Source organism: Dreissena polymorpha, chromosome 8, assembly GCF_020536995.1.
Source record: "Dreissena polymorpha isolate Duluth1 chromosome 8, UMN_Dpol_1.0, whole genome shotgun sequence".
Taxonomy (NCBI): Eukaryota; Metazoa; Mollusca; class Bivalvia; order Myida; family Dreissenidae; genus Dreissena; species Dreissena polymorpha.
In genome coordinates, this window is record NC_068362.1 from 9,629,795 (window position 1) to 9,693,547 (window position 63,753).

The following is a 63,753-nucleotide window of genomic DNA, read 5'->3' on the forward strand; positions in this document are numbered from 1 at the left end:
CTCATTTATTAATGCATCTCAAAAAAGAGATGGCACGCGTGATTAACGACCGTGTAACACTCCCGTAAAATTAGATAATAATACAATAATGTTTGGAAATGTCGCTTTGTGATGGGAAATTAACACGCCTTCACAACCATGTTTTTTCCTTGATTTATAACTGTACATTGCGTCAAATGTTTTGGGAGATAAGCCACGAATTCAAAATGTTCAAAAACAAATCGCGGTTCGTTTTAAATTTTGTGTTTGTATTGAGTGTTTATTATACTTTTTTATATAATCATGGCAACTGATAAGTTGGTGATTCACATATGTAAACTATTCTTATTTCATAGAGCATAAGCTACATTATGACTTGAATATTTTTCCATAAATTGTGTAACGGTAAAAGTTTACGCCAAAATTACATTCCTATTGTGTTTGACCTATTTACAAGGCGCAAATAATATTGGCGATATTGACACACGTGTACAAGTCGATAATAACATACTTTCACAATTAGATCGCGATTGCCTGTGAAAAGTATGGAGTTTCTTTTATTTGTATGATTCTGTAAAATCTTACTGTACGTCCTAACAAACTTTGATCTCGTGAATTGATTTGCTTTTCATTATAAGAATAGCGCGCGTTAACGTTGTTCTTAACTACACTCTTCATACAAATATGAATGCAATGTGAAGTCAATTAGTATTATAATGCATCGAAATCGAATTCATGTTACATCTAACATGCGTGTGGCTTGCATACATCATTTGCGATACAAATCACAGGAATTGTATATATTTTATAATAGGCCTAGATGTCACGTTAATGATCGTAATGGACCCCTTGTATTTTTTTACGTCAATGCCATTGATGTTATAATTTCAATACCACTTTTCTTTTTGAACCCATGGCATTCTTTCGTTGCTTTTTATACACGTCTTTATTGGTGTTACTTTTCGAGCTATGCAACATGATGATCCTAAAGTATCGATAATCGAATCGTTTTGATTATGACTAAAGAGCCGATACAACACTTCATTTATAATGTCAATACATGTTCTTTTATTATTAAGCAAAATAAGTATGTTTTTATTTTTTAAGAAAGATCATGGATATAATTATGCAACAAAACGAAATGTTATTAACAAGACAATTAAAGATTGGTTATTAAATGACTTCCAAATAAGTAACAATACATACTCGTGCAAGAGTACGTTTCACGTTATACAGTATAGAACAGTTAACGAATACTGAACATGCCAATTTAGTTAAGACAATGTTGAAACTTAGAGTGCATGCTGTATGGTGTATCACAAAATTTGAAACAAATTTACTAACAGCCTAAAATGACAGGGTTTCGTGTATAATAAATTATTTTGCGTGTATGTTAAAATGTTATGATAGAAACACACTTGTAAGTATGGCATTTTTAATCCATACGATTTTGAAATAAAAACCGATTAAAAATATAAATAAAGTGAAACTTCAACTGCCTTCAAAGAACGGAAACTTTGTAATAGCTTAAGGTCTTTTAATTACGGCAAGTAACAACTTGCCAAACTGACTAAGTTAATGCACACGTCTCAATGGCACAATAAAACAATGGCGCTACCACTGGCCTGTATACTCTGAAGACTTGGATAATGACAACTATTTTCATATTTACTTGGAAACGAACAATTTGATTCGCATCCGTATAAGAATTCGACTTAATAATTAAATGATCTGGAGACGAAAGAGAATGTTTCAAATAATATGAACAAAATACAACGATGTACATATGTTGACACCATGGCTTACACCTAGTAATAATCAATTAATTAATCCGTAGGCATATATATATCAGTACGATAATTAAAACAACGTGATTTAATCAACCATAAGCCGATTAGTGCGTCGCAATAATAAGATTTTAGCTCCGATTACTGATTATATTTGTACATTATTCACAATATCATGTCAGTATGTTTATACTGCACTGTCAATTTAATTTCAGGTATTTGTTTTAATGTTTAATAAATTCGATTACATATTAAACTATCTACATGACGGTCGTTTCAGATTTCCATATCATCTTCATGTTCGAAGGTCCGTTGTCTTTTTCTGGAAGTTGTGCTATCGATGACACTTTGTTCATAGATTGTCTGTACCTGTATAATAAGATAGAGACATGTCTTTATTGTAAGCAGTGCACTATGTATACATATCAATCAAAACTATATTAAGTCCGTATTATACATACAATGCACATATGAGTGAAACACAAACAATTTGGATTGTAAAAGAAAACACTAACAAAAAGGTACACGTCTATTAACATCTTATCTAAGCAAAACGTATTTGTATCAACTTTGCAACTTTAGTTATCTCTTTTAGTCTTCTTTAATTTAAAATAGCATAGTTTAATAGCGCAAAGCAAAGTACGTGTAGACTAGAAATATGCTATAGGGTTTTAAAAACGTATGATCTACTTATGTTAATAAATGCACACTTACCCTATTTTTTACATGTTAAAATGCATTACCGTAATAACTCTATGTTTTCGGACACTAAAATTATTTTTTTCGTGTCCGAAAACTTAAATACGACAAATATTCACAAAATACGGGTGTCCGAAAACTAAGAGTCGAAAATTTAAGTGTCCGAAAATAGCGTCAATTGTTTCAACGACTACCGGTAATAGGTCATAATATACTAAATAGTTTCCCTATATAATTCAATGTAAAAGCGACAACTTTGAGCGAAAATAAATGCAACATTTTGCACATAGAGACCCCCATAACCATATCTTTTCTTAATAGCCATTCTAAGCGGTATCGATTTATGCAATAAAAAAGATAGGTCATGTTCAATCCAAGTAAGAACTTGACACGAATCAAAATCGACTGTTTTTGCAACTTTTTGTTCGGCCGTTTCTTAGTGGAACGTAACCATTTTCAGTGCAAGGCTTTACTATAGTCTCCAAGTTTATCATATTTCAGGGATTCGGTCGTGAACATCTATTTATGCCCTACCATAATCTCCGAAAGATAAAACCCGATCAATAGTTTAAAGTGTAAAACACGCCTTCGAGTCAAATATGATATTTTTTTAGAGAGTACAGCCCTACATGAAACGATTATTTAGTATATTGTAACCTTATAGCACGCGCTTGTAAAATACCATGCCGTGTAGTATAAATTACAGTTATATATGTTTGCACTGAATTTTAAATAATTTTTAATGCTTAATTTATTTGACAGAAAGTTACTACAAGGTCGTACTTTGACCAACGAGTTCAAAGATGAGCATGTGATGTACCGATACTCGCTAGTATGAACATGTAATTAACGCAATAAAAAAGCAAACTATGAATTATTTGTTCGTTCATTTCTGCTAGTTGTTGTCTTACACCTTAAATTGTTCGTAAAACTTGCAATATTGCATAACACTTTGAAGCGTTTAGTATTTGTCACAGTTATTTTACTGAGAAGGGGTAGTACCTTTGCGGTAGATAGTTGAACTGTTAATTGGCACTACCCCGGGTAATTGTCATAACGCTTATGCTTTCGGGTGAAACCATTGTTTAATACCGGTTTACAAGGTTATTTACCCAATAACGCAAATCCAATGGTCCGTTGCCCTCAGGCAGGCACCTGCCATGTTTTGTGGTGTTAATCTGGTTGTAAACCCCATGATCGAAGTGTCATTAGATATCGAAAACAGGACCGAAATTTGGTAAAATAGCGCTGTAAAATATACTGTCCGAAAACTTACAGACATTAATTATGGACGAAAACCCGTGTGTCCGAAAATTAAGAGTCACGAAAAATAATTATTTTTGCTAAAATAGAGGTGTCCGAAAATTTAGAGTGTCCGAAAATATAGAGTAATTACGGTATCTGTATTAAATAGAAAATAACAAATAGAAATTTAAACAAAATTAAAACAAATTCAAAAATATCAATTTAATACCTTCTATATACAAGTAGAGATACCAATACTACGATAGTCGCCGTCAAGCTACCAGCGATGATGCCAAGGTCTGAAGTTAACATTAGAGACCAACATTTATACACATGTTTAAATGAACACTTTTAAAGACTGGAATGCCGAAAAAAGATCGCTACAATATATTCTGCGGCATTGCAATTGTAATGAAAATAATTGTACTGTAAATAAGTGTAATATAATATTTAGTTCTTTAACAGCTTTTTGTACGCAACTGTTTTTGTTACACAGCTGACACACCTTGTTGGTCAATCCGATTTTTTTCATTAAGGATACGTTTCGAGTAATATCGGAAAACATCGTGTTATTATTATGGGACCGTCAGATGCTGAATATAATGTACGTACGAAAGTCCAGAAATGCTTGACGGTCATATGTTACGATTTAGGATAGCTTATTGGATGATATAAAAAGGTTTTATTTGTTTGCAAAACTTGTGATCATTAGTAAACAATAGGAAGATATAATTGCGTGCCATAAAGAATACGACGGTGTTCCGACTCAAATTTCTTATTTAAAACTATCATAATATACTTACAGGATGCCGCTTCTTGTATGCGGTTATTGGTTTTGTCACCTGCAAATACACAAGCATTGTTTAATGTTATTGCGTGTAATAGTGTTTTTAATAAGATGTGTATTTCAAGTTTTATCACGAAGGTAACAATTTAGAGGGTACCTTCAGTACAAGTTACTAACGAAAAGCAGCAGTTTACTTTCAGAGCATCTTAGTGTTTAATGCTACCTTTGCAGTCGTATGGAGATGTCGAGCCTTCGCCGATCGTCGTAAAACCGTATGGACATGAGATACAACTGGCTTTACCAACTTCGTCTTGGTATTGACCAACCGGGCAATGGCTGCATTGGTCACCGCTTTTGTATGCCCCTTTTCCGCAAGGGACTATTGCAATAGACAATGCACAAGTAGTACCATGAATTTGAATGTATACTAATACGTCTAAAACTATTTAAGATGTTTTTTTAAGTAAATAAGACCGTTATGAATTACTAGCAACACAATCGTAATAGTTCAATGCATCAGGTTTATACATAGTTCAAATGAATCTTGGACGTTAAACAATCTAACAAGCGATGATATCAGTTAATTTATGAGAATTTATTTATTTTAAAATTTAATAATACTTAACGATCAAATAGCAGGCGTAAGGCAATACATAAGGCACATACTGACATTCAGCATTACACATTGAACCTTCTGTAATATACCACAAAGTGCTTTTAATAACTTGTTTTGGCAAAATAATACATGTACCGATTTTAAAGGATGCAAAACGTTATCGCTAACTTTATTTGCTAGCCAATTTAATGGCTTTTTTTAATCATTAGTCAGTATTAATGCAGAGCAGTCGTAAGTTTTCATTTAAGGTACACCCAAGTTTATTCGGATAATCATTGAGCCGCATTGTTTCCTAAATAATTTAGTTAAAATAAGTCTACCGAGTCTACTAATCATATCATGTACGTTAAACAGATATTGAAACAAAGCGCCAACATGCATCATATCATTGTTTTAATATTTAGATGCATTTTAAACTTACTGCAATAGAAACTTCTGGCCACATCGTTGCCACTGCATTGCACATCTCCAGTCAAGCTCATCCCGGTCAGGTCTACTTGGTACACGTCATCCAGTACCGTCACATTGAAGACCCCTTCTATCGCTGATTCATATATTGCCAAAAGTGTGTTCTGTAGAGTGTTCATAGAGGAATTGGCCTCCCCTGAAGCACAAAAACATACCCAACTGAATTCTATTTTTGTCATGCATTACGTAGAATTGCTATATATAGCATGTACTTATATTTGCCATTGCTTTAAGTTTTAAGTCAAATTAATGGTTGTTTATCGATAGAGAAGTGTTTTTGTAATTATGAATAATACAAAAGTTCGACGAAGACGTTTTATTCCTATTTAGTCATATCGAGGCGGTCAGTTAAACTACACAGATTTCGTTTGGTAAAATAGTTTACCAGAAACCTGAACTGTTTTACATGAATCATTCATATAGGGAAATAGACGTGGACATAATTGACTGACAAATCTCCACGCAAGTTATGTGACCGAAAGTCGGAATTAACACTAGTGATCTTGAAGTTTGTATATATGTATGCCAACTGAGCTAGCCGACCCTAACCTTTTTGGAGTATCAACGTTGTCTTGATGGTGAACCCAATCGACGAAGCCTCTCTCTTACGACGAGTTTGTATATTACAGCTAGATATTGTATACGACACTGAACAGAGGTTTCCCAGAACACATGGTAAGTTTTTTATACCGCGTTTTATTTTATGCTCAATGCCCATGTGTGCCAGGGAAGTCATTTCATTGGTCGAGCAATACAAATCTTTATAACGAGCTGCATATGAAGCAGATAACGCCTCCGGGGCTCGAGCCGCTAAAAATAGTTCAATAATAAATATGTTGCATCCACACTTAGTATAAATGATACATATGGATTCCAATTGATTCCAAATCAAAAGGAACAAACCTATAAATTTTCTTTTCACTCTTACTTGTAATCGCAATCATTGGTTCATTAAAACAATTGGTACGAATCATGCACATATAACTGTACACATAAAGAAACCCAAAGCGCAAGAACATATCCTAAAGCACCAACATTGACATTCTTCGATAGCGCACATGGAATACATACCTACACAGCTCGGCAGGCGCCGCTGGGGATTAAACCTACTCTCAAAGTTCCACATATGAAACGTGTCCGGGCCGCATACGTACTCTTCAAGTGGTACAAAGTCAAAATCGTGATCCTCATTGCAGGAAATATTACAACGTATTGTGTCGGAAATGTTATCACATGTGATCGTACCGTTCTCAATTTCTCCTAGAGGCTGGCATACTTAAATACAAACATATTGTTGCTGTTTATATTATCGAATACCTTCCCAAAACTACAGAAGAGTGAATTACACAATTGTATTTGTTTATTCGTTGTTGTTGTTGATAAGCAACATATACATTTATGAGTAACACTATATTCGTTATAGGTAATGATTTCTCTATACATATTTCCTAACAAGCATTATTAATTATGTATAACGTATTTCGGGCATATATACTTATCACACTAATGAAAAGCGACATATATTTTCCAGTTCAACAGTCATATGTTTAGTTAGCAGCGCACAACAATCCAAAACCTACCAGGGCATTTACTATTGTCGCATCCAGTTGTTTCATTGACGGCACCTCGACACTCATCCCCGCCATTTGCTGGTTGAGGAGAATTGCACCGTCGCGTCCTAAATCGTGTTCCCTCCCCGCACGTTGCGGAACATTCTGACCATTGGCTCCATTCACTCCACTGACCATTGACTGCAATAATGCTACGTTCTTAATACTGTTCCGAAATCAGGGATTGTAAACACTGCCATCAATTAATTGAATCTTTGCGAAAACACAGTTTGTGTTTAATTTATATTTGAATTTAGAACAATAATCTATATACATGCTCTAATAGAATAAGCTTTCATAATAAATTCATAAACACATGCGAGGTGTTTCCCGTATGTGCGTTTGATATATATTTTTCAAAAAGATAATACAAGCTTAAAATGATTTTAATTTATTTTGTACACATACCGATTGCTATCTCACAGAATCGGCCAGTAAATGCCGAAGAACATGCGCATGAATAAGACGTAACTTCATCCATGCAAGAAGCATTGTTCATACAGACGTTTGCAGAACAATCATCAATGTCGACTTCGCACTGTTGTCCGGTAAAACCCGCATGGCAATGACATGTGAAGGCGTTCAGCTCGTCAGTACAATTACCATTGAGACAAGGTGATGAGACACAGTTGTTAAAATCTGAAGAAGGTTGTACTGGTATAATACTTATAGTGGTATATTGAGGTATTGATATAAATATTATATCAAAGTACAAACCATCTCACTTGACAACCAATCTACCATTTGGGAGAGGACATGGATAGACAAGTAAAACGAAGCATTCTCACCATCACACACAGAAGGCGAGTCGATGAAAGATCCATCTAGATCAGCTCGCTCAAACTGTTTCCAGGCAAGAATATCTCCTCCACTCTCACGTGAGAAACATTTCCTTGATTGTGGTGATACCTGTCGGGAGCTCCAAACATTCAGTTGCGACAAGGAAAAAATTGTGCCTGCTTCTAAAACATTCAGATGTTGTTATGTTAGAAGGCTTACACAATAACGAGGAATATGTGTCAGAAGCTAGCACTTATATATTACTTGTAACATTATACAAATTCAATAGGGTTTTATTAATTCAATCTCCATTTGTGGTGACTAAATAAGCTGTCCATATTGTCTTTGTTAAAACCGAACATGAACGTGCAAGTTGACAACAAAATAAACAAACAGGTAAGGCAATGTCCGATTTCGGCAACAGTTTGAAATAATGATGATGGTGATCACGATGATACATACCTGACTTTATTTTTATGGCTGCCCAATAAAGAGGAATACATTCTCCTGCCACATGTTGCATTTCGATTGCCATCATATCCATATTGTAAGATATATTGCAGTTGTTGTATGTGATCAATATCATATGCCATTTTGAGTCTAATAGGTCCATATTATTGCTACCAAGTTTTCTGAAAAAGTTTTAAAAAGGAGTAATAGCATAAATGAAATATATATGCCGAGTATTCTGATGAAAGTATCAACAAGGTGTAATAGCCGAAATCGTGAAAGTGATATTTGCATGATTATATTCCTGGAAGTATCATTAAGGACAATTTTGTACTTTAAGTTGAATATATAACCTTTGTTTGCTCGAAATTGTTTTCAGATTTTCGATTGTCCAAACTGCTTTTTCACTTTCGTCGAGGAAGGAAATCGTCATCGTTGCGTTACGTGAAACTCTTTCCCATTTGATCCACATCGTCAATGAAAACGAAGAGATCAGTCTTACTTCCGCGAGAGGCAATGTCGCCGAGGCTATTGAACCACGTGCACTCATTGGGAATACAATATCAAACTCTGAAATCAAATTCACGCTTTGAAATCAAATTATCATTCTAACACACGAATAAGTGTAGGTTGAAATACGCTTGTGCGTACTAAATTAATAACTATCATACACAGCCATACAATAAATAAATATTTAATATAATATTTAATGTAATCTATAAATAAATGAATCAATGACTCAATAAATCAATGCTTACATCACTGAATGAATGAATTAATTAATCAATCAATCAATAGATGGATTAATGAATGAATTAAGAAAGGAATTTAAGTATAAACATTATTTCAGACATTATTTGTCCTTGAAATGCCATTGTTTCTGTACTCTTTGCCAGTTTTATGTGACCAAACAAATTCACCTTGACAGTCAAGTCTAGACTGACTACCATAGCTGACAGTTGATTTACTGTGTTTGCAGGCATCACAGTTGTTTTGTCCGTAAGATGACTGAAATGAGCCAATCTCACACGGTGTACATGGTTGCAGCCCATCAGAAGAATAACTGCCTGGTGGACACGCGTCTTCAAAGATGCGAATCAGTATAAAGATGAGTGTATGAAAGTATATATGATTTCGTAATTCTGCTTAAGGGAACATTTCAAAGGGTATGAAAAATTAACCAATTCAGTGTGACTGACTTAATCAATATCAAACAATGTGAAATTGTTCGTTCATTGTTTGCAGCAATTTAAACAGGTTTCCATGTATGTTGCGAAAGCGACTACATAACATATGTCATATTAAACTATATTATACAAACACATTGGAAAAGCTAAGCCCTTACATACGTATGATACAATAACGTTAAAATACCTTCACAATCATGGCTAGAAGAAGAACCAACATAACGTGTCGTTGCACCAAAAGGACAACGGGTGCATGCCGATTGTCCTTTCTGATCTTGAAATGATCCTTTCGGGCAGTTATTGCAGGTGTTTTCTGCGCTATAGAAGGTGCCTTCTGGGCACATAACTATGAACGATATGAATAGTTGAGAAACTAAATTTTAAAGCGTTTTTTATAGTGGCATTTGCTTATCCTTAAAACATGTTTGACACATGTTATTCGCGACATTTGAAGATTACTAATCTATAGAAGTATCTACAGTACATTAGATTAAACAACCTTAACGACGTATGACTAATGGCATTTAAATGTTTAGTGTAAAGTCAGACAAGCGTTCCATTCAAAGGCGTTCCTTTTACAAATACTTTGCATACATGTCAAATGCATAAATTTTATAAACATCATGATATACATTAATGCATATAAATATAATAGACCTGTATACGTTACCAAACTATAAATTATAATCTTATTTTCCTAAAAGAATGGTGTGTTAAATACTACTATGCATCTTTTTATTACATGGCTATGACAACAACATATATGATAAGCAGTCACAAAATGACGCAGACTTTGGATTTTCATAACATCAACGCTGTGTGAACAATACAGAATACATTACGGAACGGCTCCTATTTAACTTACCACAATCGGCAGTATTTCCAGCTCTTACATTCCCATCGGGGCATTGAAGGGAAACCCCAAGACTTTTAAATGCCACTAGATGCAACGTCATTTCCGCATGGATACTCCCCATTTTGTTGTGCACAATATCTGATACTACCTGCTTTACAGATTGTGCAACATCAAAATCGTTAACTGGTATAGTAACTGAAATATTCAATGTTCCTTTTTCAAAAGCCTGAATATCTCGTTTTTGTCTGTCTTTAGGACCACACACTATCTGTAATATATATAGAAAGTAGTCTTATAAAGGCATAATATGTATGCTTTTGAAAAGTAATTTTATGATCCGAAATAGCCTCTGCCTTGACACATTGTTAACTATTGTTTTACATAAAAAATTCAAGAACGTTGTATCAAACAACCATCGACTGAAAGATTAGTGTAGCTAAATATATCAAGCTGAATTATTTTAGTTCAGCCATATTGTATTATCTTTTAGAAACGTTATTTTTCCCGTTGAATGAAACATCTCCTCGGCTTCCTAAACTGAAACAAATTTGATGAAAGAAGAAAAACCAAAACAAACAAATATATATTGTGTTCGTTATTTACCCATGTACCCAAGACAAAAACCATCCACAATTTTAAAGTCTTCCCATGACAAAAAGGCCCAAGTGTTTCAATAAGCAAGCATGCTAGTATGATTTTCTTATGACCTGTTATACATGATAGACAAACTTACATATACCTTTGCAAAATGTAATGTCCTAACCCAAATACGAAACGCACAAACACGAGTGAGGACGACATACCTGGACGTTATCTACGTTGCATTCCGCGTCGACACATAACTTGTATTCAGTGGTATTCCTAAGAATAAGAATAAAGTGTTCAGCAATTTGTCGTCGGGTGTCTGGGTTGTTACACGAGCCGTTGTAATGAGACATCATGTATTCGTACGTGGCTTCCAGTTTCTGTAGTAAGCGGGCACTTGTTATATCTGAAATATTTAAGAGAAAATTGTTCAATGTCCAGAATTTACGTAAGAACAATATTTTTATGTTTATTTTTTCATCAATCATAGTAATATTTGAGATAATGCGTATGCTGCAATAACACAAATATGGGTCAGTTAATAATATTGAATAGTTAAAAAGAAAGGATCCAATTTCTTGACGTTCTAGAAGCACAACAGACCGAAGTTTATTATTTCATTAATCAAAAATAAAATGTTCAAGCTAAACCTTCACTGCAATAAAACACTGCGATATTTGACACGTTTGATTATCCGCAATAACACACTGCGGGGTCTGTTGACTATCAGAACGGTTTAAAAACATATACGATGAGTTCGATGTGTCGAAAAGATTACTGTCGAACATAAGCAGTGCTAAATAACAATTTCCGATAGTAGATGAACGTTTTGATATGAAAAAAGATGCCACTTCAGTTTTCTACGAGTCATTGGCACTTTTACTCAAACATATGTATCCCACTCAAATCGTATCTTTTATCCAAAGTTGTTGTGTGCAAAAATAGATAAAAACAACGTCAAATGCTTACTTGTACAAGCTTGGAATACATGTGGTTGTGGTAGAACCGCATTCAGAGCCCACCAACCACCTGGTGAATGGCACACCAGGAGTTTTCCAAGCATATCGTCGGCCATTTGTTTACCAGTTTGACACTGGAGTTGACACATTTCCCCTCCCATCCAGTTGTCACACACGACGGCACCATTTGTAGGAGGTATAAGAGGGTGACAACTATGCGTACCTGCGATGGTATATTCCGAAATATAATCGCATCTATTTAGAAATCTTTCCGAGTTAGCATCGCATAATAGGTATACCGATTTCAAGGTATGCACTAGTACAAGTACATATGCGTTCTACTTTATAACTTTACAAAACAGAAGTAAAGACGTGTTTATCAATATACAAAGGTGAAGATAGACAGATAATCTATTATGTGATATATACTTTTTACAATAGAACACTTTTAAAAACGCATGTTGATTTTTTTGACTTTTCTATAACACATTTCTTAATTGCTCACTTTTTTTAACTGAACGAGAATACGGGATGTGTCTCAGCGACTACTTATATCATTGAAAAATGTCGGATATGTTTGCTGTTTCCGATATCATGATTAAAGTATATGCTAATATTATAAATACTGCTGATGAAATAAAAGGTTTTGCTCACATTTCAGTCATTGCTTGAAATGTACTTGTTCACCATGTGTTGTTACTTACTTTGGCAGATTGCTTGTTGTCCGTCTTGCCAATTCCAGAAACCGTACAATCCTTTAGGACTTTTGTCACAAACCACAAACGCGTTTCCCTTCACAACCTTGCCAGGGTCACAGGAAATATTGCAGTAAAACCCGGATCGGTAACCAAAGGGACAGTCTATTCTCATGTACGGAGTGGAGTAAAGACTGTGACATTGTATATCTGCAATGAATAATGACACGTGTAATGTCTATCTGACACTTCACACACATTGCATATTGCGATGTTATTGTATTAAAAGTTTTGTAGCCAGAATAAACGAACCAGTTAATTAAAATATGACTGAAACAAATATGTAGAGTCCAATGTTTACATATTTTTCATGAACTTTAAGGCAATGCACTCGAATCACTGGTAATATTCTTGAATATCTGTTTTATTTCAACTAGACATACAATCTCTGTATAATAAAATGTATGTGTCATTGATCCAACTGCAATATCTTAACACGGTTCCAGTTATTATTTTTAACAAACAAAAATGTATTTCCCTGATTGGAACTTTCACTGTTTTCAGTCAAGTAAGTCAAAGACGTATTGATACTTTACTTGCTTAGCAACGGGTATTTCAGCTATTTACCTGAAACAGATGTTAAATTTTTATTTAATTTATATATTTAATTTTTGAACAACTTATTTTTGAATGTGTGAATTACCTTTGACGATGACGTCAAACGCGCATGGCATGCCTTTGTTACCGGCTTGATCCCGTATCCCATACTCTATGCGGTACTTCCCAGCAACTAATTTGCTTCCAGACTGAATCGCAGATTGAAGTTGAATTATAATTGATGAAGGACTGTTATCAAACGCTGCAGGCTCCGTCCACGCTACGGTTGACGTGTTTACCGCTGGTTCAGTACCGACTACAAACGTGCGTGGACAGGTTAAGAGAACGGGTGGTTCTACATCTGAAAATTACGGGAAATACAATGGTTTGTTACATTTCTCAATTTAAAAAGGAACATAGTCTTTGCAAAGATTAATAGATCAACCCATAAACAACTCCACAAATAATTTTCTAATAATGTACGTGTACATTAGAAAAAATAACAATCCTTGGAATTGAGTGTATTAACTCTGATGATGACGTTTCTTTATGAATTATAAATAGGCCTCTGGACTAGTAGTATATTGTAACACTCGTGTATAAATGTTATTTATTTGCATTTGTGATAAACTTTAAAGACCTGTTTCAACGTATGAAAAGGACTGTTGTTTATACAAATACAAACATTATCTAGGTGATTGATAATCTTAACATTTGTGTATGAGATTCTGCTTTCATAATCGCTTGACTTTATGTGATTTTACTTGTGACATTGTACGGCATTTTATGTTGCTATTATAAATATCATCGGTATTATTACAACTTTGTATTCATTTCTGCGATCTTAAATATATTAATATCCTCAAAGGCGTTTCAATAAGCACTAGCCATTTTGGATATTTGTATTTTGTTTAATTTCATCAGTGTTTGAAAGATGCATTAATATTATCTGGTAAGAATTGGGTAATTTAACTGTTAGCCAATTAAGATTCTAGAATCTATTATTTATATTTTTGCCCTTTTGCTTTTGAACTTGAATTGAAAAGTCAATGGGTTAATGTTTATTTACATTATATTGTGATGTATATATATATTGCATTGAATTAAGAAATACATAATGAGTCAATATTTAAAATAAGGGGAATTTCATTCTCTTCTTGGTGCAGGTGAATATCAACTTGTCGAGTGATAACCATGATTAACATTCACATGCACATACAATGGTATATTGTCCGTAAATTGAGAACAATCGAATATCAATAATCAAAAATCACAGCAGTACATATGTAAGTAAATAAAGAGCAATCCGTCTCCAATTAAGATTATCCTGATGATTTCTCTTGGCTTCATTATTGCTTTATTTAAAACTAAACGTATACCTATACATTCTTGTTTCCCTTGTCCGCTCCATAAGCCGTATCTATTGCAGACAAGGGTTCTACTGGAGGCAGGGGCCATATCGTACCCCTTGTCACACGTGTAGCTGCAAATACTTCCGAAGTTGTCGCCGTCGGTGCAATTTAAACGCGCATGATTGATGGCGGACAATGTCTTACAGGTAACGGCTGAAAATCATAACAAGTTAATAAAACGAAAAAAAAAACACCTCTGGAACATATTATCTCGTGTTTATTGTAACACATAATATGGCAATTTAACTTATGAAATTTGCGGCATTTACTTACATATTATCAACGTTAAAATATTATTATATTGTAGACAAAAGTAGGTTATGTGAATTATATTGTACCGGATATGCGTATCGGTTCAAAAAATAAGTAGTGGTGACTGTTATTGATAAATCACCTAAGATAAAAACGTGTATTTATCCAGCCACACACGGTTAACATATGATGAATGATGAGACATCGTATTGTATATTTCAATTTTTTTACCCATAAGTGGGTTCCCTATTTTGCATTTTTTAAAGCCCAACGTATGTTCAATGAACTGTGTTTACCTACTGAGAATATAATGTATAAAAAAATTGCTATACGTTGACATCTGGGTGGCGATGCAGACCAGTTTGATGTATTTCGGCATGTTATATATCGTTCACCAACCAATTCGAATCCCTCGTAACAGCCGTGTGAACACGTGGTTCCAAGCATGTAATAAATGCTAGGTGCACACAGATAGAAGCCATTTTCTATCTTCGGTGGTTGCGAACAGGTTATAACTGAAACAGGACACAGAATTAACAATCAACATTTTGTACATATACAAACGTATATGTATGTACATCAACATATATACAAATAAACATTGTAGAATGTGCGTTTCAGTAATTTACATGTTAATACCTATTTCAGATAAAAATATTGATCGCGTTGAGAATAGGTATAAGCATTTTTGTAATTTATTTGAAAAGAAGGAGCACTGGTCCTTTTTTGCCCTTGTTTATTTACTCTGTATTTCACTGTGATACTAGTCGGTCATTTATATAATATTTATAACTAAGTAATTTTGTAAAAAAAAAGAAATATAACAAATAAAAAACAAACAAAAAACACAGAAATAATGCAACAAAGAAATGCCGAATGCAAACTCTAACCTTCGACATTAATGCGAAACTGGCAAGATGCCCTGTTGTTAGACCTGTCCTGCGCGATGTACTGTATCCATGTAGTGCCGTTTGGGAAAGATTTGCCTGGCGGGTTACCTACTCGATAGGGCCTGAACACAAATAAAGAACATATTACCATATTTTTTAATGAATTTCATATTTAGAATTGTCTCATACAAACTTTGAATTGGGACACGCGGGCTTAAATCTATCAAGTTCGGATCAAATGTATGACAAGATAACGACGAAATATGCTCTGAAATGTCAACATGTCAATTCATGAATAATTTTATTTCATGATAACGGCAAATCAAATCAACGAATAATTACTGAATTATGCCATCCGTATCGTCTTGGGCAACAGGCTCCAACCACCACAGTCTAGCATATAGCATTATAGGGTCCGCGATGACGTGCTCATCAAAGGGGCATACCAGTCTTGGCGGCGTTGTATCACTAGGCCGCCCTTAAAAAAACATTCAAATTAAAACATAACTATTAACGCAGGGACAAGCATTATGTGTCTGTTCTGTGTATGTTTAAGAATGTGTGTGCGCAGTAACAGTATCGACAATCACTTGACATATCGGATTACCTCGTCCACTTTTATATTGCTCATTCGGCAGTGGAAGCGAGGCTTTGGCATAAAATACAACTCGCCGTGCCTTCGTTATTGTTTCATATTATGTCCTTTCTATTCAGGTAAGTAATTTGTAAACGCATATTATATCGTTAAGAGTTCATATAAAAGTATGTCTTGTTCTTTCAAAATGACTTGTTAATGTCCATCTATGAGTGTGATTTCAGTTGTTGCTTGTTTTACATAATAAATATAGCCATTGTGTGTGTGTTATATTTTGTGCCGCACTTGGTCAGAGTATACTCACGACATCATAGAGATGAGGATATAGACACGGTCATACAAACATTGGTATTAATGGTTCATTTATCTGATCCCCAGTCATGATCTCAAATCTATGAATCTAGAGTGTGGCAGTTGAAATAATTATTTACATGTAAGAAAGCGTATACTCTGTAAAAATGTTTTATACAAACAGAAGGATGGATAGAGAAGGCGGTTTGAATTAATACTTTGTCGGATGCTAAGACAAAACAGACCAACACATACATTATTTGTATCCGGGCACCTAATATGGATAGTATATTTTTCGCTTTTCTATACTTGATTTGTAAACCAAACATTAACTATTAATCAAAATTTAGTTGTACCTCCAAAAAGACATTTCGGAAGGTTCCCGATACACTGTAAAGTATTTGGAATTGCATTGCCAACAAAAGTTATCAGCCTTGATAAACGAATCCGTATTCGAAAACCCCATCTTTTCGTCCTTGTTAAAGCATGATCAGTTAAATCGATACTTTTGTCTGCAAAAGAAATCAAACTTTAAATTCAATCTTCACAATAATTAGCACTTCGAAACGTATTCATAATCAATTTTAAAACACTGTCAATAAAACAACACAAGACATGTTAATCTTTCTACTAAAAAGCATCGAAACTTAAAGGCTCTATAAAGGTGAAGATGAAGTAACAATTTTTTTCGTATTTTATTTATAAAGGTTATCAAAAAACAATATATATATGCTATTGGACATTACAATAAAAATAAGCAAAACAACTTGTTTTGGGCTCAAAATAAAGTGTCCTCCAAGTCAATTGTGTTTACAAACAATCAGTTTATTTACATCGCTGTTTACTCGGAAAAAGGAAAGTGAAAGTGACTCAGGTCACCAAAAATATAACAATGATTTTTTACGTTTTCCGGTATCACCCACAAAGTAGGTCTCTTCTAAATGGTTAAAACGTTTGTAGTGATCTAATAAGTTACTTTCTGCTGGTTAAAAGTTGTTTAAAATAGAATTAAAATTGAATTTTCTTTCGGCTATTTTAAGCATATGTCACTGCTCTGAGGCTACACATCACGTTAGTTGCAAAAATGTAAACATTTCTTCCAATTATGAAACGGTTTTATCTTCCATAATTCTTGACAACGTAGTACCTAAGCTGTTTTTTTAGCAGTTTTATGCAAGAGTAGCTGAAATCCGGTAAAAATCAGACCAGTTGATATACATAATAATTGGATTTGTCACCTTTATAGAGCCTTTAAACGAACATAGTGAACTGTTACTTTTACATGTATTTAAGTTTTTTTAATGAAAACGATTTGTGTTAGATGATGTTTCAGTGAAAATAATGGTCACATAGTGTTCATTGTTCAGCTCTAAACTGTTTGGCGTTCTTGTGCGTGGCTTTTTATCAATTCTGGTGTCAGCCTTTAAATGATTACGCATCTCAACACCAAAGCGTTGTTAATTTGCAAAACAATGAATTATTGAACAATAGTACAAGTATAACGAAGTATAATGTGAGGTCATTACAACGATTTATAAATGAACATTTATTGTAGACCTTCGTTGAGTTCCCACACGCTGTTGATGCAGACATAGAGCTGAAGAACATGTCTCTTCTCTACAAAACATTCCGTCATGTTTGGCACATGACCGGTTCCTATGGTGACAATAGTATTGTTGTTGTCATAATAACACTCGACAGGTGTTTTTGGTAATGTAGCACTGTCGCATGCCTGAAAACAGCACGTCCTTTTATTATGGGTCCTTTAAAAGTGTTACATACATGTTGTAGGGACTGATGCCATGCATACATTTGGTTCATAATAAAATCCTTTCGAGCGATTCATACACTCCGTGGTTCCAGACAATGATTGTTCGAATAATCTTTGAGCACAGATCTCTTTGTTATATAAAATGATTATTGTTAATGCCAATGTATAATCTTCTTTAATAAATATGATGAAACTACATGTATATAACAATTATATTGGGATTGCAATTATACAAAGTGCATAGTCAATCATTTCATTGAACTTGAGGGTCTCAAAAAGTGCAAAAAAATATACTGAAAGTACCTGTCAAATAATGTAACTTGTAAGTACAAGCTTTCATATTACTGATTTTAATATTCTTATCACAAACATACACAAGTGTATAGATGTATGCAAGATAAACGGTTTAATAGGTTCAATAAAAAGAATACATAATAATCTTTACTTACCATGGAAAATTTAAGCAGTTGCAAAAAAAATGAACTTCTTAACTGGGCATTTCTTAAACTATTTGAAGACCAATACAAACAATGAAGTGTTTAATAAAATGATGTTTTTATTTGTCTATGACGTATTAAATGTATATATCTTACGGAAATAAATATATATCTTACTAAAGTCAAAACGTCATTGTCTATCATAACATGTACTTAAGTATGTGTCTGTGTGTTTGAATGTTTCTTTTTGTCTTAGTTTTGTCTTAGATTGTATCTACTTATAGCAACACTTGTAATATATCAAGCAAATTTAACGAATTATTGAAGAAACTCTATTATATAATAACAAAATACCATGTTAACTAACTACAATTTTTAATTCATTGACGTTAATAAATGTTATATTACGAAGTAAATAAATATGTTGATATAAGCATGCAAGTTCTGATATTTATAGTCTTGCACTGATTCCTTTATACACTTAAATCTTATATTTAAGTACATATACCATCGTTATCATCTCCACCATCATCCCCGCCAATATTATATATTATCATTATGACTATAAGTAAGCTTAACAAAATCAGCAGGAACAGTATTAGTAGTCGTAGACGCAAAAATGGTAGAATTAGCAACAACATAAGAGGATGTAGTATAAGTTGCCGTATAAGATAATGCAGCAGTTGTATTGTCAGTAGCAGTAGCATTACTAGCATTAGTGTCAAACCAATGGCATCAAGAATAAAAGCAGCAGCAGCAGTATACTAATTATTATTTTTGTAATCGATCGTTTATTTCGCTACGAATGTCTGTCTTAATTAATTACCGAACATTTATTTAGATTTTTGCTCACTACAATTTGGAAAAAACGATACAACACAAAATTTGATTTTAATTCGTAACACTTAACAGATGAACATATTGAACAATAAAATCTAACTTAACACCCTGAGTTGATCAACTTCGGATTAAATTACAATGTGAAAAGTAGCTAAGGTAAGATGATGATATCAGACTTCGTGTATCATAATAAGTAGAGATCCCTGTACGAAATGTTCCGCCCGGAATCGGACACTAAATTCCGGGCGTAAAAAATATTTCCGGGCGTATTTTTTTACATGATTTTAAGAAGAGGGGCGGATTTAGGGCGGATTCCGGGCGTAATCCGGGTGGAAAACAGGGTCGAAATATGAAAATGAGGTGGGACGGAATTTTAAATTACGGGCGGAAAGCAGTTTACGGGCGGAATTCAGATTACAGGCGGAATTTTAAAATTATGGGCGTAACTTAGATTACGGGCGTAATTTAGATATCGGGTGGAATCGGATTACGTGCATATGGTCAATATACCCATATAAGAACAGCTAAAAACTAAACAAAATTATTACAAGATATATTTAACATCTTTATATTTATTTGAAGATAAGATAATACATCTTAAAAAGATGGATCGCCATTTTGTACTTGATACTTCTGCAAATGCGGAACAAATGACGAAAATCCCCGCATTTTTTCCGCAGTCACACAAAATGCGGAACTTATGCGGAAATGGTACGCATTTCGTTCCGCATTTCGATGATACTTTTAAGATACAACGTAGCTTTTAAAGACATACAACAACAATATTCATAATATTTACTAAAAATAATAAAAATAATTTGATAGACATGCACTTTTTTTAAAAACAAACTGTTCTCATACACGGCCTAAATAAAAAAGTTCACTCTTTCACAAGGCGTTTCTTAAACTGCTTTCTTGAGTAGGAATTCCTCTCTATCACAGCATTGTTCAGGTCAGCGATTCTCCCCCATCCTATGGCATAATCTGAAATGCAAGTTTATATTTAGTACAACTACTGTTCACCAATTGCAAATACTGTTAATAACTTATGTAGAATTAATCGCTTTTTCGATCTTTTTATCTAATCCAGGGCCCCAGCTAGGATTTGAAAAAGGCAATGTCCATATTTAGCAATAGTGCACTTTTAAACGTGCTTGGATATTATCCCTGTGGAATATTTCAAATAACATGTGCTATCTATGCATATATTTAATATTACATGCATTTTCATTTTTAAAAATATTTCTTTAATTGATAAAACTAGTTTCACTGTTAGAATAAAATTAGTTTATTAAAAATTCAGTGAATTTCCTGTAAAATGATGTGGTCAGATCCAATTAAGGGCATGTTGGGTGTCAAAGGGGGCAGGTTTTGGATCTTGGGGCGACAAGGTACTGAGACCCTCTGTTATTAGGCTTAGCCCAGTAGCACTAATCGTATAATTCGAATTAATCTTTATTTTAAACGTTACCTTTTCAAACTATTAATACAATAACTTGTGTAGTAAAATTGTGTTTTACCTATCAACAAATCCAGCTTTCCTTTGTCAAGGACCGCTTTGTGCTCATCATCCGGGCGCGGCACACACAGCAAATATAAAAAAGTTCATTTTAATTCTTTTCACAAGATGTTTTTTTCAACAATGCTTTCTTGCAAACGAATTCCTCAATTTGTGATGCGGCTTTCGAGGTCCGAGATGGGAAATGTTATGCCCAGCAACCTTTCTCCCCAATCCTATGACATATGGAAATGAAATGTTAATTTAAGTACTTACTATAATTATATTTTGAAGAAATTTGTGTATTTTCATTTTAGTTTAAAATTGTGTTGATTTTTCTTCATTACCTTCAAATGCCCATTTACTTTTCATCATCCGTTTACATTTCCCACTGGGACAGTACACAAATACAATTACAATTACATCAGTCAATAATCTAAATAAAAGAGGAATGCAGAAATAAAAATACAAACCTTTATGCTGTTCTTCAGTATTCCAAACACACAGGAATGTTGTGAGACCAAATCACAGTTACAGTGACTTTGAACCTCATTTGCAACAAACTTATTGTGCATTTCCAGATTGTATTAAATACAAATTGTTTTTTATACAATACTCTATGCAATACATTTTTTTCAGTACAGTTTAGTCCTCATTTTGCTTGAGCATTATACTGACAATTTAGTTCAGAGTCAGTTATTTGCTTAACCGCTCTTGTTTTCAATTAAAACGAACAGCAACTTCCTGTGAAATAACCAATCCGGTGAAGCCTGATTAGCCAGATGGTATACATTGTATAAACATGTACAGATGCGCCTCAGGGCTCTGAGTGGTATCGGGGCAGCAAAATGCCACAAGTCAGCTGGTTGTCAGTGTTTATCTGAGATTAAGTTAACATTGGTATATTTATGGAAATTTTTATGGTGGTTTCAGACTGGGGAAATCTTAACTACTATAACTTTCTATTATAGTTTAACATGCAGAGAAACTTCATTCATATTGATGTTGTAAACAAATAATATTTAACTAGACTGTTGTGTGTTTTGGTTAAGGAAACCTTAAAATGATAAAAACAACAAAGTCTTGTTCTTTATTAAACTTTACAGTCATTATTGTAATTATGAAACAATTATTGAAAAGGAGCAACATTTGCAAAAAATAAGAATAATTAAAGGAGTGAATTAAAAACATAAGTGCAAATACATTTGTAATGCATGGTCATCCATCAGACTTAAAATTATAAGTGCAATCTGTAAAAGTCCGCAATAGATAAAACATATTTAAATTTTTAATGTGATATTGTTATCTCCTAAATTTTATTTTTTTTACCAGCAAGTTGCCAATAAATGCACAATCTAAGAGTATAATTCATAATCACAAGTCACAGGTTCACAAGTCTGTCTCCATTTCAGCTTCTCACAAATTAAGTATAAAAATACTCCCAAATATGTTTTAGAATCAGAACATGAACATCATAAATTTTATTTTAGATCAAAGCTTTATGCTGAATGAATTATACTGTGACTGAAACAGTTGTATCTATAATGAATGTTCATTGATTGAACAAATGTATAAATAAATTAAATATTTTTATTTAAAAACGTTTATTAAGTAACCAGTTAATGGTAATATTTTGTTCTGTACTTGAATCATTTAAATTAAATTAAATAAGTTATTGTTCAGCTTCATAGAAATTCCAATATCACGCTCTGTAAAAACTACTAAGTTCAGAATTCCGTCTTGTGGCTTCACAAATATTTTATAAGTATGAAATTCTGCCCCGCGAAAGAAGCAAAGTGCAAAATTCCGTCCACAAATCTCCATCATATGATTTCTAAGTATAAAAATACGCCCGCATTTGTTTTACGCCCTTAAAAAAACAGTTGAATTACGCCCAGAAATAATTTTAGTTCCGTGCGTAAAACTCATTCCGCTAGTTGTACGGGCTTAATTCCAACATTACGTGCCAATTCCGCCCCGATTACGCCCGGAATCCGCCCCATTATTTCGTACAGGTCAACATAATATGACGTCATCAGCGAAAATCAGTCTTGTGTACGCTGACGTTTATGTCGGGAAATCGCGAGATAAAACTCTTGTACGAAAATGCGCTGGATATTTTGTCTTTTTTATACAATTTCTCGGCTCATAATTTATGTCATGCTTTGAAAAATTCCACAATATAGCATGAATATGTCCTTTAAACACTGGCACAATTGGTGGTTTGTAATCCGTTTATTTATTTCAAAGTATTCCCCTTGAATGACACAGTTTCGTTTGAGCAGATCACAGGTAGCGCAACCTGCCTCATAGTGTTCATTTTCAATGGCTATTAAACGCTGTAAATCAAAGTGACATCGTGTACTGTTGGATGTCTTCAATCGATATATCTCATGTGTATTTTGGCTTTGTGATTAATTTTCGCGACTCGCATGTTTGACCCGGAAGTAAACTGTACGATAGCAACTGAATTGCTTACGTGAAATGGTGGTAGATTTAAATTTGACTTTAAAATATCATGTCTCAATTTATTAACACCAACACTATTCCATATGGAATTTCACAAGACCAGGACACTTCGTTTTTAAATTTAAATGATTTATCGAATGTAAATTAACTTTATTTTGAAACTGCTCACCCCGCTACTCAAGATTTGTTTGACGTGTTAGGTGATTATGAAAGTGACCTTGAGTCAAACCATGATGAGTCTTATATTGATATTGATGTAGAAGCTGTCAAAAAAAACATCAGATAAGTCTGAACTTGATTTGGCAGAAGCTGGTAAACAAAACAAATTTAAGGTTGACTTTTTAGAAATGTTTAAGCGCAAATTTAATTAATAATTATTATTATAAAAAAGTGTTATGTAGATAAATAAACAATAATTTGATATTCTACAGGTTGGGGAGTTATTTTTTAAGACCCCGAGGAAGTGTGAGGTGAATGGAATCAGCTGTGAAGGATCTGGTATTTGAATTAATTTAATGTCATTGCTATCCACAAACTGAATCAGTCTTTTAATGTAATCAACTACCCATTGATTATTTACTTTTTATTGTGTGTGTGTGTGCGTGTTTGTGTGCGTGTGCGGTCTGGAGGATATCATTCTCGTCTAATATCAATATTTTATGATAAGACAATTACCATGCATTATCTAAATGTTTCAAACCACCTATTAATTAATTGGAAAAAAAGAGAACTATTTGGGTATCTCTAGTAAGATATTACGGTATATTTATTAGTCTTCTGTTGCACAGGAAGGCAGGTGTTTTACCTCGCAGACGAAGGCCAGTCACATGGTAAAGGTGCAAATGCTGTGGTCAGCCAGGTTCACCACTACCTCAACACAAACAGTCTTGGCGAACAGCATGCTCACTTTCAGTGTGACAACAGTTGCGGCCAAAATAAAAACAACATAGTCATCTGGTACCTTCTGTGGAGAGTTCTTGAAGGTAATAACAAGCCCTTAGTTATTGTGTTTCTGATAGCTTTTTTAATGTTGAGAAATTAATTAAGCTAAACCTGTTGTAAAAAATATTTGTTTGCAGTAATGCAATTGCAAAATGGTAAATTGTGTTGATATGCAGTGAAAATGTAATTTTTTTTTACTCTGGTATCAATCCCATAAGGAAAAATCTCTTAAAATAATATATTGAAATGAGTCAAACCATTTGTAAGTCAGTCAATTACTACAAAATACATATTCTAAATTGTAGCCTGACCTTTAACAAAAAATATTTTTTAACATTTCAGGTTTACACAGAATCATCACACTAAGCTTTATGTTACTAAAACATACAAAGTTTACACCAGATTGGCACTTTGGCATCTGGAAGTCAAAGTGGAGGTAAATTCCTTATCACAGTATGGTGTATGTGACCGGCATGATCCTTCTTGATAAACCTTGTTTGCATTTCCATAGGTCTATCCAGTTGTATAGTTCTGCTATGTAATAAAATATAAAAATAATAAAACATGAATCAATTAAAAATAGTGTGTAGGTACTTTATGTCTTGAAACAGGAAAATAAATATTTATTTTAGAAGTTTCAGCTGTTTTATTGGTATGAAATTATTGATATGGCAAACAAAATCCCATGCAAAATCATCCTTCAAACTTTGTAGTTTTCTATTACAACAACAACAACAAAATAATAATTTGATAATAGGAAAACTATATTTTGCAATTGTTTCTTAATTAAATGGTAATCTTGATACGGAAACTTCAATGCAAAAATGTTGTCTGATGTCTCTGCGCCTGTGGGGTTATCGTAAAGGACGGGCCACAACATCCCCCAGCTTGTTTGTGACACTTCCAATCCTGTTGTTTTCTAAAACAGGAAGGAATACCTTTCGATATTGTTTCACCCCATAAAGAATGTCTCCAAATTTCATTAATTCCCTGTGTCAGCGGATCATCCCGGTGTTGTGGAGTGCAGGGAATTTAGGGACTCACCAGTAGTAAGAATCACTCTCAGGAAGGTCTCGTAAGTGAATGCTAATGTGAGCTGTGACAACCTGCCATAAGAAATGTTTGCGAAAAGGCTTGATCTGGACCATCTGACAGTGGTATTTATTTGAAAACATTCGTGAATTCTGTCGCACAGATGAACCAAAAACTTGACATGTCCGAAACGCACTACTGGTGAGCGACAAAATACAGACTGTGCCCCCCCAAAAAAGAAGATGCATTAAGATGCGCATCTGATCTTCTCTGATCATGCCTCAACAATTACATACATTATGTATCAGTGTTTATTTTGGCCAAGGTATTGGGTGATTTATTTCCCCCCAAACAGTGCAACAAATCCTCTATTCCTAGGAAAGCTAAAACATGTATACGAGTGCTAAATGTGTAAGTTGATACAGGTTTTGAAATGTTCAATACAAACGTTTGTTGTTCTAATTGCATAAGCTTGTTTTCAAGTTTTTTATATCTCATATTTACAAAACGAAAATCATTTTTTCTATGTTACCATGCAATTGTTTTCACCTTATGGACACATATTGCCTTTCCGAAAATCAGTGTGAATATTGTATTTATTTATGTTTTACAATGAAAATCCTATATTTTTGTTTGTTTGCTACATTGTTTCCATAGTAACAAAAACAAACAATTTTTATGTTTAAGTTATTGTTTATTTTGTCTATTTTTCTATATCAGAAATAATGATAAATATTGATTATTTCATTAACTGAAACATTAAGTATCCAAGTGTACTTTTAACCAACACTGTTCAATGCTGTTTTTTTCCATTCTGTTGTGTTTGCGGTTACATTATATTTAAATTCACATGTAACTGAATAAAAAAGGAAATTGTTCATGGAACGCAAAAATTATTGATGGTTATTGTTTAACTAGTTACAAAACAGTAACATTAATGTTGTGTTTGCCTTTAAACAAACACTCGATTGTAAATACAATTCATATATTTATAAAAGGTGTGATTGTGTGCTATGGTGATTATTAACATGTAGATCGGTTACCATAGCAACACAAATGGAACATTTTAAATGTCCATAATGCTGTTGTCAGTTTATTGTACTATAATTATGTATTTGACCAAAGGAAAGATTATTGTTTTAATAAAACAATGTGCTTGTTTTTTTAATGTTTTCGTTGTTTTTGTAATTAAATGATAACTTTTAGTGACGGTAAAATGTAGGGTTGGTCACTTTGGAAGGTCATAAAATTAGATTTGAATGTGATAAATAAAAAAATCTATACCATTTTTGTGAACTACAATGTTGAGAGAATCCGAAATTGCCAAAAAGTCAAAATGTGATTTTTTGAACACAAGACTGATTTTCCCAGCATATGTCACATATAACGAACACTAATCCTGTCCAATATTGAGATTTAAATTGCATTCGCACATCATTCCAATTCCATTTGGCAGTTGATTGAGTTTAAGAATATCGAAATAAACATACGGGTTCCCAACAACAAAACATATTTACTTCAAAACAAAACATAATAATAATATACCTTAATTGTATATAATGAAAAATTAAGACAATTACATTTCCCTCACCTGAACAACTATATCAAGTGTAGCCTCACATAGAAAAACGTACGCCAATGTAGTGAGCAGCATGTTCCAACGTGGCTAAAACAATAGTGATTACAAAGGCCAAAAACGCTGAAACAAAATCGTGGGCGTATTTAGGGGGATGTGCAATACATTCGCAACCACGCCCGCTACATTTTCAAATAATTCCATGTTCTTCCTGATTATCAGAAGCATGCTGAAACATGATAATAAAATACTAAATTTTTATGATTACCAGTAAGACAAGGAAGTGTGAATTCGATAAGATTTGCATTACCCAATAAACCAGATATTGGGAAAATATTATTTTCCGACGGCTCAGCATTTGTTATCAGTGACATTTCAATAAGGAAGCACTTGTTGCAAATTATTTCATATTTCGGTCGATTGATCGGTGGCCTAACTCGAAAAAGCAGTGATAACATTCAAGTTCAAAACAATTAAACGATCAGCACTTCAGTAGATATGAGATAAAAAAGCACTTAGAATTTTAAAAGAGAAATCATTTGTATTTAAAGGGGCTTTATCATAGATTTTGGCATATTTTGAAGTTTGTTATTAAATGCTTTATATTGATAAATGTTAACATTGGATCTAAAAAGCTCCAGTAAAAAACAAGAATAAAAATTAAAAAAGGAAAAAAAAGTAGCCGGTACCAGGGCTCAAACCAGTGACCCCTGGAGTCCTGGAATTAGTCTGAAGTAAAAACGCATTAGCCCTCTCGGCTATTCCGCCGGGTATTCACAATTAAAGTATTTTATAACTTATATTAGCAATCTTCGTAGTTTCGTAAATTTAAACGACAACAACAGAACTCTCCAAATTATTCAATCGTTTCGCGTTGCAACGCTTTATAATTTTTAGGTTTATAAATCGTCAAAAGATACATATAATGGCTATATTGGACTATGTTAAATGTTCAGTAAGAGTGTTTCCTCACAAATATCATAACTAAAACGAAAATTTGCGAATCTGAAACAACTTTTTTCAATTTTGTCAATTTACCAAACCGTGAAAAGATCCCTTTAAATTTAGCCCATATGTTTAAGATTTATCACTTCGGCATGCATTTTGTATCTGTATATTCTGCCAATTTTTTCAAATGGGTAATACTTTTGTATGTTTATCATTTCGTTCTACCTGGCGCCATTTGATATTCTACAGTCCAATAGCTGAAAGATCCTGATATATATTGAATAACAGGTTACTGTCCCATCGTTTTGTAATATATCAGGCAAGGCTTAGAATAATATAACGGCGAGGCTTGCCGAGCCGTTATTTTATTCGTGCCGAGCCTGATATATTACAAAACGATGGGACAGTAATCTGTTTTTCTGTTTATCATACCACATGTTTCTAAAAATCTGCAAAACAATCCATTTTTATATTTAAAATGTACGGATCCCCACTGTGGTTATTTAAAAAATAAATAAACGTTTTTGTGATTTATGACTTTAAACTAGAATACAATATATGCGTTCTTGGTATCAAATTGTTTGTTTTGTTGAACCTGATTAATGTTGATAGAAATTGTTGACTTTATTCAAATCCCACGTAACTCCAAACATTGACTGATATAAGAACTTCCTGTTGACCATGATATAAAAAAAATATATCAGGCAACGTTATATCAGGCAGATATCAATGCGGTGGTATGATAAAAGTGTGTAGTGTTCTTTGTCCTATTTCTTTAAAAAGGATTTGTCATTTTTTGGGAGAATGAACCAAGTGATTAATATCAATCTTAACGTCATTGGATATATAATCTATGTTTATTTAAGTTACGTTTCTTTTGAGTGAGGTAATGTGTCTGAACATTCGACATTTCAAAAGTCAAATATGATAAATAGCCATCTTGAGATCCATTTTACCCGATAAAATGTTTATTAAGGGTTAAATGCGTTCACGATAACCACATGACTGCAAAGTGAACAATCTTAAGAAATAAGCTCATGAGATCATATGCTCCAATCCTAGTTAAGCTATCTTGATTTTTTCCAATATTGTTATCAGGGGGTCCACTTCAGTGAGCTCCTTGGACTGCGTTTTCAGACATTCTCACGCTATGGCAAATACAATTAGTAATACATTAAATCGAGAATGCACGCATACTATTCCAATATATCAAAATAAAACACATGGCTAAGAAATGTATTTAAAAATTGTTTAGTTAAATCATTAATCGAACTTTATACGGTCGTACAATCATAATGCGTTTGTTACGTTTTCATCGGTTATTTCGAAAGTAGGTTCGGCATATAATTGCCCTATTGACACAATTATGTGGAAGCCTATGGGCTGTGCGACAAAAAAAGGGAGTCATCGACTCCATTGAGAAGCGTATGGGACATTCGGAACAGATATTAATAGACTTTGTACTGGTGTATCTGATCCAAAATTGAACGAATGTGTCACCTTGCTCGATGATAACATTAAACGGGCGGACAACCATGCACCGGGGATGTCGGAGCGGGTTCAGTAACTTGATTTGTGAGGCATACCCTACGTGACAATGTATCATATCTGCAGTCGTAGTCAATTCAAGTCAGCCTTACATGCATCGGGAGAGCGGAGCACAACTCAACCGCTGTAAAGTTGCCGATAAACGTCCGCACGGAAACGTCGCTATTATATCCATAACGTCGTTTCGCATTTTCCGTGCCAATGCTGATTAAATTAAGTTTAGAGGTTTCATTGTTCATAGATAAACCCCATGATTTGAAAAGTACCATACCAAATTAAAAAGTTTCGAAATGGGGGTTCATTCGCGCTGGAAGGAACTGGGTGGGGTGTATATTACGATTTTGAACAATCCCACAACACGCATCAAACAAAAGTCGAAAACATTTTTTAAAGATAAAGGATGCAATGTGGCAGGTTAAGCCATGCATGCGGAAACCTTTACATCGATGGAACCGCGGTCAGACCGTACGGACACGATGGTAGTTAGATGTCTGTATTGTCGGGGAATGTGCATGGCGATTGTTAACACTCAAGTTCTGAGTTTGTTAATAATTAAAGCTTATCTGGTATTGGCTTTTTGGTTAAATTACGGAAGTGTTACTGATTAATATTAATACGATTGGATATCAATATTTATATTTCTTTAAAAAAAACAAAAACATATAAAGTCTATACTTCTTGAGGTCATTAGGTGAGATCATTTACCCAGTTTTTTAACTGTGACTGCAATTTAGCATTCAGTTGAAACTTCACACACATGTTCGGGGTCATTGTTTGAGGTCACGGACCAAATTCCATAGATCTGATTTATAATTTAGCAAAATTATGCCACTATGTATACATAGAAATGACAATAAACGTTTGCGTACTACTACTTCATATCTCCATATTTACTGCACATCTTGAAATAAATCAGTACATTTGATTTAAGGATCGTTTGGTTCTATTACTGAGAAAAACCGACAACTTTGGTCAGCTTGTAAGCATGGTTATTCCTCCATTTTATTAACAAAAAGGCAGTTTAAGGTGCAGTTTGAAATTCAGGTTCAAGTTTGCATGCAACAATCTTTGTATTGAAATAATTGATTACCAAGATATGATACATTCACATATATATGTATAATTGTTTTGATAAAGAGTGTGTAGTTGCCCGAAATTAAGACAAGGTTACAAGAAAGTTTGATGATGCACAGGCAAAAACATTTTGCCCAAATAATTATTTTATTTGTGAAACAGTTAACACAGTAAAGCTGTGCACTATTGCTAAAACTGTACAAACCTCGTATACATGTATAATAACTATGATTTATTAAAACATATGAATGAAATTACAAATTTAGATGATATGTTATTGTATTGTTATTGTTGGGGTCTCAATGAGCACTTAAAAAACAAACACACTCCAATTCCAGACAGGAATGAAATTCGACGATATCAGAATATGGACATATACTGGTAAGTGTATCAACGTCGGCAATAATTTTTACTATCTGTAATAACATACAATTAAAGCTTTACGGGAAAGATAACGAAAAAGTTGTGTAAAATTCCCTTGCAAATATTAATAAGATTATCTCAAACCTCAATTGTTTTGCCGATGTTTAATTATTAGATTGATTCCATTTAATGGTATGCATCACAGGTGGTTAGCGTGTGGCTATGATATTAATTAGTGAGCACATCATTTTGAATGATAAATAATCATATTATAACGAAAAATTAACTTTTCTGAAAAAAAATCACTATCAAATATATGTATAACAAGGTATGCAACTCAAAATCACCCCAAACGGGGTGCATCGCTTTGAACAGCCATATCTTCATCAATTGTGCAGCGATTTTCACGATCTTGGTCATATTCAACGCAATGTATATGTCTTGCAATATTTTTACAAATTCTGGGTCAACTTTTAAGAAATAACACGATACACAACTCGCATGACCCAGTTGACAATGATCATGCAGTCTTTATGAATGAAATCTCCAGTTGTAAAGACACACCTCCGCATTGGACCAATGAAATCACTCGTGTGTTTGAAATGTCAGTTAGTTGAAATGTATGTTAACAAAGGTTTCAAACGGCGCTGGACAGTTAGTCTTGATGCATAATGTAACGACAAGAACGGTTATAATGTTTTTTCATATGTTTTAATGAATTATGGTATCGAGGTATCTGAACTTTGTTGGGAAGATGCACTTTACTTCGTGAAGATTTCAGTCTTAAAGACTGCATGATCATCGTCAACTGGGTCATGCGAGTTTTGTATCGTGTTATTTCTTAAAAGTTGACCCAGCATTTGTAAAAAAGTTTACAAAAACTGGGTTGCAAGTGTTAAACGACTGTTATACGAATACGGTTGTGTCTTCTTATACAATTGACGTCCAAGCTTTTGTAAGTGAATTCAAGTGTAAAATTATTGACACCATTATACATTATACAATAATGGTTTTGAAGCGTAAATGAACTAAGTATGTATAGATGTCTAAAACGGCTCTTGGGTATATGACAGCTGCTTGGATTAACTACCGAAGAGGTTAAGATTACACTTTGTAAAATTAAGGGCTTCTTTCCATCCATTAAGAAGTCAGACCGGAAGATACTAACTAAACAATGTCCATCGTGACGAATGTTGTTGACTGTGTTGTTACTAAAGGGACTTACCTATACTATGGCAAACAATATTATTTTTATTTTCTTTGTCTACACATCTTTTTTACGTTCTACAGTTCATTGACAGCAAAGTGTACATCGGAAATAATAAATGTATGCAAAATGAAAAGGCCCATAAACACTAATAATCAACAAATATTTCATACACTATTTCGAACAAATTAAGTTACCAAATAAAACATCAATGTTTCGTATAGGAATAGCAAATATTTCAACGCTAGATATGGTCTGGTAACATAGATTTAACAAGATACAACATGCTTTTTTTACGCAACAATATATTAAACACATGTTCATATACCAAGTTGGTATTCGTGTGTCGTATGAATATAAATTGTTGCGGGAAATTAAACTAGAATAACGTCATCCACACACAAACAAAACCGAGCATTTTGTATCTCTTTAAATCTCTGTCACCATACCAGAGGTGTGTAAAGAATACAACGAAATTAAACGCATTCGTATAAATATATCTATTTTTTATTTAAATAAAGCAACGTATTCATTTATTGCATAAGTAGAATAAATAATTAATTATTTTTTTCAACATAATTTAATATTTTGAAACATTTCCTTGCATAATAATCATTACATAATTGTCAACACAAAACCTTCACGTTTTTAGGCAAACACTTATCCGGATATTTCTTACATAACAGTGCATGAAATGCCGTGTTTGTTAGGTCGGATATATAGTTGGTCCCTATGCTATACATATCCGTATCCTTTTTGCATGCCGCAAAGGTTTGCCCTATATTGTCTATTGCAATATCTGGAACGAAATCAACAAAGGCATATTGGATATTTGTTTAACCTACTCTCAATCTGAGTTATGTTTTAGATCCGTATTACTTATTTAAAAAAATATTTATCGTACATTTTACAATTGAATCTTTCATTCGTTATCACTTTTTGTATGAATGCAAAAAACTATAAAACGTTACAATGCGTTATTGTACCTGAAGGAATACATCTCTCGAAAGTGGCCGAAGGCAACCAGTTGCCAGAGGCCCCGCAAACAAACATGGTGTCCGCTGATAGTCCGACAGGGTAAGTGTAGTTAGTGAGGCAATAATACTTGCAGATGTTGTAGAAGTCTGTTTCCCAGCCATTGCATGCCAGAATACCATTGGGGATAGACTGTAGTTGTTTGCACGGATGGGCTGCAATTCGAGAAGACATCCTCATGGAAACGACTATAAACGGTTATTGCAGTCAAAATTCGATGTAAATGTGTAGTATGTTTAATGTTACATCAAAGTGAACAAAACAAACATAATAATCATAATTTTGACATCTATTACGTTTAAAAAATGTTTAGTCAGAGATAAAAAGTATCTGTACAATATTGAATCAAGTGTTTATTTTTTGAATGGCAGTCATTATCCATGAATTCAATATTATGATGTCAAATAAAACAAGTAATATAAGATTGATACGCAATCTATTTCAAATAAACTTACGTTTAACGCTTATATTAAAAGTGCATTCAGCCGTTAAGCCATTGGAGGGTTTAACAGCTGCATATTGCATTGTGTGCACACCCCATGGAAACTCGAAGGAGTTGTTCTGGTAGTTGTTGGTGACCACAACTTCAAATCCATGCGGGTCAAGAAAGACTGGAACATCCCATGTTTGTACGCTAGTCATATTTGACACAAACTGTTCTCGGTCAGCCGGGCAGCCATTCATGATTGGGGGTTGTATATCTGTTTAGTAGACAAGCTATGCATCATTATTGCCGTGAAAGGATGTTAATGTCACATTATTTTATAACATAATCACTCACAACTGTTTTATATGGAGCAGATGCTAAGTCGATATTTAATAACTTGACACTAGGTCGGTAAATGATAGGTCGCGACTTATATTTGAGCCTAATGTGCGTAGCGTTTTTATATCAACATGAAGCTGTAAGTTAGACACACAATACATAATGCACTGTGTGATTGCCATCAGTAAACGGAAAGTTGAAATGTACACGCATGCTTAGTATATGATTTGTTATGCTACTTCCAGGAACAGCTTACAAGCATGTGCCATGTTTACATACTCATAATGCGCTCAAAGATTGTTCTACATTATAATTAGCATGTAATATATCACCAAAACAAGTGGTCATCTGTCAGCAACAATTAACGACAGAATATTAGAAATTCCAGAGTCTGATACCGATTTAGTGTTTCGTTTTAAATTAGTTATTGACATAATGCAAAATTACATAACCAATATTCATTGTATTAATCGCATTAATTAAACATATTATGGTTTTTAAAAACTGTAAATACCTATGTCGCATATTTTTCCTGTCCAACCGGTTTTACAAAGACACTCATAGTCACCTAGGTTGTTAACACACGTGCTGTTGTTTTTACATGGACTGCTACTACATGAAACGGCATCTGAAACACGTTCATTTACTAACAATAAAACCTAACTGCATGACCCAATATCAATAGGCACATCTGACATAAATATGTTGACAACTTGACAAAAACTGGTTAAGTAAATTCAAATGCTCTGATGACCTTTTTATTTTACTGTTGAGCCTTTTCACACGAACAACCCAACTCATTGGGTAAATAATAACAACAAATGAAATTAGGCTCAGAATTAGTAAACGATGTATGTTTGATATACATTTAAGTAGGCATATATATTATATTAGAGCTCAATACATTTGAAAAGTGGTACAAACTGTAAAAGTCAAGACAGAGACAGGGCAACATTAGCAGATATGTTAAATACATGTGTATATATATTACACAGTTACCAGATTGCTTATTTTGTATCAGCATATTTGTCGAAATCTTTTTTTTTTACTCTAAATAACATAGGTCTGAATAAAGTATTAATGTACATACCCTAAAACAATACAAATATTCCTTACACAAACACTGCGGAAGTTTTCCTGACCACACTCCATAGTTCGTACAAGTTCTTGTCGCAGAGTTTGGATCTGTTAAGTTGTAGCCGTGATCACAACTGTACATCACCTTGTTGCTGTAATCGAAGTTGCTGCCAGTAAAATTCCCGTGTGAAATTTGACTAGGCTGTCCACACTTCACAACTGAAATAAGACTATTTATTAATGTTCCTGAAATTATATCAAGGGTGAAAGCTGTTAGTTTAAAGAGGTATCACAAAACTATTGAAATGATTTTCATTGGAACTTTGACATCGAAACCAAAACATATACTTTACGGGAATTACAAATAATGTCTGCATCAATATCCATACATATATTGTGATAATGTTCAATATAAAATGTATCATTGTTACACTTTTAACAACAACACTTGTTTCAAAGAATTAGTGTATGAATTTGTAAGGATTTTATCAAACAAAGTAACTCAATAAACATATTACATGTCGGTCATATACACACCCTCCAAACATTCGAACGTTATCTTGTTTATAACTTACTGGTTTCACAACACTTTCCAGTGGTTCCATCCCTGCAGTTGCAGAAGGTCAAATGGGTACTATACTCAACATATGTTCCGCTATTGAAACAAGTCTTTCCACAAGTGTCGTAGTCCCAGCCCATGTCGTTAGAGGCACAATCAAGGAATTTATCGCACTCTGGTGCATCTCTGTGATGCACCCACCGTTCCCTCTGTCTGCGTCCGCCACCACAGGTTGCTGTGCATGCTGACCATTGCTCCCAATCCTTCCAGTAACACCCGCATGAATCCCACGTATCCGCAAGTCCGCCGAGCGACTCGGGGACGAGAAGTAATATTAAAAGAAACGTGCGTTGCATGGTTTAAGTTCGATTTCTCCACTGATATGCTTCAAGAGAAAATTTTAAAATAAAACTCTTACTAGGAAGTCTTAAGAAATTGACGGAGCGATATGGGATTATAGCAACGTCGCCTTCGACAGACACGGCTTAAGGTACACACATTTGCAAATACGACATTTATTTCGGACAAAGTACCCGTCGCTTTCTGATTGGCTAAATATGTGGCCAATCAGTTCGTGTCGTAATCACAAATCCAATGTTTACGATACACCCACCTACCTAAGATTGACATGATATTGACATCTTACATGTGCATATATCGTATATATTGCCTAAACCATACTCGAAAATCAGTGGGGTTTAATACTCCGAAAATATGTTGAAAATGTTGAGTACTTTATTGTATTGTAGCTTTATGTCTTGGGTCTGCTCGCAAAATGTGGTATGCAAAGTTAAATTTCATTATCGAGATAATAAATGCATGCATATATCCTTTCAGATTGGAATATTCGATTTTATAACGCTTAATAAGACGCAAAAAAATCAGTAAACGTTATTAATTGCAGTAAACATACATAAACGCAATAATTGATTCAACAGAGCAATGTATACATTAAGTACGTAATTTATTTTATATTTGCATATAAAGATATTCATGGATCATGCATATCATATTTTTAGATAACCCGCATTCATTCTGATGAACTAGCGAACGATTGCAAAATTGGTAAGAGCGTATCGTTGCTTAACTGCGACGGAGATAAACAGATCGGAGACACAATACCGGTCGGAGTGACGTGTGTGCTACAACATGGATATAAAATATACAGGGTAACTTGTAGTCCAGAATTAGGTAAGTTTCGTTTTGTTGTATGTTTGTTCAATGTGACTTGATAAAAGTGTGTTGCTTTTAATGGTTTGCTTTGCGAATTTTTATAGTTTATTTATTCAGTTGGTTGGTTCACCATCTTGGACATATCATTACACTCAGTAGGTCTAATAGTCTGTACATGTATTTTATGTATTTTCGTGCGACGTTTGTTTTATATTTATATGTTATAAACGTTTATTTTAGATCGTCACAGACGTTTTCTTGGAGCTCTTGGAAACGTTGTTGAGGACGTTATTGGAGACGTTGGGAACGTTATTGGAGACGCTGTGGACGATATCGGCCGTGGCTTATTTGGAGCTGTTGGAAACTTCATTGGAGGTGGTGTTGGAAACGTTATTGGAGATGTTGAGAACGTTGTTGGAGGTGTCGGAAACGTTATTGGAGGTGTTGGAAAAGTTATTGGAGATGTTGATGAATTCCTCGGCGATACGGTTACTAGTATCTTCTGCTTGTTTTTCTGTCCAGGTAAATTGTTATTATCTATACTCTGCGTGTCAAAGCTATGGAAGACTGCATTGTCATACTAATTACAACGCCCGATATTAACATTACAACTTTAACTTGCCATATGCGAATTTCGAATTTAACAACTACTTTGTGTTTGAGCTTGAGTCACTACTTATCAAATGTTGTATAGTATTCAGCAAAAGAACGTACGTTTGTTGTAATTTCATATTTTCATAGGCAAATATAATATAATTTCGCATATAACCTTTCTGGAAAAAAACATGTTACACCCTCACCCTTAGCTATACAAGAGCGCATATGCTGTTTATACGTTATCATTGCGCTTAAGTATATTGACAATAGTAAAATATAAAAACCAACGTTTTTTTTTCATCTACCGCACCATAAATGTTGACGATTTCAAAATTACTCAAAATAACTCACCACGATTAACTAGTTGCCAAGAAATATCACTATATGTTTCCAATTTGCAAAATGATTCTTTTCTGTTTTTATTTACAAACGAGTACTGGAAGAAACGTTTGCGTTCACGTTAATCTCATTTTTTGAACTGTCGTTAAATGTACATCTGGTCCGTATACGTATCATGTTTTATGCTTAAGGGTCATATAATTACTATTCCGTTTGTAATTTAAATCTCACGAAAATACAAAATAAAAACTTTCCAAGTTTTCATTCACGTTGACGCTGAGGATTTTTTGTTACATAATTGTGGCCTGTTCTGATATTTTTGGTCAAAATGGGGTACATGGATGAAATTGAGTTATTCACATTTTCAGAAGCTTCCGTGTATGTTGAACACGAAACAATAAAGATTTTTGACATTTTTTCGCAATTAAGGTGAAAAAGGCTGCTTTAATATTTCTATTAAAACACAAAAATAAAAATGTGTTTATTTATTTTCATGTAAATAAAATAGGTTTATACATTATTATTTAATCTATCAGTGCAGGAATATGTCAATAGCATACACATTTATAATACGATATAGTTAATACTACTCAAGAATAAGAAAACAATTATAAGTTATATTGGTTACCATGGAGACACCATGAATAATCAAATTATTGAAATTCTGTGTATACATAGAAATTTTTCATGTTTGTTTGTTTAATAACTGATGTAAGAAAACAATACTTCCAATTCAAATACAGATACAAAGTTATGGTGTCTATCTAAATAGATACATGTATGGACACTTGTGTTGATTTGCTCTAAATAAGTTTGCTGTAAATTTGGATCAGGTTAGAAAAGCAATAACCTCATCTAAGCAAATGTAATGACACTGTAAAATATGTCTTAAAAACTGTCCCAACATATTTAATATGGTGTTTATTCTAACACGGCACGTACCACATTTCATATAAACAAAGGAGAAAATTGTCTTTGGTTTGGGTTTTTCTGCAATAATTATAGGCGGAGCTTATACATTGAAAGCACGCGCTGTAACTAAACAAAACATGCCGATACATTTTCCACCAACATTATAATCCGGTATTTTATGAATTAAAGTGCAAGATCTGATCGACAGAAGAGCCGAAAGTTGTATAGGTTATAGTTTGTTGTCGAATAATACACGGTCGGAAGTTAAGATGCGTCGTTTCAAATCACTCGTGCTTCGCACTTATGATTTAATCCCTACGCATCTAAACTTCCGGCCGTGGGTTATTCGACAACAAACTATAACATACACGATTTATTTCTTTATTAAACTTTGCAAACAATAATACACAACCTAAATAAACCTTGCATGTTTCAATTTCTCAGCAGTTCAGATATAATAGTGATTAAATGATAATATCAATTTATAAAGAACTCAGATCCCAAAATTAAGTAAAAACATAGACAAACATACTTTTCTCCGCTTTGTTCAAGTTTTATTTAATCTTTCAATTAATGTTAAACATAACTAACTCAAAACTTATCAAATATCAATATACTCAGGAATCATAAATGTTCAAGAGTTAAAAATATTAAAGCTATGTGGTTACCATGATAACCATTTTAAAATTCAAAATAATAATGCAGTTAGTTAAAGTCCCTTTTGCAGAATTGAATATAAATTTAAAAAAAATAGCACCGCATAAAGGGTGCCACGTGCCACGCTCGGCTGCGAAAGCTTGTCAGAATTTTTTTTAGAGGTCACAGTGACCTTGACCTTTAACCTAGTGACCCAACAAGAGATGTGTTCGTCAGAAACACAATGCCCCCTACTGCGCCACTTTGAAATACAATTTCTATTTATCATTTGGCAGGTATAGAAATCATCTCCCTTAAACCTTATTACTTGTCTTGGATTTTGTCCAATCCAACCGGGGGTTGGGGGGGGGGGGGGTCTGTAGACACTGCAAAATTACCAAGTCAGATATCACTGACAACCAAGGCCTGTGGTTTATCAAAGAGATCATAGCCAGAGTTCATCATGTATCTGGACATTTTTTTTCTTTTTCATAAGTCTACAGGTATGTAATGAACTACAATATTAACAACTTAATACCTGAAAGAAATGAAAATTATATCATGAAAAAAAACTTTGAAAAATCAATCATTTGAGTTATAAATAATCACAATAATAAATCTGTACAGTAACTGTGTATAGAACTTCAATTCTTGGTAAGGAAATATATAATATGAGATTTTTAATAATATAAATTACTTCCCTTGAAAATAATTGTCTCAAACAAATCTCTATATTTAGTAGTAAATAATTAAAAGCTACTACCGTGACTGTAGATTAACCACTCAAAATGTGCAGCTCCATGAAATACACATGCATGCCTAATATATAAAGTGGCTATGTTCAATATTGAAAAATTATCTCCCTGTAAAGCTTATAACTTCCCTTAAATGTGTATTTTTTATCGTAGACCTTGAAGGATGACCTTGACGTTGACCTTTTACCGCAATGTGTTTGTTAGAACCACAATGCCGCCTACTGCGCCGCTTTTATTTATTTAACGAAAATATATACGTGGGCAGGTCAGATAACTATGTCCATTTCAAGCTTATTACTTCCCTTGACTTTGTTTTTTCGACCCTAGACCTTGAAGGATGATGTTCACCTTAAAATTTTACCACTCAAAATGTGCAGCTCCATGAGATACACATGCATGCCAAATATCAATTTGCTATCTTCAATATTTAAAAAGTTATTGCCAATGTTAAGGTTTTAGCACGACGCCTACGGCGAACGGCAGACGGCGAGCTGGCTATAACAATAGCTCGGGTTTTCTCCGAAAACAGCCGAGCTAATATAACTGCATAATAATAATTATATAAGTATAGGTGAAATGTAGTCTATATTCAAACATATTCCATAAATAAGAGTGAAGTCTTTCGGCATTTAACTCTTAAATCTATCATGGTAATAGCTCATTATAATATACTTCTATTCATGATTTTAATATGTTACACAACTGGCTGTATTATGAGCTGTTATTAATCACATATTGTTGGCATTGTTACATCTTCAAGTAGGATAGACAGGAACTGTTTGTTCTTTACAGTGTTCTAAACCTTCTCTTTTATATCACAGGCATTGAGCAGAGAGGCTAAGTATTTCCTGTGGGTGTGGTGGTATACAGTAAATGTATTAGTACAGTTCTTCTCAAGAAGGTCATATATTTATTGACATCTTCTGTACAGTGACCCTGTCTGGCATTTCATCTTTCGACTGGCTTGTCTGATGTTATTCTATTTTAAACAAAAAATAGATGTAATCTGTTGTCATGAAATAAGCAAATTGAGGTTATTATACTGACAGACAATGACTGAATTAGAATGTCCATTTAAAAATGTCTCTAAAACAAAAATGTTATTTTATTGAAAAAAAATAGGTGGTAACAATATTTATTATTTACAGATGGAATTTCTCATTCAATAATATACAAACTTTGACAAAATTAATTTATTAAATCAAAATGTAAACACAATATAACAGGAACTGAAAAACAGGTCACGGGTGTTCAATTTCACGGTCTCCATTTTTACTTTCGTTTTTAGTTTAAATATGTTGTTTTTTGTAATGATTATGGGCATTTAACAATAAAAAGTAAAATTGATTAAAAGAATAGCACTTACCTTGTTCAAAAACAAGTTGAATCCAGACAGTATTATAAACATCAAGCTTAAATCGGTATCAACATTTGTTGAAGTATTGTTTGTGGCTATAAATCCGCCACGGCCAACTTTGGTAAAAGGGGAGTAATAAGTCAGCTCATTGAAATTAAAAGGTCAAAATCAACTATTTGTTTGATAGAAAATACTTTCAATCACCAGTATCTGTCCATTTTTTATCACTTAAATACTAAAAACGGTAAAACCACAGAACACATTAAGCATTTTAAACAATAGTTAAAGCAAGTTTAACGACGCCATTTCAAATGAGTTTTCTCATTATTTGACTTGGTCAGTACAAGCTTTTGACGTCTTGAAATGTATTTTTAAATTCGAAATATCCATTGGAATACTATGGTTAATTGGTCAATGAATGTAGTTAATGGCATACTACGTTACTCTATTATCTAATTATATATATATATACTACCCCGTGAGTTTCTTACAATTGCTAGTGAAGTTTGTTTTGTTCCTGCATGTTAAACTATTTACATATAACTTACACATACCTTGTATTTTAACGTTCGCAAATTAACTTGTCCACCATATCAATTTACAAGTAAGTTTGTTAAGCTCCGGTGCTGTATTGGTCTTTATTTAGTATCTTCTCTGACAAAACCGACCACCAAGGGTTAAAGCATCTGGAACAAGTTGATCCCGTGAATGTAAACTATCTTAATAATTTTAGAGCCAGATCCGCCAAACACACCGCCAAGACTTGTACAGCCTGGAATAGTTGATCCCGTGATTTACATCCCTAAAGGCGACACAAACGCATCTGTAAGCTGGAAGCAGCCCACTTTCCAAGACAAAGAAGACGGCGGAAGTATTCGGTACTGTTACCTTGATGTCAGTGTAATGTATGAGAGGATTTTCGCATATTAGTAATTTAATGTATATTGAATAATCTAATATAAGATAATTTATCACTATGAAAAGTGACTTTAATCCTTACAATCCGGTCAATTAATGAATCGATGAGATCTTCTCTTGCCGGTATATTTTGTTGATAAATTGTATCGCAGACTTACTGTTGTTGACGTTGAAATCCGCCAATTATGGCACGTAAGCCAGTTTATCAATTACAAATATACCTTCTACTCTTTTGATTAAATTGTGTACCCTTTGGGTTTAGAATGGAGGTGATTCCACCGACTTATACTAACGGTGGGAAATACAAAGAAGGGACTCACATTGTGTATTTCGTAGGTTATGATACACATGGGTACAGTGCTTATACGAGCATAACGTTCAAAGTCCAAGGTAGGTTTTCACACACACACTCACATAAATCGATAATTAAATATTATAAATTTGTACTTTTATCGTTAGCTTTATTCATTACATGATGTAAAAAACTTTTACTAGTGGACGACGCCTAAAACTTCCCATTATGAAGTTTCTACTTCTATAACTAGCGTACGGTCTACCTGATGTTTTGTCTTAATTTAAACGAATGCTACTAATAACGAAAATATATTGATTAGTAACAGATGTAGAGACAGCGGTCCAATGACGAAAAAAGCTCAGCACATGGCATAACATTAGCTAAAAACTAATTTATCCTTATATATACAGCAAATTTAAGAACCAAGTAATAATCAACAGCTATTCCGAATCTAAGATATTTCGGTAAATCCTTGTAAAATATATCTAAATTTGTTATCGTTCGAAACGTTTATGACTTTTTGCAGCTATACGATGTGCACCGTTTTCACAACCTAAGAACGGCATGTTAAAATGCAGCAACGTAGATATCGTAGAAGGAACAATTTGTGAAGTAAACTGTTATGACGGTTACGAGATTCCTCCCCAACAACGTAAGATTGAGTGCTTACGCAAGGGTGACAACGGGCAACCGTCAAATACTACAACGGATTGTAAACGTAAGTTTATTTAATTGTTAAACATATTTTATTGATTGCTAGAATGATTGTTTCATTTTCTCATTTATTACTGAATGGAACAATAGATTTATTAAAAGTTTGTGATTGGTTATTCAATCTTAAAACCGCTTAATGTTCATCATTATGCTAAAATTGCATGCGAACATACCTATATTTATAGGAGTATTAACTATCAACTTAAATAAACATTCAAATTCTCTAATTAATGACATTTAAAGGAAACACTATTTATATGGGTAATAAATGTAAATTGTCATAAATGTCAAATTTAAACTGGATATCGATACTTGTATTTTGTTTTAAGCTGGAAATTTTAATTACAAATGTCTTTAAAGAGTTATTATCATGTGGTAATTAGTGTTTTTGTGTGTGTTTAAGCCATTAAATGCACTAAGGGACCAACAATAGTGCACGGAACACTGAGTAGCGCTGACGGCCAACGGATTTTCACAGGAGTGTACGACGCCGTGTGTGACCCGGGTTATTATCCCAAATCATCAGGCAGCACGACTTGCAACGAAAATGGAGAGTGGACAAAGGTTCCAGAATGTTACGGTATTGTAATGATCATACAACTTTTAATAACAATTATAATTTTAATAATAATAATAATAGTAATGATAATGCATTATATTATATTATTATTATTAGTATTATTATTATTATTATTATAAGTATTATTATTATTATATTATTATTTTATTATTATTATCATTGCTGTTGTTGTTTTGTGTTATTTTTAATTAATATTAATATTTTAATTATTATAATTGAAACTTTATTATGATTATTACATGTATTATCGTTATCATTTCTATGATTATTATAATTATTATGATAAGTATTACTATTACAATTATTATAATAATTATTATTATAAGTAGTAGTGGTAGTAGTAGTAATAATAGTACAACTAATCATAATAATTATAATAATCATAGTAGAAATAACGATAATAATAATTTTAATAAAAGTAATAATGATACAAATATTAAAAAGTAGAAGTAGTTGTAGTAGTAGTAGTAGTAGCAGTAGTAGTAGTAGTAGTAGTAGTAGTAGTAGAATTAGTAGTAGTAGTAGTAGTAGTAGTAGTAGTAGTAGTAGTAGTAGTAGTAGTAGTAGTAGTAGTAGTAGTAGTAGTAGTAGTAGTAATAGTAGTAGCAGTAGCAGTAGTAATAGTAGTAATAGTAGCAGTAGTGGTAGTAGATTTAGTAGTAGTAGTAGAAGTAGTAGAAGAAGTAGTAGCAGTAGTAGTAGTAGTAGTAGTAGTAGTAGTAGTAGTAGTAGTAGTAGTAGTAGTAGTAGTAGTAGTAGTAGTAGTAGTAGTAGTAGTAGTAGTAGTAATTGTTGTTGTAGTAGTAGTTATAGTGGCAGGAGTAGTATTTTCATGGCAGGGGAGATAAAGAAATCGATGGACATATGGATGCAATTATAACTGAATGTAAAATCAAGGTACACTTGTTCCATGTTTTAGATGTTGAAGGACCATCATTTCCCGACTCTGAATGCCCTAACGATATCATAGTACTGATTGATGCCGCGAACAACACAGCCATGGTTAACTGGGCCTTGCCGAAGGGGAATGATAATTCGGGAGAGCCTCCAATTATAATAGAGGAGAATGGATTTGTCCCGCCTATGCGTTTTGATGCAGGAAACCACTACGTGAAATATTCTATAAACGATAATGCAGGAAACGTTGGTTCAAGCTGTATTTTTCATGTAACCGTTGAATGTTAGTATTATTATTAACGAGTTTCTCTTATCTAAAAATGTGTGTCTTATGTCAGATACAGTACATAAAACTATTATTGCATTTGTGTTCCTATTGTTAAAAGCATAATCATCTACAAAATAAAACAGAAAATCAGTTTAATATGCGCATAACGAAACAAAGCAACATTAGCAGGAGAGAAAAGTTTTTTACCTCTTTACAGTATATTAATCAAGGTAAATGATACATTGTGTGTCCTGTTAAGAAGAAATCATTAAACACCAGACAAATCTTACTGTATCTTCATTTTAGCAATCAGTTGTAAGCCACCACTTCTGAATCCAAATACTACCCGTGAAGACCGTATGGTGTACACCTGCCCCTCTCTCTACACTGTCGGGTCAACATGTGCACTTTCATGCAAGAACGGATATCCAAGAGCAGGTACCGACACAATTCAGTGCGACTTTGACTTAAACGGCGATCCAAACTGGAAGTGGGCAGGTTTCAAACCATTTTGCCAAGGTAAATTTGCACTTTATCACAGTAATACTGGCTAATATTTCACTAATCACAAAATCTTTAGCATCTGAACATTTCTGTGTTACAAAGGTAAATTGGATTTCTGTTCTGCACGCAAACTGATTAGTTAAAAATGTTTGTCCGCTTTGTATAAATTAAAAAAAAAGTACCATTATTTGTTAATCACCACACACATGACGCTTATGTAAAACATTATGTGTAAACGTTATTGTTACAGAAACGAATTGCACGAAACCTTCTCCGCCAGGGAATGGCGCCATTGCTTGTGCTCAATGGACGCTCGGTCAGACGTGTCAGATGCAGTGTCATAAAGGGTGGGACATTCCGTACCATTCGAACGGGGTTTTTACTTGTAGTACTTCGAACGGAATATGGCTCCCACAGCCCAGTGGTGGGCAGGAATTAGTGCCCGACTGTTCAAGGCAAATCAGTAAGGATCACATAAAATTAAGACTGTCCACGGTAATATCTACGTGACGATATATGCCATACTACGCACGTCTTTGTAATGTTGTTGGTATATCGGATATGTATCGTGTCAACAACAAAAAATGTGCGTCGTCATTACGTACTAGACCTACTGGTGTAGACTCGTGTGTTATTTCTAAATCTTGATGTTCACATTATGCCTAACAACGTGTACATGTTTTTTTAATTTTGCATTGAAACACACTACTTAAAAAACATAAAACAGTGTTTCATAGCATAATAATAATAATTTAAACATATTTCTACTTTGACTTTCAAGGAAATGACAGGATGCTTCTTAATCTTCCGTCGCAGTTGTTTTATTACACATACGCGTGTAATAGTTCAGAAGAGAATCTGCTTCAAATCCAAAACAACTTCATCAAGGCACTGAACGCATCTGCATACCGGGATCTTTGTTTAAATGATACAAGCTGCGATGCCAGATTTGTTCACGTCACGTGCGGGTCCGTCTCAACACATCGGAGAAAACGTTCTGCTTCGGACCAAGCATATAAAGTTGAATTTGTACTAGTTACACTGTTTGAATTGAAAGTAGGCCAGACCGAAGTTTCTCGTCATCAGAAATTAGAGGCCATGCTGTATGACATGATCGATAAGCTGACCTTGGAAGTTGACAGTGGTCTTTTTAATATACATGCACTTACAGTTAATTCAAGTTCTCTATATGTGGGAGATGTTGAATTTGATTGTCCAAATGGCACACGTTCTAAATCAACCACTCCACTTTGTGGTAAATATTGGTTTCCAATTGCATTAAGTGTTAGTGATTACTGGCCCATTTTTAAAGATTCAACTATATCTGTATCGTTTTTATATGTAACGTTTAGATATGATATCCATATATGTCAACTTCAGATACATTTTTTCAGTTGGATGCTCATCGGGTTACTTTATGGATGAAACCAGGACTTGTCAATTGTGTCCTTATGGTTCTTACCAGAATGAATCAAACTCGTTTCAGTGCGTCGCATGCCCACAAAATACGAACACTACATCTCAGGGATCGAAATCATTAAACGACTGTAGAGGTAGTGCTTTTTTGGAAACAAATTTGTAGAATTAAAAATGCATTTTCCTTTGCCTTTATTGATTTAATTTTTTTTTGTAAAAGTCTTGATTACATGAACAAAATATTACATAAACATTTTAAATTTGAACCGCAAAAGAAGTCTACCTTATTACGTTGTCGTGGCCTTGTGGTACCGCACAATGCGTCACACCAAATGATTCGCAGGTTCCCAGGATCGTCATAACCTCATAAGCTCACTTTCTCATATTGCGTGAAACCAAAATAACGTTAACAACAGGCATTGAAATTTCCCAGAGTAGCCTCTAGAATTGGGCATCTGCTACGACTTCTCGATTAGCATGCTCTACACAAACACCGTACATATTTTATTTCACAGCAGGAACTACCTAAACCGCCACGTTTCTATTCAAAATTACACAATTTCAAACACGGGCAATACTATTGTGCAATACACATTGTGTTTCTTGAACACATCAGTACGTAATTCATCCACTCCTACTTCAGAAAGGTGTGAGCCAGGCACGTATTCATCAACGGGTCTTGAGCCATGTGCGAAGTGCCCGATATCCCGTTACCAGTCCGATTATTACAGCACAAACTGCGCAAGATGTCCGCCCGGATTAAGGACATTTAAAGAAGGAGCTACACGCAGTTCCGATTGTGGTGGTATGCGATAACTTTGTTTTGCAATGACCATCGCGAGTTTATCACACATTGTGTTTTTTCATCAATTATAAAGTTGCATACAAGTCATTTGTACATTTTGTTATGTGAAACATATTCATTTACATATAGTTAAGGAAAAATTGACAACTGGGTCATTTTGTCACTTAATATTAATCGTGTTTACAGCATACGACATCAAAATAATAGAAGACAACCTACTGAAGTTCACATTTAACAGTGATTTCCCCGAAGTGACACTCGTGTATTGGGTATATACAACGTCTGCACTGACCCTTACCTTCACTAGCGCCGACAAATCGCTCAATATTTTGGTGAATACGTCAACATCCATTGACGTGTTGCTTTCAGGGTAATTATTCTCGTATTGGCTTCTCATCGTTGCCTTGTTTTTGTTCGAAATAGTGCGCGTTCACACCGTGCAATCGACTAACGCATCGTCTGCGGTTCATCCATCGGCTTCCCTATTCCCTATAATTTATATTTTACGTATCGAATTGAGCAGATTTGCGCGTGTTCTTTTAGAGCTTAAGTAAGAATGACTTTGTGAACGTAATCCTAACCTTCCTAGCTGCTTACTTTTAAATAAATCCGTTAAAATGTGGGTAAAAATCAAACAAAATTCACCACTCTCTCTGTCAAACTCTAATTACACATGATGTAGACCAAAGATAAATATGAACAACATTTTATTGAAATATTTAATCGTTTCCCGCGATATTTACCGCTATATTTAACTCGATATGTCGCCTTTTGGTCTACCTACACAAGGACGATATTTCGTGGTACATTCTCGCGCGTCGCTTCGTGTATCACGCAAAATATTGTTTGTCGCTTTGTGTGTCGCGCAAAATTAATTGTGTCGCTTTGAGTATCGCGCATAATATCGTAAGTCGCTTCGTGTGTCGCTCAAAATACCGTGTATCGCTTCGTGTGTCGTATGTCGCCCTTGATGAAAGAAGGGCTAGATTATAGATGGCACTATCCGGATTCCGTATCTGCGTGAAAATTAAACGTTCAACTTGTTAATTTATTTGAATGTGTGAGTTCTATACAGTTTCAAATATGTTCAGTCGTACCGCGACAAATCACATATGAATTATCCCTGGACCTTAAATTCCAAATAGTATAATCTTGAAAGAAAGCCGCAATCGATACATTGTGTATATATCGAAAGTTAGCACGTAATAAGAGTTTTGCCATAATTATCGGTATTTTAACAAAAGGATAGAAGGAAATCATATAGTACAACGCATGCCAAACACATTTGACAATCTACTTCGAAGTGCAGTGGAATCTCGAAATGTCGAAGTTCATAAACCACACAAATTATTTCGATATAAAAGATATTCGAGTAACCCGATTTATAAGAAGTACACTTCTGACTAGTTATAACTAGAGGTGACAAACGATTCTGAAAGCTCTCCAGTAGGAAATTCCAACATAACTGTCAACCTTCATGTAGCTGTCTTTAAGTTGGTAAATTCATTCATGCGTTTCAATTAAGAAAAACCCTTTTATCTCAAATTTGTGAAGGGAATGAACATTTATGTTCGAAGTTTCCATTACTTCGATAAATTGCGTGTAAATGACTTGTTTCAATACTGTCAAAGTATGACTTATTTAAAACGAAATCCACTCACCCATCCCATTTTATTTCAAAATACGAATGAAAATCTTAAAACTGTTTTTGTGATCAAAATATATGATAGTTCTATCGAATATGGTCAATGAGTAACGTCCAAATCCCATCAATTTTCATTGCCGCAGCCGATGGCTTGAGCATAATTTTATTTTCGCAGCCGATGTCATGACCATCTAATAAGTAGCCGCGGCCGTTGTCTTGAACCGTTTTTCCAACCCCACTCGAATTTAAATCTTGATAAACAATTTGTGTGTTCATGTGGGATGCTGTAATTTGGAATAACCGAAGAGAAATGATTAAATATTTCAATAAAATGTTGTTCATATTTATATTTGGTCTAAATCATGTGTAATTAGAGTTTGACAGAGAGAGTGGTGAATTTTGTTTGAGTTTTAGACCACATTCTAACGGATTTCTTTAAATGTAAGCAGCTATGAAGGTAAGGGTTACGTTCACAAAGTCATTTTTACTAAAGGCTCTCAAAAAACACACGCAAATCTGCCCAATTCAATACGTAAAATATAAAGAATAGGAAAATACTTACACTTCGCTTTTACCCGACATGTATACAATACCGAAGCCGATGGATGAACCGCAGACGATGCATTAGTTGATTGCACGGTGTGTCGTTAGTGACTTTAATCATGTGCTATCATTCACCTGCATGAAACACTTGTACATTGGTTTAAATGGGTTAACAGTTAAACGATTTAACTAAGATCGTCTAAATGCAAAAGGTCAGTCCTTGAGTTTTACTCGTTAATCTGTAAATATGTTAATGAACTATTAAATCTATATTACTGTCAGACAGAGAATTGTAACCTCATCAAAAAGTATGACAAGTCATGCGTGGAGTTTCGTTGCAATGGTACTCAGCGGCTCGCAACTGACCATGTATAATAACGGCGACCGTCTGTTTACTAAAGCAATCCAGAGTGCTAGAGAAAGCGCGATCAAATTCAACGATCATCTGATAATTACCGGAGGTACGTTGAATGAATTACTGGTGTTTGTGAATAACGTTCTAATCTTTGGTTTACAAACTCTAGTTACGGTAGTAGTTTGCCTACTTATAAAATATATATTTACGAGAATAAGAGTTTAAAGTATTACAGGTCACGTTCAATTTCAAAGTGGTGAATTATATGAGTGTAAAAAATCAGACTAGACCAATAATTTGATAAGATTCCAAGCGAACATGTCATGCATAATGTTTATACTTCTATGTATTATAATACATTAAAACATTATTTACGTTACGCATTGTGTTGCAGACGGGTTGATTTCCTCACCATACATACTATCGGGCAAAAAGACTGCAGACGAGATATCCAAACTGAAAGAGTCCAACACATGTTTATTGAAATTCACGTCCTTTCTGTACGACCCAGATTTCTTCTCCAAAGGCACACACCACACGATGCTGATTTCGTCCAAATGCGACTGTAAGAAATGACATCACATTACATAATTCACAAAATGTAATAGGTTGAAACTTTATTTTCACAAATTTGTTAGATTGTACCAAATATAAATGGTAATATAACCCCAGTTGCTTCCATCGTTTTTGAAAAGTTAAACACATATGATATTATTACGAAACCTTTTTTTATTGTGGCTTACTTATACAAAATGTTTGTTTTGACGTCCAGCACAGGACGAATGTTCTAACAATCCATGTGGCAACAACACGTGTGTAAATAAGCTCGAAGACTTTGAATGCATATGCAGGTAATGACATAAACATCGACACAATATTTTAAAATATATTTGCATCCCGCAGCTACCAATTTTGAACGATTCTTACTCTGTATTTTTACCAAAATATCAGAAAATAATGTTGAAACTTTTTCACAATTCATACAGCATAAGAAACCAATATTATAATATTGACAATTTGTTAAACGCCCAGTTTGACGATTATCTCCGTAGATGTCGGTCCGCCGTCACGGAGAGCTACACATACTCTGGCATTCATCGACAACAATTGATAACCATCAACATTTAAACAAAAAGACACTTTGACAAGCCATATTATAGGCGATATAATACTCATAACTTTACAATTACTTCAAATACTGTTATGTGTATGTCTTGATAAAAAATCGTATATCTGCAAAACAAGGATTTTATTTCACTTTTTCGTCATCTCTTAAACTGTAAAATATATCTGTACGATAAAAGAACATTTTTTTCGTATTATGATTTGTGAATTACAACATTATTAAATCGTGTTTATATTTAAGGTTCCTATACGTTTAACTCTCAAATGGGTTCAATTATAGTAAGCGTCATTAGAATGTTGATCCTTTTTAAATCATAGAAAATTGAAAACAAATCAATATTTAAATGTGATGTATGATATTTTAAATGCATGTGTTATATAATTCTAAAATGATCATATCTAACAATATTCAGCAATGGATACAGTGGAAAGCAATGTGAGGTTGCTCCAGATTACTGTGCCTCAAATCAATGTCAGAATGGAGCCACGTGTATCAACGGTCAACACAACTACACGTGCCAATGTTCTTATGGATTATATGGCCCATTTTGTAACATGAAAGCAGGTACGAATAGTTAGATACAATGTCATACAATGCCCTTTTTTATGAGGAACTGTTTAAAATTACGTTTATTTATGTTTTATTTTACAAGGTTTTTCATTTCAATCAGGGATTTGAACATGACATGCTAAACACGCGACATAACTTTCAATAAACTCAACACTTTTAGTTGATGGCAAATGGTCGGAATGGGGCGTTTGGAGCGAATGTTCAAAGACATGCGGCGGTGGAATCAAAACACGCATTCGATATTGCACAAATCCGCCGCCTGATCCTGAGGGGAATATGTGCCCTGGAATAGACACAGAGTCCCCGACATGCGCCCTGGATGTTTGTCCAAGTAGGCCTTTACTTAAAGTGTATTACATGTATATATATATGAACAACATGCGCACTAACCGCTTCTGGAACAAGAACATATTTATGACAAATATTCAAATTTTGAACATTCATATATAGGTGATATGTTTGCAATTTTAGTGTTGGTATACAAATGAGAGGAACGTCTCATTACTACTTAACATACCAAACGGAGGTTTTATATTAATTGTAAAGGGAAAGTAGTAGTAGATTAAAGTAAAAACCAAATTGACCTTAAATTTCATATTATCCAGTATGTATATTGCATTTCTATATTTGCATTTGGAAGTTTATCATTTTTAATTATGTTAGAATGTGTTGTCTGGATGTGCTGTAGGGAATAACACGTCTAGAAATGCATAAGAGCGTTGAAATTATTAGTTGCAAATACGTAATCATATTTGCGAACATTTTTGTTATTGTGGCTGTCTGTTTCAGAATGCAGATCAATATACCAAACGATTGGATCATCTCTAAACTGCAATAAAACCCAAGACGGTCTTCAAACTTGTTTTGTCAAATGCCAGCCAGGTAGTTTAAGTTAACATGTATATACAAATATTGCATGACATAACAGAGAGGCTTAGTTCAAATTTTGGTTAGAACTAAAGAAATTTACAAATGATATTACATTTAGATGATAGCTTTGACTAGCTTAAATATGTAAGACAGCGAAAGTTGATGTACATTTATGTCATCATGGGGCGCAGAAACTGACAGCACACCTTGAGAAATAACGTTAATATTCGTTTGTTGTCTCCCTTTAAGGATATTTTTTTGCCACACCTCCGCTCGAATCGTATCAATGCGGACCTGGTACGAATTATATATGGACCCATGAGACGGACGAAAATCCGCTCGCAAAACTCCCGAAATGCGAGAGTGAGTTACAATTTACAATTTCACAATATATATTATGACATACTAAATGATACTTTAATAAAACAACAAAAATAGACGTTTGAAGCAGAATGTTGTACAATAATAGCGCTCCGATTTACATGAATCCAACAGTACACCTATTTAAACTTTTTTTGTTGTTGCTATTTCTAAATATGAATATGGAATACAAATAATCTTACATGTATAGTATGGGAATAAAAGACATGCGGTAAATTAATAAAACTGTTATTAAATAACTATTAAAGGGGCTAATCCACCGGAAAGTATGACAGGGCGATTTTCGATTCCAACGGATGTTCCGTGTTCCGTCGAAAACTTGGCGATAGTTAAGGAGGCAATTGATGAACGGTTAAAGTCCGCACAATGTGTGATGAACGGTAATTGTACGCAGTTAGTTAAGACCAACTGCGAACAGTCTTCAAGGAAGCGCCGTGCGACAGAGACACTTGGAATAATAATTGAACTTCAGGCGCAGTTGCCGTTTGATGGATCAGGTCTCAATGTTGATGCCATGGTCAAAGGGAAAGGTAAGATCTACGTTTAGTGTTAAAAGCTGTATGCTTCAAAATGATTCGGCAAATCCTTACCCGATTATTAATTTTCGCATATCACAAACTGCGATTTTGGAGTTGGGTAATAAATATAGTAGAATTAAACTTTTTTTTCGTTAACCTTATCTCCCTTAATTGTATTATTATGTCAACGATTGCTGTTATGGTGATTCGAGACTAATCCGAACGTGTTGGGTACTTTTTGAAATATGAATCTCCTAAAAATTATCGCTGCGTATAGTATTCATTTATGACTCGTTACAACATTGTGTCCAAACTTGGCAGTATTTTTAAATTTGAATATCGTGTTCAATAAAGCTGCTACGTCATTGGGAAAATAACAAACGTGAACAATAATGCTCCAAATCGAGTAAAACACCTTGTTATTAAAATGACTTGCACGAACTAATATTGTCAAAGACCCAATCTGAAATAAAGTACTTCTTTCAGGGCCTTCTGCTGATTTAATACGGCTCTTGTTGGCTGTGGCCTATTTAGAAAACACGACGCAAACTCTTTTCAACAAGTCAGAGTCTATGTTCGAATTAACAATCGGCGGTATAACGTACATCACAGACAAAACAAGCGTCATCGTTACTCCGTCTGTCAGATGTCCGAGTGGAAAAGTGCGAATGCAATATTTGTGTGGTAAGTACGATTTGAAGATCTGAATTTTCATATTGCAAAAATGTATGTATTTTATTTGAATTGGCTTTCTAGAAAATAAGTCAAAATACTATTACATTCGTTTGACCTTCATGTCTATACCACGACAAGGGAACTCATGCATATTCAAAATCTTTTTTTCACTAGGAAACAAATCTTGATTTCACTTGATATAATGAGATTTGTTTTCACGTGATATTATGCACAATGTACATCATACTTCCCGGATAATTCCTTTCAAGTGACAGTCCCTGCCGGTTCATTCGCCAACGGCGTGAATGCGGTGGCGTGCCCTAAAGGTACCTACCAGGAATTACCAGGACAAGTTAAATGCACAGCGTGTCCTGCTGGTACCACGACTGAAGGCATTGGCTCAGAAAGTCCGACGGAGTGCTCCAGTACGCACGGCAGACGGATAATTATATATGAATATAATTGTATCATTTAAAAGAATAAAACTTGTTGATTTTTTTGTTTTCCTTTAAGAGTCTAATACAGGTGTAGAGGAAACTATTCAGCTACTTCCGAAAATTAAAATTTTCAACAATTATGACAAAACGATTGAATGTGTTGTTGAAATTTGATGATGCACACATTTAACTTCACAAAATGTATTGTTAAATTTATCTTTACCGAGCGTCAAAATACATTTAAGATATTCCAATACACGCATTAAAATTGTATAAACAAATATTTTAGTTATGGATTCTGAGTCTGCAATGCCTGGTAGAACGCCTTCTAACATGGTACCGAAGCAACAAATCACTGAGGGAAAAGGTATGCACATATGTTTACTTAATTTAAATGTGTTTGGTCATAAAAGGAAGCATAAGTGTAACATAACTAATTTCATAATAACCAACCCTTTACAAAGGTGTGTATCAATTAAAAGGTACCTAATCATGTCAACGGTTGACCCTGTTAAGTGGACAGTATCCGGAAAATATACATTAATCACTTTGGAGAATAGCGTGTGAATTATCAATGCTGTAGACATTTGGTTTGTGAACACGATTGTGCCAAAGAGAAGGGTGCAAATAGGTTACTGTCTACAAAAGTAACGGAATATAGATATCAATAATGATACATTGTGTCAGTTAAAACATATAAACAAAGTAATAAACATATCTTTAAAAAGACAATCATTGTAAAAAAAAATCATTTTGTCGTAAGTAAATACTCGGGCAACGATGATTTGTTAAGTGCTCTTTCGGATACCAGTTTTTTGCTTCACATTTAAGAGAAATCTCGAACACTTTCGGTCGCCGTGACCAATAATCAATTCGAGATTATTTAATTGCTTGCTGCTTCTTCATGTATTTGCGCAATGATGAATTGAAATATTAACTTCATAGCGCTATATTCTTAAATCTTTTTCTATAAAGAAGGAATGTAGTTGACACTTGTTCGTAGTTTCATTTAATCGTTCCTCAAAAAGTGGTAACTCTGTTAATCTGGTATCTTTCCTACCATTGAGTAATTAAATGGTAATTAAATTGAATGCGTTTTAATTCCCTTTTATTATTATTTAATTTGAGTTCCAATGATATGAGGTTAAATTTTATTTACACTTAAATGTATCATGAATATTGCTGGGCCAAGTGTGAGGGTGAGCGCTCTAAAACCGGGTTAAACACCCAATGCTTTGCATTGATCGTTCCAAGGCATGAAACCAGCTTTATTCTTATATGTGTTTATGCTATTTTGTATTGTGCTGTTTTGTGCTGTTTTGTACTGTTTGGGCAATCTTGCCTTAAATAAACATTATTATTAGTTCTTGAAGAACATATTGGTTATGGGGATCTCTGCGGGAAAACGGTTATTTTTTCTATTGCATTTGATGATTTTACATAACATTACATAATGCTTACACAAGTATATTGTGACCGTAAAGCATATATTTCCCCGTTTAATTGGTATTTAAGGTAGTGTTTTCTAAATAGGCACAATGAAAACCATTGCGAGTGTTTTACAACATTTCAATTATCACATTCTTATGGAAAGCTGTTAAACATAGATTGAACATTGTTTATAAACATAGTTTGCACACGTAGAGTTCTTTTAGTAATAATTTATCTCAATCTTAATGCAACGGAGAAACAATAATGCTTAATAGAAATGTCAACGTTATTGTTTTGGCAAATTGCCCAGTAAGACATGTACAAAATATGGCATGCATAACCTAAATTACTTATTCATTTATTCACACCGTATGCTTATCTTGCCTGACTTTCAGACACAGACAACGCTGCTGTTATTGCGGGATCTGTTACCGCGGCAATTGTTGTGTCCGCAGCTTTGGTGATCACCGGATTGTTGGTGTATAAATACAAGACCAATAAACGGTATGTTATTATACACTGACTGTTCAGGCATAAATAATATAAACAAGTGCTACGAAACGTAATTCACACATACAGCACATCAATATATATTCCCATAAACAACATGACGGTGAGTAGGTTTAATAAATATTAATTAAGCGAACCCCATATTTTACCAGCTGGAAAGACCCCTTGTAAAATTATTTTATGTCATTAAGCTTTCAACTTTAAATAAGTTTTTTATATTTAAATGTATTACAATATTTCAACACTTACCGATTTGTTTTGTTCATTGTATTGCGTGATATATAATCTATACTATAATAGATAAAATATATTAATACAAAGGTTAAATTATTATAGACAAAACTTCTATTTTATTTAGCTTACGTAAGGTACGACAAAGTGATGCCAATTTGCATACATTTGATCTGTACAACCTGCCTGTCAAAAATGAGACGATGATGCCTGGCAAAGACACGTTCATGAGCAGATACAATTTTTAAGCCCTACAACTGTTGAATGACTAAGGAGGCGATACACCGATTCAAATGTCCAGCATATATACTACTCTACATTACTCCTAAACAGCCTGTACACCTGACCAGTTTTTAAAAATGTAAACCGTTTTTGTATTAACCATGATTGGTTTTGAGTCAACTTCCCCTTTATTAACTGTGATAAATTCTCTATGAAGCCTTAATATTTGGACAGTTTAATCCACCGATTATAACAAAATCGATATTCCTTGAAAAAAATACCAGTTATATAAGTTATGTACGTTAAAAAAAAGGCCATGCTATGGTTATCTTTTATTACCCAGTATCTTTTTGAACATCTGAACCTTGCTGAATTAAAATTGCTATTGATCGAATAACATTATGCGATGTATGAATCGACCATATGTTTAGGTAATCTTACATTTGTGTTAATCGACTGAACGATTTAGGTACCGAAACATTCAAAAAGCTTGCAAATATTTTAGTAAACATAAATCATTTCCCTTTTCAAAGCATGTTTTAGTTCTTATAAATACATGACTTAATTTAAAAAAAAAACAGCTTGGGAAAAGATCAATCTTAAAATGACATATCTTCAAGGTTCAGTATATGTCGACATAGTTAGGTTTTTAAGTGTGTTTTATAATTTTTTTGTGTAACCAATCAATAGAAATGTTTTTGTAGCCTATTATATAGAAGTAACATCAAACAATGAAAAGTGTTTAATGAATTTGTGTGTGTATTTTTTGCATTTTGTTATGTAGACATTTTATTAATGAAAACAAAATTCGCAAGTGTGGTTTAAAATTGACATGAGCATGTTTACACACATTCGTATTATTTAAAATTACTTTAAAACATATTGATCTGAAATAAAATTGAACACATTATGCATTATACATTTTAAATAAAAATTTAAATAAAACAGCAATAAACGTAAATGTATGATATGTTATTGCCGTTGTTTATTATTATCTATATATAACAATTGTACGTTGTATCCCACATATTAAAATATGTAATAATTGTGCATGCAATATAAATATCTCCAGCTGGCCGTTAAAGAAAACCCGGTGTCAGGCATTTCTCGTTTATGCATGTTGAGTATGTGGATATCTCAGTCCGATCATGTCCGGTCTTTATATTCCTTCATTTATTCAATTTGCCTTCAATGTAACCAATCCATAAACAAAAGCAAAATCTGTAAGTCAACAGTGTGCGTAGAATGCTACGACCAACAACACAGATCTGTTAGTATGTGAATCACCATATGTTTCTCTAAGCGAGTAATTACAGCCTTAATGTTTTATGTGGCCTTGGATGAAACTGATATATAGATTGAACGATACTTCTTGTAATTTACACAATATAACTTTCGGTTAAAGTACACGTTCAATATCTGATATAAATTATTTTGTAACAATACTTATACCGTATATATATATATATATATATATATATATATATATATATATATATATATATATATATATATATATATATATAACGTCAAGCGGGACGAAATGTTGTCTGTCCAGTCACCACAGATGTCCAAGTATTGTCAACTCTAATCATGTTACCCGGACTGATTTATGGGTACCGTTAGTTTAATGTAAAAATACACTCTTGATTGTTTTAATAACATAAAGACAGCGTATGTTTAAAAAACACGGTTTTGGTAAATGTGTATTTATTAAACGGTTTTTAGATCTAAAGCACATGGGTGTAATCACATACATTGTGAAACCTTTACAACCGATACTTGTTCTCACGTGGTGTTGCTCATATTTCTAGCATATTTCTTATCTAAAATAACGTTCGGATGCGCTTTAACGTATATGCTTTAGAATATTGTTTATATTAACCTTACACTGATCTGTAACATTCATGAATGTAAATATATATAATTGTTCTGCTCACTTACTAGAATAGTTAGTGTGACTCATGAAACACGTGTACGAACAAAGGTGAGTTTGAATTAAGGATACATCCCAAGCATTAAATTAAAGTGCAGATAATTGTATTTATTAACGTCGTGGTAAAATAAACCATGCGCTTTGGTTTGTTGAAAGCGACTTAGAATAGTACATACTTATTTTAATACGTCTGCACATATTAAATAATTAAAATATAAGACGTTGGTACTATCTAAAATAATAATAATAATAATACTAAAAAAAAATAATAATACATCAATGTGTTAAATTACTTCAATAAGTGTAAGACGTGTGTAAGGCATCAACTAATGATAGTTGCATCACAAATACAATCGCATATATTTTTATAAATACATACGAATTAATACAATTACAGGTTAAGATTAAGCATGGTAAAATTGGAGACAGTCATTCACTTCGTATAAATAAGCTCATGTTTACTTTAATTGATTAAATTGATTGAGTATGCCCTGTTATACACAAAGCTTTGTGAGCTGTCAGGTCAATCTCAATGGTAAATAATAGAACGGAATTTGCTGACAGTTTTTTTGAAGTTCTTCTCAGAGAGTTCCATAATTGACCAGCTATAAATCTTAAAATCTTTCTAACGTAACATTTTATACAGGGCGTTGAACGAAAAGCCGAATTTCATTACTAAAATTATATGAGCAGTGATTAAATTTGACAATCTAAAGTAATGAACTTGTTGTTGGGGCATACGATATTTTGAAAATGTCAAAAGCAAGTCTCATACGACGAATGTTTTTACTTGTAAATCCATATAAACACAAAAGCTTCAAATATGAACTCATAAACAATAACAATCAGAGCCCGTTCTCGTTTTTTTTTCTTTTTGATATGAGTTTCACATGTGAAATGACATGTTCACGGACAATAGGTAAAACAAAAGTAAAACTAACCAATTCGTTTACCATTCCTTCGCGTAACGTTCTTCTGCCGTGAAGCTTACCATCTAGTTTTAGGAATGTGACTGTTGAATCTAAGGCAAAACTTAAATGTGACCCCTCGTAAATTTACATCGTGGAATTTTGATTTCTTTACAAGTATAAATCAAGTAAAGGAAATGTGTCTTCTAACAGAAAGCAATAGTCTGAAATCTATAAGGATTTCCTTGCATATGGTGTTTTGACAATTAGTAGATTATTGCGAGACTTTCGTACTTAAGGGTGTTTACAAGATTTGATTTGTGAGTTGCTATCAAATGAACGGGTATTTTCATCTGCGTAGTAATACAGACCACTTGTGTGTATTAAACTGAACATGTTCTTAATAAATATATAAAACAACCGTGTATGGCGCTTTGATTGAATTTTTATTAGATCTTGACATTTTTTCTAAATACCAACATTTTTTTTTAAGAACATGCTATTTTTTATTGGTTGAAAGGCATCGTCAGACAAATTATTATGTTTCAACTTTTAAAAGTAATAAGTCATGAGAGAGGCAGTAAAATACCTTTGATATGTTAGTTAAAATAGCAGCCGCATATGTAATGTTCTCTTTGAAAAATGCCCATTCTTCATTGAAGTGTGGTGTTATATTTGATAAGACTGAAAGGAGCCTTTAAACAAATTTAAATAATAAAATATTTTGCGATTTGTTTATCTATCGTTCACTCGTAAATTTTGAAAAATACTGGTAATAGACTGGCCAATAGTGGTTTGTTGTGTCAAAGTACTGTTCTTTTGCACAGGCGCATCCTCTGTGACTTTCATTTTGCTATGTGTTTCCGTTTTTACAGACAATGTATCGTGATATCTTGCTCTTTCATAATTCATTTCATGAATGTGCTTTGATACACACATTTTATTTATTGCTTTAAAAGTCAAATAAACAACAATGCAAATAACTTTAAATATCTTAATACCGTACGTTCACGTTTATTATTAAACTTTACAGATGGGCCCACTAGGGTGTTAGCAACGTTTATGTTAATTTCATTAAATATATCACATGCCTGAACTTGATAAACCTTGAGGTTCCATTCTTTTTTCAAAACATGCTCAAACGACAGATTGAGCCTTGATTTGCGATGAAGGATTGTATTATTTAAGTAGAAACACATTATACCTTTCCAGAAATTAGTTGTTGATGACATCCTTACAAACCTTCCTATTTTTTATTTTTTTTAGATGTTTTGCTTTTTTTATAAAAGTAGTATAGCTTTTGTTAATGTAAAATCAAAATCTTTACAGCATTTTTCGCAAATGGGGCATGGTTTCGACGCAATTTCTTTCGCTTTAAACAAGCATTTTCAACAACAGTTTGTCCTTAAGCTTAAGATGCATCATTATTGTACTATACGGACATATTGTTTCAGCTGAAAGCAAGTCATGCGATGATTTAATTCATAAATGCTTCAATAGTTAACATGTATCAGCTTTATGTTGGGGATCGCATTACTGTTAGTTGATGTGCAATTTAACACATGCTAAACAGTTTCTCAGAATAAAAATGATGCCTATATGTAGTTCTCGTTATATTTGAATTATTCACAGGTTATTAGACGTTTCACAGCATAATACGGAGCTGTATTTGGACGATCATACAGTTTGAAGTCATATTGGACGAGCCGTTAGGCACTCGCAGGCAGTTAAAAGTCATATTGAATGTCTAATAAGCTTTTTATTTTTTATCCATTTATTAAGCTCTTTGTTTGGTTTTAATTTTAATTTTGATTTTAAAATGCTTTAATTGCATCTATGCTTTTTTGAAGACAAGCGACCGTGTGAATCGATTAGTGTACATTCGGATAATTTTTCTCGGTAACGGCTTTTATCATTATAAAACAATTGCTTACTGCACTTGTACTCTACTATCCAATATGGAAAAAATAGAGACTTGTTGGATCGAATACTGGAATTTATTAATTAACTTTATAATATAAGATGAGAATGTGTTCAATTTGTTCGCCCCATACAAGTTTACCCTCGCCAATAAAGCTCGAAACTCGCCTTATACGAGAAAAAGCCGGCCAATATGGAAAAACACGGCCAATACGGAACAAAAGTCGGCCAATACGAGATTCAGTCAATCACAAACAATGAAAAACTCGGCCTTATATGAGCATCTAAAATTTCGACAATTTCGGACACCATATTGAAGTTGTATGCTTAGTTTTGGTGCAAACGTTTAAATCTTTAAAATATTATAATGCACTCAGCCCCTAATATATTCAGCTCCCTTTTTCGACAATAACAATAGTGCAGTGTAACCACAACAGTAATGTTCAATATTTTAGCGTACATAAATAACAACTGCAAGCTACAATGAGCACCGAAAGCAAAACTGATTCGAAATCATGGATGATTTACATATTACAAATGCAATTCCTAATGGCAATAAGCAGGTATTCAATCCTTATTGTCTTTCTGAGTTGTATTAAAAACAACGGTGGTGGATCTAGTGTGGCTGGAATGTTATTCAGGTCAATTTTGCATAATTTTGCGGCCTGTCAAATTGTGTGCCTGCATCACGAAATGTCTTGAAACCATCTTTCGTCATATACTTAGTGTAAATGCTATTGTTCCTATGCTATATGAATACGATTAAAAAGTTAATTAATAAAATTGTCATTAATTATTTGAATTCATATTGGCTTTGTTATTGAGCTTCAGACAGCTGCTTTACTGTATAAACTAATCGTATGGAAATTATTTATAAGTAAACTCTTTTTACCTTAGTTTGACTCAAACCTTTGAAGGTTGAGTCTCGATGTAAAGATAAGTGCGTTACAAGCGTGATTTCTAATCTGCTATATGTAGAATTATATTTATCATGCAAGCAATTGCTCATGTATTCACCATAGATAAACGTTTTTTTGTATCCGATGAAAAGCGCCGCTTAAATAATATATTTCTTAGGATGATCGATACAAATAACACGCATATTCAAAAGTTTTAGGAAATAGCATACTGCTGTTTTACTAAGATTTTCAATGGTTTCGATAACACGCACTTGACACTTCACATCTTTTTACGCTTAACAAATGCAGATTCATTGTGAATCTGCATGAAAATGTTAGCTTAGTAGTTTATTATCTTATTACGTCAGACTTTGATAATACTTATGCCCAGTGATGAATCAAATCGCAATTACAAGTAAATCAAAGTGTGCGTAATTAGTGCAGTTCGCATTTGCGTGCATATAGCTTATTATATTTAATGAAATTAAACATTAAACGGGTTTAAACATCGGAAGTTGTTGTTGGTTT

At 33.6% G+C, this 63,753-nt stretch overlaps 3 protein-coding genes and 1 long non-coding RNA gene across 5 annotated transcripts; 1 reads left to right on the top strand and 3 right to left on the bottom strand.

Annotated features, from left to right (window-relative positions):
• Positions 1–1,023: 1,023 nt before the first annotated feature.
• LOC127842990 (uncharacterized) lies at positions 1,024–27,418 on the bottom strand. 2 transcript variants are annotated; one of them, XM_052372803.1, is made up of 26 exons: positions 27,321–27,418; positions 18,298–18,472; positions 17,097–17,252; positions 16,197–16,332; positions 15,855–15,976; positions 15,297–15,479; positions 14,680–14,865; positions 13,407–13,661; positions 12,713–12,913; positions 12,019–12,231; positions 11,268–11,455; positions 10,474–10,732; positions 9,796–9,954; positions 9,342–9,503; positions 8,775–8,991; positions 8,434–8,603; positions 7,980–8,153; positions 7,600–7,830; positions 7,162–7,332; positions 6,653–6,856; positions 6,131–6,391; positions 5,535–5,717; positions 4,721–4,876; positions 4,514–4,552; positions 3,940–4,009; positions 1,024–2,135 (listed from the first exon to the last, which is right to left on the bottom strand). In XM_052372803.1, the coding sequence occupies exons 1-26, from the start codon at positions 27,381–27,383 to the stop codon at positions 2,027–2,029; spliced, it is 4,443 nt and encodes a 1,480-aa protein (XP_052228763.1). In that variant the 5' UTR covers positions 27,384–27,418; the 3' UTR covers positions 1,024–2,026. The 2 variants fall into 2 exon arrangements, with proteins under 2 accessions (XP_052228763.1, XP_052228764.1); XM_052372804.1 differs by lacking the exon at positions 27,321–27,418 and adding an exon at positions 24,561–24,755.
• Positions 27,419–32,476: 5,058 nt separating this feature from the next.
• Positions 32,477–36,390, bottom strand: LOC127842183 (CUB and sushi domain-containing protein 3-like). The gene is made up of 6 exons (XM_052371542.1): positions 35,899–36,390; positions 35,363–35,542; positions 34,761–34,874; positions 33,936–34,181; positions 33,432–33,635; positions 32,477–33,244 (listed from the first exon to the last, which is right to left on the bottom strand). The coding sequence occupies exons 1-6, from the start codon at positions 36,236–36,238 to the stop codon at positions 33,072–33,074; spliced, it is 1,257 nt and encodes a 418-aa protein (XP_052227502.1). The 5' UTR covers positions 36,239–36,390; the 3' UTR covers positions 32,477–33,071.
• A 186-nt stretch (positions 36,391–36,576) lies between these two features.
• On the top strand, positions 36,577–58,530 carry LOC127842778 (uncharacterized). The gene is made up of 27 exons (XM_052372486.1): positions 36,577–36,662; positions 36,902–37,073; positions 37,296–37,577; positions 42,385–42,529; positions 42,832–42,959; positions 43,391–43,582; positions 43,982–44,158; positions 45,078–45,338; positions 45,630–45,842; positions 46,078–46,290; positions 46,609–47,082; positions 47,222–47,380; positions 47,887–48,048; positions 48,235–48,418; positions 50,519–50,697; positions 50,986–51,156; positions 51,364–51,442; positions 52,130–52,281; positions 52,448–52,618; positions 53,077–53,169; positions 53,407–53,520; positions 53,787–54,068; positions 54,543–54,740; positions 55,001–55,156; positions 55,458–55,535; positions 56,995–57,103; positions 57,468–58,530. The coding sequence occupies exons 1-27, from the start codon at positions 36,597–36,599 to the stop codon at positions 57,586–57,588; spliced, it is 4,731 nt and encodes a 1,576-aa protein (XP_052228446.1). The 5' UTR covers positions 36,577–36,596; the 3' UTR covers positions 57,589–58,530.
• LOC127842779 (uncharacterized) lies at positions 39,445–41,943 on the bottom strand. The gene is made up of 2 exons (XR_008031873.1): positions 41,661–41,943; positions 39,445–41,273 (listed from the first exon to the last, which is right to left on the bottom strand). It is a non-coding gene; the product is annotated as an uncharacterized LOC127842779 (long non-coding RNA).
• Positions 58,531–63,753: the final 5,223 nt, after the last annotated feature.

Coding starts and splice junctions, on each gene's coding strand:
- LOC127842990 (XM_052372803.1), bottom strand. CDS start 27,383: ATGCTGCTCACTACATTGGCGTACGTTTTTCTATGTGAGGCTACACTT. Junction 11,456..12,018: donor TGTATTCCAAGCTTGTACAA/GTAAGCATTTGA, acceptor TAAATATTTCAG/ATATAACAAGTGCCCGCTTA. Junction 4,877..5,534: donor GGCCAGAAGTTTCTATTGCA/GTAAGTTTAAAA, acceptor CTATTGCAATAG/TCCCTTGCGGAAAAGGGGCA.
- LOC127842183 (XM_052371542.1), bottom strand. CDS start 36,238: ATGCAACGCACGTTTCTTTTAATATTACTTCTCGTCCCCGAGTCGCTC. Junction 35,543..35,898: donor TGGAAAGTGTTGTGAAACCA/GTAAGTTATAAA, acceptor GTCTTATTTCAG/TTGTGAAGTGTGGACAGCCT. Junction 33,636..33,935: donor TTTTAATATAAGCGTTAAAC/GTAAGTTTATTT, acceptor CTCGAATTGCAG/CCCATCCGTGCAAACAACTA.
- LOC127842778 (XM_052372486.1), top strand. CDS start 36,597: ATGTTGAAAATGTTGAGTACTTTATTGTATTGTAGCTTTATGTCTTGG. Junction 37,074..37,295: donor AACTTGTAGTCCAGAATTAG/GTAAGTTTCGTT, acceptor CGTTTATTTTAG/ATCGTCACAGACGTTTTCTT. Junction 48,049..48,234: donor ACGCAGTTCCGATTGTGGTG/GTATGCGATAAC, acceptor TCGTGTTTACAG/CATACGACATCAAAATAATA.